Here is a 72,089-nt window from a genome sequence, read left to right on the forward strand (position 1 = left end):
CACATGGATGAATGGGTGAATGAATAAAAGGACGAGTGAATAAATTCCCTGATAATTGGCTCTTCCCCCACCTCTAGAAAGATTGTTTATTTAGAACGTTGAGTTGCATTTATTGCCTTTGGACCACAGAGCTTTCTTGACATTTTTCTTTATACCTTCTATTTCCAAATTTTCTGGAATGCCAGTTTTTTTATGGTGAAATGATGTATTTTCAGTTTCTTCGATACACTTAGGAGCCAAGTAGGAAAGCTGACAACCTTTTCAGCCGTATCAAAGTAGTAGGTTTGCCTTCAGGACAGGTGCAGATTATATTTTAAGTTTGCAGCATTGTCTAAGAAGAATTAATTCAGTTCAGAGTAGTTCAACATGTGGCTAAAACAATTCTTGTTCCTAGAAATGGTTTAAATATATTTCAAATGTTTAAAGGTTCTCTCAGGTCCTTCCTTCCTCCTCTCCTCTTTTCTTCTACTGTCCCTCCCTGCCACCCCATTCTCTTCTTTCTTCTTCCTCCAATTAACTACCTATATTTTGCCACTGGATCTAAGAGCTTTAATTTTAGAATGGGAATATTTTCTCCAAAGACACTTGTCTGAGTGAAAAGAAGTGTATCTCTTAAAAATGGGATTTTCTAAAATTTCATCAGCATGCCTTCTTGTTTCTGGAGCTCCTTCTACATGTTAACATGGTGTGATTTGCCATGCTATTAGGAAGTTGTGCATTTTATTTTCCCAAGCTGATTGACTGGCCAGCTCTGTGGGAGTAATTTCTTACCACATTATTATTCACAACCAGGAAGACCATTACTCAGTAGCCCCTTGGACATAGTCTTGCTAAACAACACAGGGGTGGTGAGGAATGATTTAGTACTTTTCCTAGCCCTTGTTTTTCCATTTTGTGCTGTCATTTTCCCAACATCTTCTCTTCTCTGAGGAGCTAGCAGATGACCTCATGACCTCCTGCACATCCTCCCCTCCCTGTTTTGCCCCAGGTCACCTAACACTGAGCAGCCTACCGGCTGGATAGAGAAGAAGCTTCACATCATAGATGTAAAAAGTGCCAGTGGAAGAAGAGAGTGGCCGGGGAGTGCCGCTGTCCATGCCACGCACTGCCTAAACCCACAGTGGGCTTTATGCAAGGCTAGAGTAGGAGGCGCCCTGTGGAGTTTCACCCGAGATGCTTAGAAAAACCTGCTTCCTTCATTTCGTTTTAGTCATAGGTTGATACAATTCAGCAGAGTCCATGCTGGATGCTTTGGGGATATCAAATCTGTTGTGGCTGTCCTCTTGTACCTAAAAGTGGAGATGAGCATGCTGGTAAATTTTGGAAAATGTCACCTGTAAATGATATCATGGACATAAGAGATGAAGAGAGTTCACCCAGGGGACCCAGGGAAGACCAGTCATTTACCAGAGCATTATTTGCCACTGATGACTTACTCCTCGTTAATGCATAAATTACTTAGCTGTTCTAGAAGCACCGAGAGGAGACTCCTAAGGGCGCAGTTCTGAAGACAGGAGCCTTTTAATGGTGCAGGTGGGGTGAGGGAAGAGTGTTGCTGGAGGAATTGGCAAAGGAGCAAGTGACTCAGGATGTAGGGTGGCACTGTGGAGGGGGGGCCATGGGGCGTGATGTGGAACACAGTCGGCGGGGAGCAGGACGGGGGAGATGGAAGAGAGCGGTGAGGAGCAGGTCAAGGAAAGAATTCTTGAGACTATCAGTTCTGGTTCTACCAAGGTCACTGTCTCCACACAAGCACATGACTGTGGGCAGTAAGGAGCTGTGGATAGAGCAGCTGCTTCTGGGAGAAAAGCAAATGAATACAGCTCTTGCCTCTTTGTGTGATCTTTTGTATCAGTTCCTTAGGCTGCTCCATCACCAGCCTGCAGGAAGTAGGCTGCCACAGCAGCGATCAGGACGTTTTCAGGGCATTCAGGGGCGTTTCTCAGGAGTTGTTTTTAAATGTCTTGGTACTCCTTTGATTTTTATATTAATTGATGGTATTTGAATGAATGTGAAAGATTTTCCTGTAGATGATATTTTACCCACTTTTTAATGTAAGGCCTGTAAAACTCAGGTGGGTCTGGCAAATTGACCATGTCAGTGAGGGAACCGTTATTCCTGTTGAGACAGAAAACCAAGTGGGTGGGGCTTTTGGTCTGCTCCAGTAATGTGCTTCATGAATCCTTATAATAAAATGTGCATTTCCCTAGTTTTATGATTTTTGGTCTCTCTCGAGGTAGTGTGCATCCATTTACACAGAAACAGCCCCAACATTTTAGTTCTTTTGTTATTTCTCATGGAGTATGTTTTTTCTTTAATACTTGAGCCACCAATTGCAAAGATATGTTAAAGCTTGTAATTATTTTCTATGTTTAATTACCTTAATTTGGGCCAGTTCTTACTAATGTGGATTTGAGGAGAATGTGAACATGCCCATAACATGTCAGAGTGTAATGTATTATGCCCCAAGAAGTCATCCAAACCTACATTTAGACCAACATTTTGAAGAGTGTGGAGGTGGGGGAATTACCGGTGGGAAGAGAGGAAACCTTTCTTCTTTTTCAAAATCATGTAGGTTGATGTATTTTATGTCTTTTTTAGTCTATAACAGTGTAGGCTTGATAAATATTCATGAAAGAAGCAACCTGGCACATATTTCTATGTCTTAGTAAAAATTATGGAAAGAAGACTCATTTTACGATAAATATAAAGCATAAATAAATATAGATCCCTCACAACAAGATCTAGACACTGTATGAGAACACACATTCCCTGTTCAGTGTAATTGCTGCCGATCATTGTTACAGCTGGCGTTTCATGTGTATCTATACATACGTGCAAGACAGGGCTATGTGCTGCATAGAAGGCGTTTGCTATTCTTCCTAGACGTTTGTGTTCTTCTCATAGTGGGTGAATTCCAACTCCAGTGAGATCTACCTTCCGCTAGAAAAATAGGAATCTCGTCCATCTTCTGTTTTTTCAGAGTTCAGGGATTTTACCATTTGACTGAGGTCGGTCTACCAGTCAGAAGCCAATGGTGAAAGAAAAAGGTGCCAAACAAAATCCATTTTATGGCCAGTGGAGATTGCTGTGCCTGCAGTTTCCCAAGGACATGGAGACAGAGGATCCAGTGGTAACACCCAGAGCCCAGTGTTGGTGTGGCCATTGCGCTCTCTGCCCGGTGAGGTGGGCGTAGTGACTTCACACTGAAGGGGCAGCATGATGTGGTGGTTAAAAGTGATAGACCTCAGAACTGCGTGACTACCTGGGACTGAATCCCGACTGACCACTTACTTGCTGTGTTGATCTTGGGCCAGGTGCTTAGCCTCCCTGTGCCTCAGTTTCATCATCTATAAATTGGGGGTGACAGTGGTAGCTACTCCCTTCGGTTGTGAAGATTAAGACAGTTAATATTTGTGGCTTGTTTAGAAAGGTGTCTGAATCATAGCAGACACTCCAGCAAGAGGAGAAAATTTCTCCAAATAAGTAGGTTTCCCAGTCAGGGAAAGCAAATAAGATTGATTTGTGTTTCCATTGCTGAGGTGACCCTATTCTACATGCTAGTTACATCCGTCGTTCCCAAACTGTGTGCTAACTAAGCATCCCGAGGCACAGAGGTGTGATAGGACATTTTCAGTTTTTGAGGGAAACACAGTGATACTTAACATCTGTTAGAGTCATGAGCCCTATTAGCTCAAGGTAATTAAACTTTCATATATTTTGATGATATGAAATCTTTGCAAAGCTGGATTTTTGGCAGATCTTGTGATAAAAAGCAACTACTATATGAAAAATTAATGTAGAACAGGAAATGAGTGAGTGGCCTTTCTCCTCTCATTCCAAGATTTAAGAGGGTGTGCAGTGCCCTGTAGATGCATATGCCCCATTAGTAAGGGATTTTGTCTATTCAAGAATAAGAAAAAAACATCATTTCTTTCAACGATGTATACTGTTTTTTTCAAACAGCCACTACTTTGGTAGGATATAAGTGTTTATTAAGTTGTTTAACCTTAACTACTTTACGGGACTGTTAGGTATTTCTTTGGGTCCAGAGACGCTGTGTCAAAATTACCAAGATGACAAGGAAACTGTACTCCAAGAGAGTTTGGGAACTTCTGAGTTACACTTTCAGCAACAAGGAGAATTCTCCAATGGGCACTGCCATCTCTGGAGTAAGGAGGTTGTTCAGGGCCAAGTGGAAATCACTCGGTATCCCCCTTCCCACAGAAACAGAAACCTGAAAGCAATAGCCCATCTCCAGGGAGCATTGCAGGAGTCGTTGCTGCCATAATGACTTGAAAGATGGGGCAATAGTGATGCTCATAGTACCTTCATCTGTCCCCCTTGTTTGGCCAGTACGCAAGGCATATGGATCATGAAGAATTATGGCTTGAGTTTGCAGGGGATTTGTGTCTACCTCTATCAATTTCGGTGACCATTACCACCTCAAGATTGCATTAAATCAGTTTCCAACCAGAAGATTTTTAGCCAGCATGAGCCGTGTAAATTCAAACGATTCCTGGGAGGCTTGGCTTGTGGTTATCAATCTCCCAGGGCCACTGCTGACACAGGCAGTTTCTTGCTGTACTGGGTGGGCTCCTGCCAGCTTGGCACTGCCGTCCTCCATCCCTCTACATTCTGGGTGAAAGTTTACCATTGAGAACCGCTTAGAAAAGTTGTGGATGAGGAGATGAGATGGGAGATATTGTCCCCAGACGGTGGTGAGGTGGTGAGACCCTGCTGTGCTGGTTCCCACGGACAGTGCAGCTGCTGCAGGGTTCTGCACAACTCACAGCGGTGGGGGTGTTGCAGACGTCTCCCCAGCTCTGACACCCACCTTGCAATTCCTTTAGGGTCTGGGTGCATACGGCTTCTAACACTTCCCTCCCTCTCCCTTCATCATCTTTGGCTTTTCTTCCCAGGCCAGTACTTCAGGCTGAAGTGATTAGTGACTGTTTCTCTCATCCTTTAAATTCCTCATTCCAGGACTTTATTTTCCTAATGCTTTCCGTATTCCTGTAACCTATCACTCCTACTTTAAAACTGTTATTCCAGTAATGCTCACTGTGGCTCCGCCTCACTGACAAACAGAACTCCACGGGGATCTGCAATTAGTTCCCTGATCTGAGTAGGTTTTTTCAGTAGGGTGTTTTAAAGGTTTGATTTCTTTATTTTTAGAGAGGGGGGAAGGGAGGGAGAAAGACAGGGAAAGAGACATCAATATGTGCTTGCCTCTCATGTAGGGACCTGGCCTGCAACCCAGCGTGCACCCTGACTGGGAGTTGCACTGGTGACCCTTTGGTTCACAGGCCGGCACTCACTCCACTGAGCCACGCCAGCCAGGGCTGGTCTGAGTAGGTTTAAAGGTTTAAAGGACCTCATGATCAGCAGTAAACGGAGGTCTGCTCACCCGTGGCATGAGGCAGTGTGCTGTTAAGGGGTATGTATGAATATGTGGCCACTAAATTTGGAGGTTTAGATTCTCAGACAATAAAATCCCCAAGTCAAAGGTGAATAGCTAAGCACTTTATTAAGCAAGAGCAAAGTGAAAGTAAGAATTAAGAGCATACATTGCCAAACGGAGTTCACCAACACCTGGACATAGATGCTTTTGGGAATCCTGCCAGGGAATCCTGGAGACAGCATTTGGGGTCCGAAAGGGAAAGCGTCCTTTCCCATCCGAGCAAAGCATCCTTCTCTCAGATGAGATTTCAAACTCTCACTTTGGGGGCTATGGTTAAATCTGTTTTAGACAAAAGTGGCTACTTGCCAAGGGCCTGTGAGATGTAACTAACCAACAGGTCCCTCTGGGAGAAGGGCCAGGTCTCCCCGAAGGAACAGTTAAATATTAAAAGTACTAATTTCCTGGGGAGAGAGGCCAGTTCTCCCTGGGAGATAGCACAGCTACATTTCATTCTTACAATAAAGGTCACAGCTTGAGCATAAACAGGGAGGATTCTCAATGTCCTTTTAACCCGTCAAGTGACCAGATACTTGCATTACCAACCTGTGGTCACCTGGAGTCAAATTCTGCTAGAAGACTAGGGTGACAGGTAGTTACTGCAATAGAAAATGATAGTGAGGATAAAGAATGTAAGATTCATGGGGGAGTTTTTGGTTTTTGGTTGTTTTGTTGTTGTTGTTTGTTTGTTTGTTTGTTTTCTGCTTCTGTGTATGCTAGACAACTTAGACAAAGAAAATGATGGAGTCAAAGCTTAAGTAAAGACCCAGGAAGCTTTCATGCCTTGAAAGAAATGTTTATTTCATGTACCGCCTGGTCTCGATCCTATAGATGCCTGCATGGCAGCAAAATCGAGTTCAAAGACTCATAAGATATTGAAAATCCCCTATCGAAAGTTGGACCATTAACTGGGAAGAAGTGGAGCATGACGCTTGAGACGGAGACATCTGGACTTCTTTCAAATTCTTCTGAGCCTCCCTTCCCGGTGGTAATGTCTTTCTTCCCTTGTTGGAGGAAGTTAGCTTTCCCCTACCTGAGAAATCCAGAGGTCTTACAGAAATGCTGATCCTGCTCAACCCACCTTCCCTGTTTCTAGACAGGACCCGGCTTAAAACGGGATCCAAGGAGGCTGCTTCAAACGATGGTCTGAGGGAAGCACCATAAACAGGAAAAATTTCAAGCTTTGGCCAGTTTGTATTGGCAGAAACATAAAAAATATGTATGGAAATGAACCCTGAATGTGTTAGACCAGGGTGGAAAGAGTAATTTGTTGGGTTAGACTAGATTCATTGATGTGAATGTGCCAACCAGAGATTCTGGTTCTAACCATTTGCTTGGTTGTTTGACTGGAATCTGGACTCAACAATTTCACACAGTAAGTGAAGATGAAATGTCGGAACATCCTTGGTGGACTGTGGAGAGAGGTAAAAGTTTAGGGAGATGGGATTTATTATGTGCAAATCGCTTAAGTATCCCTTAACTCTCACTCCCTCCACCAGGGCTTTGAAAATACCTCAGTGTTCAAATAGGGGAGAAACTAGGACCTTGGAAGGCTTTACGGTGGCTGTTCTCTACCACTGTGGTTCTCCAGTCGGAGTGGAGGCCTGTGCACGTCAGCTGACTATTGAAGTTTTGGCTCAGGGTCATCTCACAGTGGGTTCATCAAACCTGTAAAACCACTTCTCAGTTAATTTCTCAGTGACAGAATCCAGAGTTGGGATGGACATATCCAGTAATTAGCAGAGTTAGTTTATTGACCCGTGGAGTGAGGGCCATTATTGTCGGAAAGACCACAAGGAGGTCCCCAGCGTTTTCTCCATGTACCCCAAAGCAAAACAAAGCAATGCCATGTTTCTGGAAGGAACGAAGACACGAGTGCCCTTACTAATTGTAGTTATTTCACCACGTCTTCATTAAGTCCACCTATTTGGTTTACACAGATGACAGATGGACTGTAAGAATGTGAGTAGATTATAACTTAGTCATGTAATTATCTCCATCGCAGCTGCTGATCCAGATGTAGTTTCTTTACTTGGAGAAAAGCAACGGCTTCTAGCTTTTTTTGCTAGTGTACTACCAGGCAAACTATATGTTATATTTTACTAGATATATAAATTTTTACTTTATATATATTTACTAAACATATAAATATTCTGATACAGAGTATGTATAAATATACAAATGTGTAAATACACTGCATGTATTTATATATTTGAATATGTGAATATACTGAATAAATATACTGAAATATTTATATATTTGATTTGGATTCTGTAGGGGGGCAGGGTTGCTGATATCCCATGAAGGCAGAGACAAAAGGATAGGGTGTAGATGTCTCTCAAGGGGCCCCCGGAGTGCCTTGAAGTGTTGGGTTGGATGAAACATCCATATGGATTTTTCCCTAAAATAAAAGACACATTTTTCATTTTCATGAATCACTTTATTGAGCTGGCTATTTTGAGTATGACCACTCTCTCTCATGTGGTATAACATTGACGGTTCTCAATTAATGTCTCAATTTGATCACTATCAATGTCAACTTGTCTGTCTGACCGTGGGGCATCATCCAGCAAGAAATCTCCAGCACGAAACTTCACAGATCACTTCTGATGTTTTCCATCAATCACACTACCTTCTCCATACACCTCACAAATCTTCTGTTGCCTTTCAGCTGCATTTTTACCTTCCTTGAAATGATAGAGCATAATATGTCAAAAATGTTACATGTTTTCTTCCATCTTCAATATTAAGATGGCTACACAAAAATTCACTGATATTGATGTCTGTTTTTTAAATGCACACTGGTATGACAGCTGTCACCGTACAATCTAACAAAGTTCTTTCGAATGGAGTTGAAGACAACTAAGCTCTAGTGGAGCCATCTTATGGAAAACCAAACAAACTTTCTGGCCAACCCAGGACTTCCATGCACGGTGGTGAATGTGAATGGAAGTCTGGGGCAGCTTCATTCAGGCAGAACTGCAACAGAGTCAGGTCCCTCGGGAGTAAACTGTGGTCTTTGGTATAATGATAGCCCTTACTCCACAGGTCAGTGAACCAATAAGGGGATTCTGCTAATCACGGAATAAATGTTTCTGTCATCTCATCAGGTGAAGACAACAACCATCTGGGTTGCTGGTTTAAGGCTAAAAACATACAATGCACACTGTGAAAGAAAAATGATGAAACATTAGCTAGAGCTTTGTGACTTGAAGAAAAAAAGGACTGATGTGAAAGTATATATACTTACATAACATATTTTCCTCATTTTATCCTCTCCACGTCCCCTATAATTTTATACAGAGTATGCTGAAGGTGGTTTTTGTGATCCGTAGGCGGCATGTGGTTGGAGATGGGATTGTGAAGAGGAGGAGGAATCAGCCTGCCCCGGAGACCCTGGGCTTAGAGTTAGATACAGTAAACGATGTACTACTGGCTTGAAAGTTCATATCAGGAGAAGTGTGTGAAGAAGTTGAGATGCCAACCAGGGGATCGTAATTGATATTTTTCATTCTATTTGGCTTGTCATTTTTAAATCCCTTTTAACTTTAGAGGAATCTTCACCAGATAAGTAGGCCTCTCACTGTGGAAACCAGAAACCCAGTTCTCCAACTTCATTGTGGCCTTGTGCAAATGTGTGACCCAGGCTCCTCCTGCTGGGTGACATACACCAGTGTCCAAAGCTGCCTCTGCTAGAAAAAGATGCCGGACAAACTCTATTCTGGTCTGGCTGACTGGTGATACCTCCAGTTTCCAGGGGCAGCACTGGCAGAGCCTCCGAAGGCAGCATGCTGTGTCCAGAGGTGCGGCTGTTGCCAGTGCAGTCCTGTGTGTCCGGAGGGAGCAGCAGCCCGTCTCCAGCGCCGTCTGGGCCGGTCTGCAGGCTGAGTTAGACAGAGCCCTGGCTCTGGCGGTGCAGCCTCTGTGCTCACTGCTCTGAGCCTCCTGCCGCTTGTGTAGCTATTCAAACATTCCATAAACTATTTGCACACTTAAACTAGTGGAGTTGGTTTTTCTCTCTATTGTTAAACAACTAAGAATCTTATGATACAGGTGCTTTCCATGTAGCATTTCTAATCTTTGTAACTACGATGTGAGGTAGACTTTATTAAACTCATTTTACAGGTGCTCAAACAGAAATTAAGTCACTCACTGGAGCTCACAATGCTAATTAATAAGACTAAGAGTTTGCACTCATGTTTACTTTTTATACCTTATATTCATTAATTTTCACTTAAATTGATTATGTAAATATGATATCAATATATACAATTGTTCTTATATAGATGTATACAGTTATTAAATTATAAACAGTAGTGAGAATGTCAATATCTTAGTAGCATTTATATCTTGGCTTAGCTTTCTAGTTATTTTTACTTATTCAACTTCCTCTTAGTTGTGAGTCATGAAAGATAATTCTGTTGGTCTCATTATGTTTAACATACTTTGTTCTCTGGGGCTTGATATGTTCTCAAAAAGCTCAGTAGTATCCTCATGCAAATATTTAATCGAGCAACATCTTCATCCTTTCATTTATTTTTTTAAAACGAGATTTCTATTACTCATGTCTTATTTACATCTTTTTCTTTCTTAGAATTACAACATAACTTTGAAGTCAAACGCAGTTTGAAGCACAGCGGCCTTCATGCAGCAGGAGGCAATAGGAAATTGGAAGATAAGCTGAAATCAAATGGGATGGAAAAGCAAGCGCACAAATGTGCTGGTAACTTCATTCACAGTCAGTTATAATAGAGACATGTTTTTAAAATTTTTAATTCTATTTTGTGGTTTCAGTAGTGGTGGTAGTTATTGATCTAGGCATAATGAGACAGTATATCCTCTGAAGAGGAGGCAACTGTTAATCCATAAAATTGGTTCTGTGTTATTTCATTAATATTTATGTTTAAACACAATACTGTGATGAATATTTCACACACATAAGTACAGTTTGACATATTGTGTACAGAGATACATTTATGATGAGGGTGGAAGGGGATTAGAATGTTCTTTAAAAAGCCAATAGAGCAGAACTATCATTGTTTACTTTAACTGCTTTTCTTATGATCATGTCAGCTGTCAGATATTCCAGTGGTAAGGAAAACATACTATCGTATAAAAGGCCTCTTTCTAGCACATTCTATCACTGTGGTTTGTCTTACCTATGTGAAAACTATGTTTGAGAATAAAACTATGGAGATTACTTAAACTGCCACCTTATTTACCATTCAAATTGTACTTTTAAAATTCTTTAGTTGATTGCAAAGATCAGAAGTGCTTCAGATTCCTCATATTTAGCTCCTTGTGTACACAAGGCACCAGGTCAGCCATTTACTGAGTAAATCAGCAGGGTGACAGTGACTCACTGCAGCATAGATGGCAGGAATCTGGGTCCCCAGTTAGAGTGAGCGTGACCAGGGCTAACAGCTTCCGCTACATCAACCCTCAGGCCGGACCGCATGGCAGTGCCCCCTCCAGTCAGAAGTCCATGGCATTCACTCAGATGTAGCTTTTATTTCTGGCAGACCTCTGGTTGAGGAAATCTAGCAATGTGTTATGATCTATCCTAAGGCAGGCACCAGTCACATGTCATTTTTTTTCTTTGATTGAATTTGCACTCACCTGAACTGAGTATCATCCACGGGTGCATCCTTCAGTCCTGTGAACCAATACAGCCCGATGTTCATCTCTTATTGATGCATGAATGAAAGGCATGCTCTCATCCTCCCAGAGTTTCAGCGACCATCTCCAGGTAAATGACATTCAGATTTGTACTTTTATCTTTGGTCTCTCTCCTGAGTTTCTTACCCTAATTTCCAACAGATAGAGCAGGATCTCTCTGTTGAGCAGTATCTTACCTTCTTCAGGAAGCATAAGAGTACCGGAGGAAATGCAGATTCGTTGCCTAGCAAGAAGGGAAGGTGGCAACAGGGAGAAAGATATACCCTTTTACCTTTCAAAACCATTAACCACATCTCTTCTTTAGCATTATTCAGATGCTCAGGGAGCAGTTGCACCTTAGAAGGGGTCATATGTTTGGATGACAAATATGGAGCTAAGGCATCCCTGTACTAAGAGCCAACTGGTGTGTCAGAGAGTCACTTCTGTGGGTGTGGTTGGGCGGTCTGCAGTCCTCCATTGTGTTGGGAGATATGACAGGGGGGAGGGAAGTTTTATAAAGCTCTGAGGAGCTGGAGTCTTGTTGCACAAGGTACAAGACCCAGGAGGGCAGGCTTGCAAGTAGCGCTGAATTGCAGAGGGGCTGCTGAAAAGAAAGCAAACACTTAAAGAGTATGTTTGATCACCTTAGAACTTGCGCTAAATCAACACCTGCCCTTGCCTGTAACTAATGGTGTAAGGAACTTCTGTATGTTGAAGTCTGCTTTACTTTGGTTTATAGTGAAAGGTTGGGCATATGCCTCTCTATAATCTACTATTGCCTTGTCCCCTTGTCTTCTGCTACCATTATTTCTGCCTCCACCATCACATTTCTGTTTCTGTTTTTTTTCCTCTTCATATGACAGACATTTGTGAAGATAGGCATCGATATCGGTACCATGGGGGGAGGAACTGAGAAAAGAGGGGTAAGGTGTGTGCTTCTCCTTTAATTATATAATGTCGGTACCAGGTACCCATTCATCTGTTCATTCTCCTGTTGGAGAACCATCCTCCCTGGACTCCCTCTTGGACAACGTGTAGGAGAGGAGTATAGAATTGGCCAAGGCCAGAGAAACAGTTTAATCTCAGATGGGTACCATGGGTTATTTCTGTGCCATCCAACCCAACAAAAAGACTGAATTGTATGGAGATGTTTTTCTTTATGGCTAAACTTCAAATTATGTATTTTCATGGATCATGCATTAATGAATTAATGATGATTATGCCTTAATAATGTTCTTGGCATTTCAAGTTGATTTATTTCAATCCTGAATAACCTTATATACCACTTAAAAAAGAAACTGGTAACTGTTAAAAACTCTTGTCAGTTTAAAAAAGGGAATCGAGTCACAAAAGGACGAATATTGTAGAACTACACTTACAAGGTGTGTAAAGTAGACAAAGTCACAGAAACAGAAAGTAGAGCTGGGGTTACTAGGGGGTGGGAAGGCAGAGAGGGGACCTGTTGTTTAATCGGTGTAAAATTTCAGTCCTGCAAGATGAACAAGCTGGGGTATGCTGTCACACCAGAATATAAATATATTTAACACTACTGAACTTCACACTCAAATATGGTCACTATGGTGAATTTTATGGTATGTGTTTATTACCGTGATAAAAAAATTTCTTGAATTAAAAAAGTACTTGCCAGGATTTCATAGAGGAAACAAAGCAGAGTGTTTATATTCACCTTCAGAGAAAAATCTTGACTTCACTGTAGGCATTTCTCTTCCCTAAAACTCGCAGCTTGGAGGTGCTGGAGGGCCGGGGACACTCTCTCCTCTGGCCCCTCCCCACGGGGGACAGGCGAGAGTTGGGCCAGGGACAGGAGGCAGGGTCTTGGGGGCACCCATGGCATACCAATGGAGACAGTAGGTGAGATAAATTTTACTGTATAAATATGGAGGTAAAAAGAGTAGCCATGAATGTATTTTAAAGATGTCATCAGCTATAGAAGCAACTGATAACAGTCGTGCAGCGAGAACTTAAGGTTAGGAACTGTTGAGGAAACTGAGATTTCAAGTGTTTAGGTGAGTTACCCAGGGTCAACTACACAGCTAGTAAGTAGCAAAGGTAGGATTTAAGCCCAAGTGGCCAAGGGGACTACCCACGCTTAGCTTAGCTGTTGTGCCATAACTGCTTTCCTTTGAACATACAGAATGTTGGGCAGACAATTATAAATGACTGATCCCAGTTAGAGGATGCGGGACATGTCAGCTGGTCACTCTTTTTCCCCCTAACACTCTTGTGAGGTGCTGTGTGATTCTGTGTCTTCGTGCTGCTCCCTGAGTAAATGTTTAATGGAATGGGGTGGGCCTGGCGTGAGGGGCAGAGCGTAGTGGTCCTCATCACAGGGCATCCTCTTACAAGTAAAGTTCCAAGCTGAACATTGTAGATGAGATCTACTCTGAGAGCAGAAGTGTCTTAAACCTTATTCATCTATTTATTTAGAGAAAAGGAGGGAGAACGAGAGGGACAGAGGTTGCCTCTTGGGCACCCCACTAAGGACCTGGCCCACAACCCAGGCATGGGCCCTGAATGGGAACCAAACTGGAGACCCTATGGTTCACAGGGCAGTGCTCAATCCTCGGAGCCTCACCAGCCAAGGCTTCATTCTTAAATGCACAGGGAGAAGGCCACTCATCAAGTCTCTCAAGGTTTTCAGCCACTGTGATCAAGATGAGGCTTAATTATGTCCTTATTGAATATTGTTTTCAGTCTGTCACCTCTTAAAACATTCATTAACCATGGAAAAATTTTATTACATGGCTGCGCTGTTTTTATCAAGTGTCCATGTATAGGTATTTATAGATTGTTGTCTCTAGGAAACCACTAAAAGTTAATTCCAAAGAACCCAATTTCCTTGACCTTAGAGACTAATTTGCAAGAAATTAGGAGCAAAACCACATTTTAGAACCGGAGTTCTGTATGCCAGAAGGTCTGAAAAGCCAAGAGATGAGTGTAAAGAGCTTTGTTATTTATATGCTGTCTATGGGAACATTCAGACATAATACATTCTGTGGACAAGGAACTCTGTTTTCTTCCAATAACTTGGAATAAAAGCGTTAAGAACACAGAATGCACCTGCAGGGGGAGAAGGAATGGTACTTTATTGCTGCTGAATTCATGAATCTGTTAGTGAAACTCATTTAATCTTTAGATTTAATATGTCTTTTTTATCAACCATGAGATTTAATATGTCTTTTTTATCAACCATTTTTATCTTTGTGTCTACTGTAGAAAAATAACACCAATTTAGTTCTGTACTTTGCCAGCCCCTGCTTGTCACATTTTTCAAATTATTACAGTTGTCCATCAGTTGTGTTAAGACAGAATAGAAAATTGGGCTGTTGGCTGGGTCCTACTGATATACACAGATTTCTGTAAGCCATTCATAAGGATATTGTTCTCGTTCTTTTCTGTAGGATGATGACTCTATATTTTTTGTTCAATTTTTGTGGATGTTTAACTTGTAGAATAATATAAAGTTTTATAGTCACGAAGATTCGGTAGAAGGTTCTTACTTTCTGAAGTTCATGATGTTGGAATGAAGCGCTGTTCCACCCACGGTTTGTTTTGCATTCCTTGAGACGAGCTAATTGAGGTCATGGGGCTCTGTTAAAGGTTTTGCATGTGCAAGTAGATATTCTGAATTCTTCTCAGAGTAATGGACCAAAATAGGCAGTTCATTCAAGGTTTAAAAATTAATATAATCTGCAATTTTAATGGTGCAAGGAAATTTAAAGGTCTCTTAGTTCAACACATTTATTTTGCAGATGAGAAAACAAAGGCCCTGAGAGCCCTTAGTTTTAGCCAAGGGTCATGTAGGCGGTTAATGGAAGAGCTGGTGTCAGAAAAGGTCTTTTGCTTCATAATTCAAGTAACTTTATTTTTTTAATGTTAAAATGGTAAGTCATGGTGAACAGTCCAGAGACTAACATGGCTAACAGCTGTTGTACCCACCACCCGGCTTTGTCAGTCCTATCGTTTTCTTGTATATGGTCCCTTTATATTTTTTAAAGAAATAAAACATTCAGTGAAACTCCTTGTATAATTTTTACTGATGATATTTCACTTTTTTATTATATTGTATTGATTATGCCATCACAGCTGTTCTGATTTCTCCCCTTTGCCCCCCTCCACCCAGCACCCCTTACTTCCTCAGGCCATTCCCCAACCATTGTTCATGTCCATGGGTCATGTGTGTAAGTTCTTTGGCTACTCCATTTCCTATGCTGTACTTTACATCCCCATGGCTACTCTGTAACCACCTATTTGTACTTCTTAACTTCTTCACCTCTTCACCCATTCTCCCACAACCCCCTCCCATCTGGCAACAGTCAAAATGTTCTCTTATCTATGATTCTGTCTCTGTTATTACCTTCCACGTTTGCTTTTGTTATGTGAAGTCCATAAATAGTATCTATCTGTACAATATATGGTATTGTTTTACATGGTTTAGAACAGTATGTGAGTTGAATCATATTTTATGTATCCTTCAGAAACTTGCTTTTTATTATTCAACATTGTTTTTGAGATTTCCTTAATGCTGAAGTACAGAGCTATGGCTCATTTATTTTTACTGCTTTATATATTGTGAATATTTTATAATGTATTTATTAATTCTCCTGTTGATGAATATTTAGATTTTTTTAAAAATTGCTATTACAGCCCTGGCTGGTGTAGCTCAGTGGATTGAGCGTGGGCCTGTGAACCACAGGATCGCGGTTCGATTCCCAGTCAGGGCACATGCCTGGGTTGCAGGCCAGTTCCTAGGAGGGGATGCACAAGAGGCAACCACACACTGATATTTCTCTCCCTCTCTCCTTCCCTTCCTCTCTAAAGATAAATAAATTTTAAAAAATGTTTTTAAAAATTAAATTCTTTAAACAATTGCTATTATAAATAGTGCTAATAATAAATATTCTTTGCATATGTCTCCATGTACACAAGTGCAAGGATTTCTTGGCTGTGTACATAGAAATTATAATCACTCAGTGTTACACATTATTGTCATATTATTCTCTAAGGTGTTGTACAGCAGTATTATATAAGGCCAATCCAATTGGTAAAAAATGGTTTATCACTGTGGTTTCATCCATATTTTCTTTATTAATAATATAGTTGATTGTCTTTCCATACGTGTGTGCTAGCTATTGCCACAATAATACTGGGTAGCCAGCAACCTGAAAACTTAGAAGCAATCATTTGTTTTTATGTGTTTGCAGGCCAGCAGGTGTGGTCCTGCTTCAGGATGCAAGTGTCTGGATCTATGTCTGTTTCCTGTGCCTCTTACTTTCCTTGGGCCAGTGGGACACCTAGTGATTCTCTTCTTGGAGCAAAGGCAGGAGCAGACTGTTCAAGCTCCAGTACCCTAGGACATTTCAAGTGTCTGCTTGTGACACTTCTGCTTCCATCCCAAGGCACTTCGCTGAGTCCAACATCCACAAAGTAGGAGACTTCACCCTTATGAGACTGTGGCATAGGCATGAAGGCACAGAACTCATACAGGGGAGGGAAGAATCGCCACCAATTATTTAACTGACCACAACACCTTTACTAGCTGTTTGGTTTCATCTTCTGTGAATTGCTGGTTCATAGTCTTTGCTCCTTTGGTCTTGGGTTGCTTACATTTTGCTTATTTCTTTGCAGATATTATTTATATAATGTATATTCTGATTTTTATGAACTATAAGACTACAAAAATCTTTTAGTATGTGACATCTTTTCACTTTGTTTATGATGTTTTTCTTCTAAAGAAGTTTAAAATTTTATTGCAATCTAAATACTTTTCCTTTATGGTTTGTGCTCATTATGTTTTGTTCTGGAAAATTATCTCTGTCCTGAAGTCATTACTATATGATCCAATGTAATCTTTTAAAACTATGAAGTTTAATTTTTACATTTAGGTTCATAATCTGCTCAGAAATTTTAAATTTTTTTCTAACATTTTTCCTCCTAGATTCTCTTAGCTATGCTATATAAATAGTCATATCATTTCTCAGCAATAAAATTGGACTCTTTTTTTCCAATTCTGAAATCTTTTATTCCTTTTTCATATAATACTAAACTAGAAAACTGTTAAATAAAAGCTGTGCAGCAAGTAATTTTCAAGGAATATTTTTAATGTTTTACTACTGTAGATTTATCACAAAAATAGCAATTAGAAAAATAAATGTCTAGCTAAAATTCTATACAAAACAAAATATTTTTATAGAATATAGGCAAAACAAATGTATTTTCAGGCAAAAAAAAGGGAGAGGTTAGCAATTGCACACCTTTACTAAAGGCAAAACTGAAGAAGAAAATAAAATCCATAAAAGAAGTATTAAAATGCAAGAAGGAATGTTAAGAAAATAAATTGGTATGCCTGTGAGTAAAGAGTAAAACAAAGTTTGGTGGAATAAAATAGCAATAATAATAATAATAATAATAATAATAGATAATTATAGGAATAATCAAACAGGGTAGAACTAGACACCAAACCATGATAATTTAATGGTTGATGAGGTTAAGTTAAAGCTCTGAGGTCCATATATTTTTTAAAATATGTTTTTTAAGGAGAGTAAATATATTGATAAAATATAGATTCTGTGATTATAGATAAGAAGTTTAAGGGTGATCCATTAAAAATAAAAATAGAATCTATATTAACCAGTAGAAGGTGATGGGAGAGAGAAAGATTTGATCAATCTAGAAGAATATTAGAAAGGTAAAAAAAGGAAAAGAAAATCATGTAAACAGATATCCAACAAAAACAGTAGAAAAATTCCAAAATGTAAGAACAATAAGTTTTATTTTTTAATAAGAAAGGATTAACTAGGCATATAATAACCAGAAGAGCTTGATATAGTTATATTAATATCTGAAAAAATAATAGTGAAAATAAAGATTTAATAAAGGTAATGACAACAAAAAGGAAATTGAAAAACAACGTAAAGGTCAAGCGATAACATAGCCAGCCCTGGCTGGTGTAACTCAGTGGATTGAGTGCCAGCCTTTGAACCAATGGGTCGCCTGTTCAATTCCCAGTCAGGGCACATGCCTGGGTTGCAGGCCAGGTTCCCAGTAGGGGGTGTTTGAGAGGCAACCACACATTGATGTTTCTCTCCCTCCCTTTCTCCCACCCATCCTCTCTGTCTAAAAGTAAAAATAAAAATAGAGATGACAGCCAAAAGTTGGTTAATTGGAAGAATAAATAATCATCAAAACTGGTAAAATTAATCAAAACAGATTCAAGTGGACATTATTAGAAGTAAACAAGATAATCACAAATACAAAGATTGAGAAATAATAGAAGAATGCTATGAAAAGTTTTATGCACATAAATTTGAAAACTTAGACAAAGTAGACTTTTCTGAGCAAAATTCATAACAAACTAAACATAAAAAATAAAACACCATATTAGATCTATAACCATTGAAGAAATTAAATCAGGACTTAAAAAATATACTACCAAGGCAACAACCACTGTAAATCATTTTATAGGAGATTTATATAAATATTCAAGGAACAGATAATTCCTATCTTCTGCAGCTACTATGAAGAATTTAAAAAAAACAGGATAATTCTGCAACTAATCTTATGAGACTAGAAACTTAAATGTTGAAACAAAGAGTACAAGAAAATAATGTTGGTAAGTCTCACTTATGATCACACTTGCAAAAGTGTTAATTCAAACATTAGCACACAGAAACTAGCTGTGTACTTAAAATGCATCGTGACCAAGGAATACAAAGGTGATTAACATCAGAATACCTGAGCATGCATTTTCCCACATTAACAGTTAAAGTAGAAAGGGATATGGCCATCTCAATTGAAAATAAAGTAGTATTCAATGTATTTCAGCATCATTTAGGACAAAAACACTTACCATTTTTGTTAATGGTAACATTTAACACTTAACATTTTGGGAACTGGAAGAGACTTTCCTTGGCTTGATAAACACATCTACCAACATGCTGGTCCAAAATCTCAGGTGAGTGATATTACAAACATTCTAAGAGAATATAATAAAGGAAACCAGGAAGGAATGAATGACTGGCTAAATAGGAGAAAAACCTGAAGTGTGAAACAGGGAAGCCAAAAAGACAGCAGTTACTAAAAATAGTGTGGTGAAAACCTGAATGCCACAGGGCACCTGACAAGAGAAAGACTAAAGAATATTGGTTGTGTTCCCAGAAATCACTGGGAGGTATTATAAGGGCGGGGTGGGGGATCACAAAACACCTTTAATTTCATTTAATACCTTTAAAAGACCTAATTTGAGAAAATATTAAGCTGTATTGCTACCTCATATAATACTCTAAACTAAATTTCAGTTGGATGAAAGGTGTAAATATAAGAAAAAATCATAAAACATTAAGAAAAAGATAGGTGAAAACTGAAGAGCACTTAGAATGAAATGTCCCTTTTAAGTATTTAAGCTTAAGGATTTTATAAAGGTAAAGATTTATAAGTTTATGCACTTAAAATTAGGGTATCCTTTCTGTGTATTAATATGACTGCATATTCATGACAAACTCTGTCAGTCTGACCATTATGCATGCTAATAAACCACATCAACTAAATTAAAAGGCAAATAAATTGTGAAAACTATTTTTAACATATAAGATAGACCAAGACTGAATACATTTATTATGATTCATTTACCCTTCCCCCCCAAAAAGAAATAGAGATGACCCACACCATTAGGAATGCAACAGGAAAAGCACCAATGAATGAATGAAGCAAATGAGACTTAATTGCATTTCCAATGGGCTAAACTTAAAAAAAATAAGAATCCATTCATGAAGAAGGATGTGGGTAATTGTGTGCTCACATGCTGAAAATTGGTACAGTTATTCTGAAGGACAGTTTGATAACACAGTACATATAAAAATGCTAAGTCTCCATATTCTTTTCACTAAGCAATCTAACTCCTAGAAATTGAGCATAAGAAAATCACTGGACAATTCTACAAATATTTATGCCAAAAATTTAACATTAGGTCTCCCAATTAGTTTTTATTTGAGTGCAACCAATGAAACACAAAGAAAATTGGATTAGGCAAGGGAATGCCAACTTCCAGGAGCTTTTATTTCATTTAGAAAAACTTAGTAGACAAATTCTTTCCCAACGTTTTGTGTCCAATGAAGAAGAGCCAACTCCATTTCCTAGAAGTTGATCTGTGGTTTGTAGTTTTTATAGGTGTCAGGTATCTTCAGTCTCTCCCCTTATTATTCTTTTTATTGGATTTATTGGAGTGATGCAGGTTCCAAGTATACAGCTCTATGACACATCATCTGTACACTATACCGTGTGCTCACCATGCCAAGTCCAGTCTCCATCCATCACCATTTAACCCCCCTTTACGCCCCTGCACCTCCTCTTACCACTTTTTCTCCCATGGCAATCACCACACTTTTTTTCTTGTCTATGAATTCTCTCTCTTTTTCAATCTTTTCACATTCCCCCACCCAGCAACAACCCCTAATCAGAGGGGATTGTCAGCTGATATCTACTTTTGAGTCTGTCTCTATTTTGCTTGTTAGTGTATTTTGTTCGTTAGAGTCTACATATGAGTAAACTCATGGTATTTGTCTCTCTTTGACTAGCTTATTTCACATAGTATAATGCTCTCCAAGTCCATTCATGCTCTCACAAAGGGTAAGATGTTCTTTTTGTTATGGTCAAGTAGTATTCCATTGTGTAAATGTACCATAGGGTTTTTTTATCTACTCATCTACTAATGGACACATGGGCTGCTTCAAAATCTTGACTATTGTAAATAATTCTGCAGTGGTCATAATGGTGCACATATTCTTCCAAATTAGTGTTTTGGTTTTCTTCGGATACATTCCTAGAAGTAGAATCACTGTGTCATAAGGCAGTTCCATTTTGAATGTTTTGAGGAAACTCCATACTGTTTTCCTACAGAGGCTGTACCAGTCTGCATTCCCGCTGATGGTGCACAGGGTTCCCTTTTCTCCACATCTGTGTTAGCATTTGTCATTTGTTGATTTATTGATAGTAGCCATTCTGGTAGGTGAGGTGATATCTCATGTGGTTTTAATTTGCATTTCTCTGATGATTAGTGACATTGAGCATCTTTTCATGTCTATTTGGAGAAGTGTTTATGCAAATCCTTTGCCCATTTTTACTTGGATTGTTTGGGGTTTTTGATGTTGAATTTTATAAGTTCTTTCCAAATTTTGGATAGTAATCCCNACACATGGGCTGCTTCAAAATCTTGACTATTGTAAATAATTCTGCAGTGGTCATAATGGTGCACATATTCTTTCAAATTAGTGTTTTGGTTTTCTTCGGATACATTCCTAGAAGTAAAATCACTGTGTCATAAGGCAGTTCCATTTTTAATGTTTTGAGGAAACTCCATACTGTTTTCCTACAGTGGCTGTACCAGTCTGCATTCCCGCTGATGGTGCACAGGGTTCCCTTTTCTCCACATCTGTGTTAGCACTTGTCATTTGTTGATTTATTGATAGTAGCCATTCTGGTAGGTGAGGTGATATCTCATGTGGTTTTAATTTGCATTTCTCTGATGATTAGTGACATTGAGCATCTTTTCATGTCTATTTGGAGAAGTGTTTATGCAAATCCTTTGCCCATTTTTACTTGGATTGTTTGGGGTTTTTGATGTTGAATTTTATAAGTTCTTTCCAAATTTTGGATAGTAATCCCTTATCAGATGTATTTACAAATATGTTCTTTCATTCAGTGGATTGTCTTTTCATTTGTTGATGGTTTCCTTTGCTATGCAATAACTTTTTAGTTTGATGTAGTCCCATTTGTTTATTTTTCTTTTGTTTTTCTTGCCCAAGGAGATATATCAGAAAAAATATTGCTACTGACTATGTTTTCTTCTGGACTTTTTATGACTTTGAGTCTAACATTTAAGTCTTTAATTAATTTTCAGTTTATTCTTGTGTATGGTGTAAGAAGGTAGTCTAGTTTTATTTTATTGCATGTATCTGTCTAACACTCCCAACACCATTTATTGAATAGACTGTGTTAACCCCATTGTATGTTTTTACCTCCTTTGTCAAATATGAATTGACTATAAAGTTGTGAGCTTATTTCTGGGCTGTCTATTCTCTTTAATTGATCAGTATGTCTGTTTTAATCCAGTACCATGCTGTTTGATTACTATGGCCATGCAGTATAGTTTGATATCAGATAGTGTGATTCCTCCAACCTTGCTCTCCTTTCTCAAGATTGCTGTTGCTATTCAGGGTCTTTTGTGGTTCCATTTAAATTTTTGGAATGCTTGTTGTGTGAAATATGCCACTGGTATCTTGATAGGAATTGTGTTGAATCTATAAACTTCATATTTGGCATTGTTAGTTAGTGCCTTCTCTAGAGTGTTGGTTAGCAAATAAAAAGTATTGAAATTGAAATCTGTGTATAATGTTAATGATCGATTCTCTAATGGGAGAGATGCATTAAGTGGAAGAGCTTAAAGGTATTGTATATATCAATTTTAAAACTTATTTTAGATTTTAAACATTTTAGTCTCTTACTATGTGGAGAATTGTGATAGGTATTAACATCTTTTTATGAATATTGTATGCTTTCAGTATGAATTACAAACAACGTCTCCTAAGAGTTCTCTGAAGTGTGGTCTAGCAGATGCTGTTAGAACCCTGATGTGTCCTCACCTTTCCTGTGCATCCTGACCCTTTGGCTTCCCTTGGTGGAGATGAGCAGCTCTGGTCTGAAGGCATCTCTGACTTTTGGAGCATGCTCAGCCCATGTTCAGGGAAGACCAGAAGTTCTGGGGAAACTTAATATCCCCAGAATCAGTCTCCAACCAGTGACTACTGGGAATTAATCTCAATAAAGCTGCTAGATGGCCAAGTGTTTGGGGAAATATTTATAGCAATTTGACATTGCTGTGACATCCAAGAGCATGACCTTTTTTTTCTGGTAATTAATTTTTATTGTTGATTGTATGTTATGAAAGTTATCGGCTTAATTTGTCTTTCTACTCTAGCACTAACATCACATCTGACATACAGCATGTACTGGTGTAAGACAGTAAGACATTTAAGACATTTACTGGTCTGGGAGGCGGGGAGCATGGCATGGGGTGGGGGGCGGGCAGGGTTGGGATTATAAGACAGAAACCTGTACTTGAACAAGAATTAAATAAAAATTATATTAAAAAAAAATAAGACATTTACTGGTCTGAAACGTAAAGTAAAAAACAAACAATGACCCATTTCATTAAATGGAATATGATACTTTTACACATAGAAAAAAGGTAAAAACAATTACAAATGAATTGCAATATTCAAATAATCTCTTATAAATTATTTTGAATGGTTTATGTTTGTTATGGTGATAAAATGGAGATGAGAGGCTTATTTTAAGACAGTCCACAACCCTTTTATCTCAGGCTGACTTTCAAACACTAGAAGAAGTTCTGCTGGCTGTTGTCTAGAGACCAGATGGCTGAATAGAGCCAGGGCTGTGCAGGGGTTTATGTTTTTTTAAAAAATTCATTTATTAGGTGTTAGGAAATAGAACTGAAAGAAAAGATTTGGGTTTTTGTTGTTGTAATTTGTTTTGGTTATTTCTGGTATCTCATTATTTGAAGAGGACCAATTCTTTTTTGGCAATATTCTTGCGACCTTATTTTTGTGTATATTGCTGATAGTACCCTGAATTCCAAATAATAAAGGGAAAATGTTGAAGAAAGACCATGATTATCTTTCTTTGTTTTGATGTTGGACTCTGGTGTGGTTTATTTCATGATAATTATAATTTACTTACTGATACTTATACTGACTTCAGTGGAAAAATGTGGCTCTTCCTTCTATTGGTAACACAGGTTCCCTGATGACCTAAGGCGTCCCTGTCCCATGCTGCTTCCGACACTGGCTTGTGCATGGAGGCTAATGACTGCTGACTGATAATGGAGTGCGTGGGGGTTATTGGGTTATAGGATTACTTGTGCATCATCTTCAAAAGAGTGATTGTACTGTTTACGTTTTGGTTTCCTAGTTGATAACCAATTATATTAACTGAAACAGTAGTTTACTGACAGAGAGAGAGAGACAAACAGACAGACAGACAGACATAATAATGGATGAGGGTGCAGTCAATGTGCATACTACCTTCTACATTCTGGTCATAGAATTGTGCACCACAACTAGATGACACCATGGTTAGGTTACTTTGTAAACTTTTCTGAGAACTTTTCTTCCTGTTTTCTCTGAGTATTTTTGCCAAAAGTCAAGAGTGCCATTCACTCAAAATGGCCAATTTTTATACCATTTTGGCAGTACAAGTGTATGTAAGTGTATGCCTTAGAAAGAACATATAGTAATGAAGTGACTTTCCTTAGCCAAATGCTCTTACTTAATAGTCCAAATCTTGTGGTCTGTTTCTTTTTTAGAAGAACCTTTCCCCTCTCCCTTTGTGACAGTCACATGGGTCAAAGGAGGGTGGACACCCCCCTCGTGGGTGGGGATGGCAGTGTGTGGGACTGCGACATTCTGGAAGTTACATGGGGACCCCCATTTGAATGTGGCCCAGAGGGAGTGGACTTATGTGTGTATTAGTTCCTTCTTACAGGCTGTGTTTGGGAACTGGGCCATTGAGACATCACATGGAGTATGCCTGCAGATTTGGGCAGTACTACTCAGCGATGAGAAGCCAAGGAAATAAAATCAGCAGGGAGTGAATGAGATACCCGCATTCTTTAGGTTTGGAAGGCAGACAATCCTAGGCAAACAAGGTTGTGTGGAAAACCAAGGGAGCGGGGAACCCCACAGGAGAGATATTGTTCCTCCTTCTCATCTGACAGTGGGAGTTTTTGAGCTAGTCTGTCATATGGAGAAAAAATGAGACTCTAATGGAATTCTGCATATTGATAGAGAAATTAATTCTTAGTTACCATGCAAAGATTCGGTTTTCTCCTTCTCCGTCCTTCTGTTCCAATAGTCAACTGTTGCATAACAAAGTATCTTAAAATTTAGTATGACATAACCATTTATTAGGCTCATGGATTCTGTGGGTCAGGGATTTGGGCAGGGCAGAGCAAGTTTGCCTCTGCCCAGCAGTGCCTGTGGCCTCAGCTACAGGACTCAAAGGCTGAGGGTGGAATTCATTGGCTAGGGGCTGGAATCCTCTGATGCTGTGTTAACACTCCCCTGTCTGGTGGTTGATGCTGGCTGTTGGCTGGGACTTCAGCCAGGAAAACACCTACATGTGGCTTCTCTTTGTAACTTGGGCTTCCTCACAACGTGGTGGCTAGTTTCCAAGAATGAGACTCAAGAGAAAAAGCCAGGAAGAAGCTCTATCACCTTTTCTACCCTATCCTTAGAAGTCATACATATCATTTCCACAGCATTCTATATTTTTCTTTTTATTGAATTTATTGGGGTGACACAGGTTAACAAAACTATATGGGCTTCAAGCACACAATGCTACAATCATCCATTTATTGTGTGTTCACTGCCCCAAGTCAAGTCTCCTTCCATCACCACAACATTCTGTTTCCTGAGGAAATCACAAGGGCTCAGTCAGGTTCAAAGTGATGACAAATAGGCTCTACTTCCTGGTGAGGGGGTAGCAAGGTTGGGCAAGAGCCTGTGAGGCTAAAGATATTATTGCAACCATTTTTGGAAAACATAATTGTCACACCCTTTTCTACCCTGCCCTAAATTTAACTGAAAAAAAAACTTTAAAAAAATATATATTATTGATTATGCTATTACAGTTGTCCCATTTCCCCCCTTCACTCTCCTCCACCCTGCACACCCTCTCCTACCCACATTCCCTACCTTAGTTCATGTCCATGTGTCATACTTATAAGTTCTTTAGCTTCTACATTTCTCACGCTATTCTTACCCTCCACCTTTCTATTTTCTACCTACCATCTATGCTACTTATTCTCTGTACCTTCTCCGCCCTTCTCCTCCTCCCACTCCCCTGTTGCTAATCCTCCATGTGATCTCCATTTCTATGGTTCCGCTCCTGATCTAGCTGTCCTCTTAGTTTGCTTTTGTTCTAGGTGTGGTTGTTAATAACTGTGAGTTTGCTGTCATTTTACTGTACATGTTTTTTATCTTCTTTTTCTTAGATAAGTCCCTTTAACATTTCATATAATAAGGGCTTGGTGATGATCAACTCCTTTAACTTGACCTTATCTGAGAAGCACTTTATCTGCCCTTCCATTCTAAATGAAAGCTTTGCTGGATAGAGCAACCTTGGCTGTAGGTCCTTGTCTTTCATGACTTGGAATACTTCTTTCCAGCCCCTTTTTGCCTATAAGTTCTCTTTTGAGAAATCAGCTGACAGTCTGATGGGAACTCCTTTGTAGGTGACTGTCCCCTATCTCTTGCTGCTTCTAGGATTCCCTCCTTCATTTTAATCTTGGGTAGTGTAATGATGATGTGCCTTGGTGTGTTCCTCCTTGGGTCCAACTTCTTTGGGACTCTGAGCTTCCTGAACTTGCTGGAAGTCTATTGCCTTTGCCAGATTGGGGAAGTTCTCCTTTTTTATTTGTTCAAATAAGTTTCCCACTTGTTGCTCTTCCTTTTCTCCTCCTGGTACCCCTATAATTTGGCTATTAGAACATTTAAAGATGTCCTTCTAGAAGTTCCTAAGCCTCTCCTCATTATTTTTGAATTCTTATTTCTTCATTCTTTTCTGTTTGGTTGTTTCTTTCTTCCTTCTGGTCCACTCCCTTGATTTGAGTCCCAGTTTCCTTCCCATCACTATTGATTCCCTGTACATTTTTCTTTATTTCATTTAGCATAGCCTTCATTTTTTCATCTAATTTGTGAGAAAAATTCAACCAATTCTGTGAGCATCCTGATCACCAGTGTTTTGAACTGTGCATCTGATAGGTTGGCTATCTTTTTGTTGCTTAGTTGTAGTTTTTCTGGAGCTTTGATCTGTTTTTCTGTTTGGGCCATTTTTTTGTCTTGACACACCTGGTGATCAGGTGAGGGGTGGAGCCTTAGGTGTTCACTAGGGTGGGGCAATCCACATCACTGTGTTGTGATGCTGTATGTGGGGGAGAGGTCCGAGTCTGAACAATGGCAGTTGCTCCTCTCTCTGCCAGTTTTAAGTCACATCCTGTGCTACCCAAAATCAAATTGCGCCTTTCTGGTGCTGATTCCCAGGTGGGTGGGCTTGTGTACATTCTAGGACCTGGTGGGTCTCCCCAACGAGCTCTCCTGTGAGGCTGGGTGTTTCTCCTGCTGCTGCCTCAATGCCCACCGGTGTTTTCAATCAGAGGGTTGAGGCTTTATTTCTCTGCAGTGGGGCCCTGGGTTGTGTGGTCTGTCTCACTCCCCAGCTGTTCTTCCCGGTTTATCAGTGCGTGAATGTGGTACAGCCCCCTCCACCAGTCATCGCCTCACCCAGTCTGCCAGCTGCAGCCTTGTCTGCCCCAGTCTTCCAGCCACAGCCTTTCTGTGAGTCCTCTCCACCCAGCTGCCTCTCTCTGCCCTCCTACTGGTCTGGGTGAGTGTTTCTTTTTAACTCCTTGGTTGTTGTACTTCCATACAGACAAAAAATTCAACCAATTCTGTGAGCATCCTGATCACCAGTGTTTTGAACTGTGCATCTGATAGGTTGGCTATCTTTCTAGAGTCTGAACAATGGCAGTTGATCCTCTCTCTGCCAGTTTTAAGTCACATCCTGTGCTACCCAAAATCTGTCAGTTTTGGTTGGGTTTTGTCTTTAAATTGTTGTTGTCCTTCTTTTGGTTGTGCAAAGAGGCATAGTATGTCTACCTATGCCTCCATCTTGGCCGGAAGTTCCTGAAAACAAACTTCTTTTAAAGACCTGTAGTTAAGTAAAATCAAATGCTGTGATATTAAGAACATAAAGAAACAATTTGACATGTTTTGCCGTTCTGTTCATCAATTAGAGCATCTAACTTTGGAAAACAATATTTTGGGATAAAATAGTTGGTGCTATAAAATAACAGATAACAAATAAATTAATACAACTGTTATTGCTGTTAAATGCGCATATATTTAAAGATAAAATATTGTTAAGCCAGTTGTTTTTGTGGTAGGTAAAAAGCTAGTGTATAACAATAAAAATATTCAGTTATTATAAAGTATTTTTTCCTTTCATTTGCAATGGGAAAAGTTGATTTTGTTCTTTCACTCTCATACCAATAAAAATCTAGAAGTCAAGTCCCTTCTGTGTAAAGTTGCAGTATGTCATATGAACTTTAACATTCAGGCATGTTTTCCCCCCAGTTATGAATTCCCTTTTATTTATGGTTGAAGAAGTCAGACCAGAATCGTCAGGACTTCCAGAAAGGAGGACAGCATTAAGTATTACCCTAACTGACCAGAAAAGAATGAAAGCAAGTATGTCCAGGGAAGGAAGCTGTATCAGTGCTGAAAGTAAGGGAAGTCCAAGTAGAGACACCAAATCTGAGGAAATTGTGTTACAGTCTATTTCAGTCTGGCAGGAAGACTGAAGACATGAGGAGTCTGCACAGAAGTGGTAGGAGGGAAGCAAAACATCACTGGAGCACTGAGTCCTACCTGTGGGCGCTAGAGCGTGAGGGAGTGTAGACGTGTTGGGGAGAATAAAATGCCCAGTAGGTAGATACAAATGCTACACTCAGAAACAGGAAGTAAAAAAATTTTTTAAAAAACCCATAAATGTAGATAAACTTTTACCCAGCTATTGTCCCTTTTTTCATCTTCCCTGAAGGAATAAATCAAGATGTGATCCATAGGTATAGATTATTTGCCATGGATTTATTTATAAGACAATATATCGGAAATGCCTAAAGTGTCAATAGATAAGAAATTAGAGATCTGTCTGGATTTCTCTCCAGTCACAATGAATCCCCTGAGATGCATCTTCATTTATTGAAATGGAATTGTTGTCTATGTTGTAGAATTAAGTGACATTTATAAGAAGGTATACAATTTTAAGGTACATCTATTTGTTAAATGTCAACAGTTGCTAATATTAATGTCAGCAGTTATTCATGAAAGGGCTTTTACTTTTCCTTTCTACCATTTTATGATCTGTGAACCTTTTATAACAATCACATTTTACCCTTGTAAAATTAGAAAGGAAACTATTTTTACTAAAAATCTTTCTTAATGTTGATTCTTTAGCTGAACAAATCTGGGAACACTGATATATTTAGATTGTCAACCCCACTGTATAGATAACAGACAAGTTATTGGTAGTGTGACTAACTTCCCCTCCTCCCTCAAATCCTATTCTCTGAAATTAATGCATAAAAGTAGGCTTTGTCTAACTTCAGTTCGTATCTGGCAAGAGGGTTCACTCTGCCTTTCCTGGTGCCTGGAGAAGGCACAGGCTTGTTTTCTGTTAGAGTGAAGCCTTGATTTGCCTGAGCAAATAACAGGAAGCCAAAGCCACAATGGGCAGTTCCTCCTATGGAAAAGATATAATGAATACATCAGCTGTTGGAAAGGACTTATTTTCACATTCTTTACAGCCTCCCAGAGATCAGATGCGAATGCACACCCAGCCCCACCTCCTGGTCCTCTTTCATCTATGGCAACTGAGCTGCGTCATGAAAACAGCTGTTTCCAATAAAACATCTTTGGCCATCAAACGTTGTTCTCCCCTGTCTGCTCTATTAAGTATTATGGCTAGAAAATGCCTAGTGTATTACGTGAATGAAAGTAATATAACGAGAGCAAATCACTTCTCGAGAAGTGTGTATAACAACTTCCTTTTTGTTTATTAGGATATATCATTCAGAAAGGAATGACTAACTCTCATTAATATATATATCCCATCCATCCTCAAAGTATTTCTGGCAGTTTACAGTGGTGGCAGACGTAGCCTGTAAAATAGGGTAAAAAATGATGAAGATCATTTTGCTGAATAATAGCAACTTCTTGTTTTAGTGAAGATCTGCTATGTAGCAATTTTCACTAGCTAGAAAAAATTAACAAGAGAGCAAAAATCCTTCCAGGACAAAACAGGAGCCAGAATATTCTGATAGCATGAAGAGTTTATGCTCCCTAAGGTCATGCTGCGTATTCGCAGGTGAGTCCCTCAATTTCTATGACTGTTACCATAGAGAATTTTAACCAATGTGGAGGTGAAGCTGTTCCACCTGGCCCAAATTAGAGGCTATACGATGTATGGAAGGTGGGGGAAGGATGCATTTTTTAAAGACCTCTGAGAAGCAGAAGATATCTTGACCCATAGCTCAATGGGAGGGCAGGACGCAGGGACAGAAAAATCAGACTCACGGCCGCAGAAGCATCCAACCCGCCCGCTCTTCGGGCTTTTGGAGCATCACTGGACTACACCTTGTTATGGATTTTGACATAGAATTTAGGTTTAAATAGCAAGGTTTTAGTGCTTAGGGTGTCTGCTGGGAAAGTAACTAATTCCACAGTAATGCTGGATAAACCAGCTATTACTTTGTTTTATTGGATCATGACTCAGTACCAGTAAAATTTCAAAAGATCTTACTGTATTCTGCTATGTTAGTATGTGGCTTTGAAAGTTAATGATTTGGTTGTAATAGCTATTTCCTAGAGGGAAGAAAACAAATAAATTTCAATGTGGATTATTCTGATCAGACCTCTTTAAATTATAGAAAACAGACCTATGCTGAATTATCTCAAGTTCAAAAACATTTTTATTTTTCTGGAAGTGTGACAGAGTGAGCTGAAATCCCTATGTTTTTCAGACCAGTGTGAGGGGAGAACTCTACCAACTAAAGTCACTAGAAACATGGATTAAAAGAAAAGTGGACAAGTGTGTTATGTGATTCAGGGCAGGAAAGAGGGGAGTGTTCTTAATACAATAAGAGCAAAGTTTTACATTGCAAGAGCTAGAGTCAAATATATTGATAGTGACATGAGAAAAACCCTGAGATGTCCTAAATTAAATTATAGCAAGCCAGAGGGAGAAAGAGAACAAGAGCAATTAGCCAGTCAGTAGCTGTGGGACAGCTCACAAAAAAGACAGCTCGTATTCCTGAATGTATGCTTGAACTTGGAGCCAACTTCCCCATGGCTATCTGAAGAGGAGCAACTGACCACCAGATGCCACTGTATCCTGCTTATGCATGAACTTTCTGGACTGTTGACCACAACCAATCACAAGTGGTCAATATTTCTTTCCTACCCAGACTGTGCCCCGATCCTAGAACTGCCCCCGCCTTACATTTCCTGCCTCCCTTATCTGTAACTGATGTAAAAAGCCTTTCAAATAATTTGCGTCTTTCTTCTCCCAAACATAATGTATACTAGAACTCTTTATCTCCTGAATGTGGGTCTTCTCCATCTAGTGCTGCTGCTGGTGTTTCAGACTTTATTTCTAGGGTCTTTTAGAAGGGATTTTGCTGTGAAAGTGTTTGTTTATAAATAGGAAGAACACACATTTCTCATGTGTGCCATCTGTAGATAAGGGGGGCTAATTCATCCTTAGAATGGCAAAATCCTATTTTCTCTAATGCCCCTTAAGCATAAAACTCACCCCAGTCAAGAGTAGAACACCCTCATCGTCACATACATAAAGCCAGAGCACTCTCCTCCTTTCTACCTCCTGCAGGGCACGATAGACTTCCCCTACTTCCCCCACCCTCCCCGCCCGACTTCTACCCTACTTTAATTCTTACCACTGGCTTAGTAATAAAATAATAAAATCAACAGGAGGCCATAGTAACAGATGTGATGGTGATTCAGGTAGAAAAACAAGGTGAATCACTGTTTACCCCAACTCTTCCCTCCTCCTTAGAGGGTAGAACTACCTGTGAGTGTAGTTTTCTCTGCAGCTGACAAGGAATGGAGCNAGAACACCCTTCCCTCATCGACACATACATAAAGCCAGAGCACTCTCCTCCTTTCTACCTCCTGCGGGGCACAACAGACTTCCCCTACTTCCCCCCCCCCCACCCCCGCCCCGACTTCTACCCTACTTTAATTCTTACCACTGGCTTAGTAATAAAATAATAAAATCAACAGGAGGCCATAGTAACAGATGTGATGGTGATTCAGGTAGAAAAACAAGGTGAATCACTGTTTACCCCAACTCTTCCCTCCTCCTTAGAGGGTAGAACTACCTGTGAGTGTAGTTTTCTCTGCAGCTGACAAGGAATGGAGCTACTATATGGGGGCTATGAAGATACAGGTGTATCGGATTGTCTAAAATAACTGCAACGTGTGTGGGATTGGTGAACTAAGCTTTCCTCTCTCTCACCTCTAAGTAGTGTTGGGAGTCAGGAGAATTATGGAAGAATGGATCTTTTTGCAGTGGAGATTTTTTAAATAACAGTAATTCATTCAAAAATAAATGATTATTTTTTTATTATTACTGCATGAGGGTAATTTAACATGCAAAGGTCACCTTTAAACCTGAATGTCCCAAGTAGAGTTATGGAAACCCAGGCCAAGAAGAAATTAAAAAAAAAATTCTTCCAATAGGCCCAGGCCAAGTGGCTCAGTTGGTTGGCATGTGGTGCTGTGCACCGCAAGGTCATGGGTTCGATACCCAGCTGGACCATGGACAGGAGGCAAACTATAGATGTTTCTCTCTCACCCACACATACACTCTCCGTCCCTCTCTCTCTAACAGCAATAAAAGCATATCTTCCAGTGAGAATTAGAAAAACAAAAAACTCTTCCAAAGGAAAAAGGCATTTGTAAAGATGTGGCTTTTCCAATTAGCTAGCTGCAAGTGAACCTCTTAGCTGCTCCAAGCGAATCTAATGTTCTCTCTCTCCCTACAAGAGAAAATAGATCATATTGAATGTGTATTCCCTCAGTTATTCTCTGTGGCCATGAACAATCTTCGGTCTCTCTGGAAGGCCACTCTGTCTGACAGTGCAGAGCACCTCGCGGCTGGCGGCAGTCAGGCTGCGCTGCCCAGTACGGCAGCCACTTGCCACACGCGGCTGCTGAGCACACAACGCATGCTGTGTCAAAACTTGGTATGAAAAAAGGCAAAATATCTCATTAACAAATTTTTATATTGATTACATAGAGAATATTTTTTAGATACATGAGATTAAATAAAATTTACCATTAAAATTAAGCTTACCAGTTAATTTTTGCATTTTTAACATGGCCACTAGAAAATTTTCAATTACAAAGGTGGATTGCATTTATATACAAAGCCACTGGACAGCTTTGGTCTAGAAATTAAGGTTTAGTGACCAAACCCAAAACAATGAGAAAAATCCAACTGACACATTCATTTTCTGACTGATAGGTAACATAATTTGTTTTTTTTTTAGTATGCTTTAACTCTTCTTTGAGATGACACCCCTAACTGTACCCTTTGAGTGTGCTCTTTTAAAAGGATGCCCCCTTGAATGAAGTGCATCTGGATGTCACAGTTATTATAAAATATTTTTCCTGCAACATGGGTTTCATAGGAGTTTGAGGAACTGGTTGCATTCTACGGTGAAATAGGTCATTCCTCTTCCTGAAAGTCTTCAGTGGCTTGCCATTCCTTAAAATAGTGCACAAGGTGTTGGAGAAACTGTGTGATCTGCCCCAGACTTCCAGAGCGGGTCTCATCTCCTTCTGCAGGGCCCTGAACCCAGACATTCTCATGTGCCATTGAAAGAGCAGTCTGAGAATTACCTTCTACATTAATTTCAGGAAAGGGGACAGCTAGGCAAGGAGGCAGAATAGTTCGCCACTGGAAGACTTGCTTCTAACATGGTTCAAGTTTTTTAACAAACCGAAGAAAGGTCACAATGTAAGAGCATGTGGTCAGCCCTGGAAGCACCCACAAAGGAGGAACAGGGAGGCAAGCTCTGGCCAGGCTCATTCCAGCCCGACGTAGAGCAGCAGGCGTCCTGGGAGGACTACAGGAATGGGTGGTCGTCCCTGCAGCATGCCCCTTTTGTGCAACTGGGCTCATCAATTTAGCAAAGGGCACTTGCTAAAAACATTGTAACTGTGTCCCTGGCCTCCCTTTTTCTGACTTCTTGTATCCCATTTAGCTTGTCTGTGGGGTGAGATGTGCGCTGGTTGGGCAACATGGACATCTGCTCTTCCCAGCAGTTGTAATTCTTGTTGTAAATTTATAAATTAGCATTTGATTCATACTCTTTAGCCTTTTGGGAGTTGGTGAGTGTGAGTCATTGTCTCTGAATCCAATCGACTCTGGGGCAGCGGTAAAGTCCAGTTCTGGAGCTGTGAGGGTGAGGGGCTGACCCTAGACCACTGTGAAGTACTGAAAAGGCTGTTTGCCAAGGGAGGCCTCAGTCCACTTCTTTAATTCAACCCCATAGCATGCTGTTTGCACTCCTCCTTGTCACTTACTTAATGTTATCTTGCATGGGGTCAACTGCTCATACCTCTGTCTTCCTTCCCTGTTAGACGGTAAGCTCCCTGAGGGCAGAGACTGTGTTTGTCTCTGGGTTTGCACTAGTACAGATACAAGGTGCACTACCAAGAAGGTGTGCAATACACAGATGTTTGCTGTGTGAAGTGGAGGGTGCCTGATGTTTTTTAAAGATATATGTTTTTGATATGAAGCATAACAGTTTCCTTCTAATGTTGATAATATTATTTCATGGTATTGTTCAAATAGTGTTTTATAGGAACTTTGGACAAAAGTCTTTTGAGAAGCAATGTTATTCCTGTACGGTTTTCCTGAAAGTATCAATGATCTTGACAAATGTCACAGATATCCTTCAATTAGGTTGTAATAATTTAAGGGTGGAAATTGGAAAGAGACTCTCTCTGTGTAGTTTGCTTTGTTTTCAAAACTAGGCAAGGGGAGAATGGGAGAAAAGGTACAGGGAATAAGAAGCATAATTGGTAGGTACAAAATGAACAGGGGGAGGTTGAGAATCGTATAGGAAATGGAGAAGCCCAAGAACTTATATGTGCTACCCATGGACATGAACCAAGTGGGAGATTGCTGGAGGGAACAGAGGTATGAGGTAGAGGGGTACAGAGGGGAGGAGATGAATGTGACAACTCTAATAGCATAATCAATAAAATATATTTAAAATACATAAAATAAATGAAATGTGAAAAAAACTAATTTTATGAAATATTGAGTAGCTACAAAATAATCTTCATAAAAGTTGATGGTACTATGAACATCCATGTACCTGGTGCCCAGTTTAAGAAATAACACATTATTATCATGTTTAAAGCCCTTGTGGGTCTCTCCACAATTTTTTCCTGTCTTCTACATGGGACTCATCCTGACTCACGTTGTCATTTAAATAAAAAGCTAAAATAAAAACAAATCCAAATGCTTCTTACAATTATGACCCTTGGAAAGGCCAACCTTGGAAAGTAGTTAAGTTAATTTATGATTACAATTTATGTTTAAGTTGATGATTATTGGGTATTTTGAAAAAAAACAATTAGAAATCCTAGTTTTATGGGATTTTTTTAGCATTCATTCCAAAATACAGGGAAGGGACCCTGCTGTCTCTAGAGGTGATCTCTTATCTTATGCAGGGGGCAGGATGGGAGTGGGGTAAAAGGAACATTAGGGACTTGTGCAGGAAACACAGACCCCAGCATGTTTCCCAGGGCTGTGGCTGGTTGTAGCTGTGGGTCCCCAACCGCATGCGAGAGCAACTGCGAGAGCCTCTGACAGCTGAGGTCAGCCTAACACCTGCAGCTGCCACTCGCCTTTCTCTTAGTAGCTCGGAGGAAAGAAAGAAAGAAATAGACACAGATTCTGGATGTACAGGCATGCCTCTCTCTATTGTGCTTCACAGATGTTACATATTTTGCAGATTGAAGGCCACACCCTTCCTCCACCAGCAAAATGACTACAATTCACTTTATGGTGATAGTCGCTTTATTTACATGGTCTAGAACCAGAGACACAGTGTCTCCAAGGTGTATGCTTGTTCTCTGTAGGTTAACCCCAAATAAAGTAATACTGAGGTCTGTGTCTCTAAAATGCAGAAATAACTACCGGGACACAAAATAGAGATATGTTTTTTCTTAACTGATGCGACTCTTGTTAGCAGAATGATCTCCTTGGCATCCTGTTAGGCTAAACCAGCGGAAAAACATAGCAGCAATCGGCTCTAGTCCTGGATGGGTTTCTGGATACCCTTGTTTTAGGAAATAGGAAAGCGCTTACTTCTAAAAGCTAACATATATAAACTGGCTATATTATTTTAAAACATAAAACTCATTAAAATTAATTTATTCATTAAGTCAGAATTTCTAATGTAATAATTTTAAACTCTGGCCCAAGGGGACAGCAACCTATACCAGAGGGTTGTAGGGAAAAACACGTTATAGTGATGGGTTTCCGCAACCTTCTTCAAAAGGAGGCATTTAAATGGTACTGGGGATCATCACAGTGTTATTTTGGAAGTACAGTAATGGAAATACATGAAGCTAAAGGGCTGTGGTTCGGTACATTTGACACCCTGGATAGGACTGTTAGCTAAAAACGGGGTGGGGGGTGCTTCAATTAGAGTTTGCTACCTTCTCTGTTACAGCCCCGAAATTAAATAAAATTGGCTTAAGACGTCAAAACAGCAAAGTCTGTTGCACTTCAAATGAGGCTTGGTTTTGGGGGGGGGGGGAATTGCTGGCTTGTTACTAATGCGTTTACCCAGAACCTAGAACTTGAAGGAACAGTGAAACCTCGGTTTGGAGGGAAAGGGTCTCAGCAGCCATCACATGCTAGGGAAACCGGGGCCTGGGGTCTGAATTATGCTCTGGAGTTGCTGTTACTTAGCTCAAATTGGAGATGATGAATTGGTGACATTGTAAGGTAATTCAATTTTCTATCTTACGGATTTGTGGACTTGCTTCAGGGATTTTATCTGTGTAATTCCTTTGATGTGTATGACCTCTGGACTCTAATTGTTCTTTACCCTTTATATTGCTCATTATTAAAAGTGATTTGTGCCGGTAGCAACAAAATGGACTAGACAATGAGAAGTGCCATTTAGAAAACAATGCCTGGATTAAATTTAGCTTCCTCAAGTCCAGAACTATCCTACCCATGGAAAGTGACATATTCCTGACATTTTCTTCAAAATTTGTGTGGTAGGTTCCGATGGGTACACTCGATCTTATCCTCGACTCACTTGTACGTACACGTGACGAGTGCCAGGAGTGGAAAGACTGGTGCCTGTACTAGTCGTAAAGCTGCAATGGAACTTTGGGTCTTTTGTGGCTGTGATCCCTGCGGAGCTCCAAGGCAGAACTATTTTTTCCCTGTAAAATAAAGTACACTCTTCACTTTTCCACTTTTTAAAGCTGCAAGACACATTTCCCAGTTTCTGGACCTGTATTCACTTTGGTTTGTGGAACCTATTTATCAGCTCTCAGATGAGTGTCAAGGAAACTAATGCCCTGATTGGTGTTTGATTAGCAGAAAAACTCTATCAGTGATTTTTAAAAGGCAAGCTTATCTCATTTCGTGTTTAACACCCTCCATTGAATGGGTTCCTATTGGCACACAATTCCTATTGGTGCAGAATTCTTAATGTGGTCTCTACTGTGGGACAGTGTCTGGCACCTGCCAGTCTCTGTAGTCTCATTGCCCCTGGACACACCGACCCCTCCAGATCCCAGAAAGCCAAGGGCTTTTTTTAACCTTGGGGTTTTCACATATGTTATCTGTTGAGAGGGAGAGACCAGAGGTTGTCTGTTTATTGGAGGGAGGGAATACAGACTATGTTCACTGAATTCGAGGGACACTCTGGGGAAAAAATTGCTAAAGTGAGGAACAGGAGGCTACAGAATATTCATGTTTTGGCAACTGCTACGGAAATGGCCTAGAACAATGGCTGGTGTTCAACCCAATGGAGCCAAGAGTTGCTTTAGACTGAGTGGTTCAGATACCACTTCTACTCTCCTGGGTTGTTGCCTTCTATGTTAGTGGTGTTATCAGTAGGAAAGCCACATGCAAATGAGGAAACCAGCCATTGACCCTCAAGCTTGTGGACCTCAGACATAGCTTCAAAACTGTAGGACCCCTTACTGGTGTGGCAGTAATCCATGTGAATAAACCAGTTACTGGGGTAGCTCTAATGCAAGCATGCTGGTGGTGGGTAATGTTGGGGACGGGAGACAGTAGAACTTGCTAGTCTGATATGAGAACTTTTGCTAATTAGAGTGGATGCTACTAGCTCTGTGAGAAGTGTGTTGCTCTAACTAACAGAGTGAGGAAGATTGGAGGAGGGGAAACATGCCTTCTGCCCAGTGGGCTCTTCCTCGCACTTCACCTGGTCAACCCACTGCCTTCTCCAGGCTAAAGTATCACTTCTCTTACCAATTAAATTGTTTCTCATCTTATTCTGACTAATATACCTCAGTCTTTTACTTTCCTAGGACTTAACCACCAGTTAGACTTACACGTTTACTGGGTGCTTCTTTGGGTTCTGTCTCCTTCACTACAGGAGATAAATCCATGAAGGTTCAGGCCGCTCCTGTTCCATCTGTCACAAAACCCAAATCACTTAGCTGAGTGCCTGACACAGAGAAAATCTTCAGCAATAAGTAAGCAGAGTCTGGTTACACATGCTTCATTTACAAAAGACAGAAAAACCCAACTCAGACTGACTTCAGCCAAAAGCTGCATTGGCTGATGTGACTACAAAGGTCAGAGGTGATGTTGGCTTTGGGCACTTTTGAATCAGAGAGTTGGATGATATCACCAAGAGTCAGATTCGTGTCTGCCTGCTGTTTTCTGTGGTCCTGTTTGCCTCCTTCAGTTCCCAGTGATTGCATCCTTGCTCTTCCAGGCTCTCACTTTATTGGTGGGGAAGGGAGGCTTCAGCAGCTTTAGGCCTCACACCTCCACACTTCATGGTCCAGGGGGGCCTGGGATTCAAAAGAAGGTTTCTTCTACACTGGGTCTATTTCTCAGAAGCCCCCACATACAGATGCTTGGCTCTCATGACTTTCATTTTGTTAAACATTCATAAATCAATCTATGCAACTAGGAAGATGAGATAAAGCAATTGATGAAAACAGTTTGGGTTCATCGGTGGAAACTGGGGTAAAGCTAACCCCACCATGTCAGAAGATTAAGAATGGAAGAGGGATGGGTTCCTGAAATCAAATTCTGTGGGGAACAAATGTATGCTGTATGACTGATGCATAAAATGTACCAGCTTCATATTTTCTACATTGTTTTCTCATACCTATTTTTCCAGCTGACAGGATGATGCCTGGACCACCATTTTACCAAGACATCTGGGCCTTGTTCCACTGCCAGCCCTGTTCCAGACCCACGGCCCCTCCTAGACTCTGGATCAGCAATTTTCAACCATTGTGCTGCAAACATTTTTAAATATGCAATACCTGCCTATTTAGTCAGGGGCACTGACCTCTTTTTCCTTAGGGTATCAAATAAAATAAATGACAACAGCCAACACAAAAGTAGCTGTCTGGTGTTAATGAATCAAAATTATACCTTTCTTTTTATCAGACCAGCAAAAAATAATTTTGAGCGTGCTGCAAAACTTCAGTAATTAATTTATGTGTGCCACCAGGTGAAAGAGACTGATGATTGCTGCTCCAGGGCGTATGAAGTTATTGTCTCTGGCTCTGTGCTCCTACTTGGTCTTGGATTCCACTTGTGTCCATTATTTTCTGTCTGTTCTTTTTGGGATATGTCTTCCTCTTTTTTCCGAAGGCTAGAACTGGCCTGACCAGTTGTATTCCAACGGGCATAATGTTTTACCTGAAGAAAGTGTGGGATAGGGTAGAATGACAGGTCAAGTCAGGGAATCAGGTCAAGCAAGTCCAGGGGCCAGGTTCAGTGTTGAAAACTAGATAGATATAAGACTGAACAGGTATCAGAAATATGGCAGAAATTTGAGTGGAAAGTGCGGGACATAGGCAGTTGCATTATGTCCAGGGCTTGCCTTTTAGGGCTTTATGTATGTGGTTGATGGATGTTCTGTACTGGCTTAAAGGGACAGGGCATGGCGGACCCCCATCTCAACTGGTCTTTATGACCTGAGTTGTATGCCTGGGTGTGTGTGTGTGTGTGTGTGTGGCAGGCACACTCAATGTATTACATAAGGTTTTATATTTCCTTTGATTAAAATATTAGATGGCATGGGAAAAGTGCTTGGGTCCACCTGATTCTGTTAAGATCAATCCCTGTCTGAATTTCTAGGAGTAGTTTGACATTAGGCTGGTGGGACTCTTTTAAGTTTTAGCTTAACAATCTGGGCTCAGACTTGAACTTTTTTTATAGCCCTGCTGTGACCATAGATTCTAGCTCCGATGAGTGGACCTTTGCCTTTTCCTTGGGTTGTTGTTTTACCTTTTATATCCTTGTTATGGTAACCGCATTTCATGTCTTGGCCCTGTGCTCAGCCTCTTGTCTCGTTAGACTGAACATATAATTATTTGGTCCTTCTAGATCTGGGGCCTTGTCTTGCTCTTGTGAGTCTCCTTAAAAGCAGAGTGCATGATACTAATTGACATAGAAACAGGAATCTGAGCCTCAAAGTGAGGTTTGAGCTTGATTAAAAACAACTGTAGTCACAATAGTATTTGATTAGCGGTCTTTGGAGGGGAATCTGGCTATTACCACTTCCAGTAAAATAAGGAACAGACAGGTGCCTCTGAAGGACATCAACAAAGAGCATCTGCGGAGAGGGGTGGGCAAGGTCTTGTTCAGGGTTGAGTCTCTTCATGGCCCATTTCTTGTTATTGTGAATTATTTCTTCTTTTTGAACTTGCTTCATTGATGTTTAACTTCACAGAAATAACCTTTATCTATAAGGTTTGTTGTAAATATGAGTCTTATAAACATTTTTGTTATGATTAATGATATATACTTGCACAGTCCATAACATGTATTATAGGTAAATACATTTTTTGTATTCCAAATGCTTTGTAAATAAACCACCTTGTAGTAATTAATCCAAGACTTTGCTGATGAACCCACCTGTTTTATGTAAGTTGATTAGCTCGCAGCTCTATAAAGATCATGTAGGTTACCTTGTTTAAATACGTTCGAGGACTGCTGGAGATCAAAGGCCTGTATCAGATTACCAGTTAAATGTCTGACACCTGCCCTTCCAGTTGATTTCCTGTCAGTTTGTGGGTCTCCATCTCCACATAGTTCCTGCTTGCCACTTCCTGTCACTGGGCTTTACTATCCATTGAGACCCTAAGCCCTGGCATATCACTTCCCATTGCTCAATGTATTGTTGTCCCTCCCTGGTAGGTTCCATATTCAGCCTGCAGAACTGCACGTATTTCCTGCCTTGAGACCGGATCTCCACCTCTGGGTGCATGTCCAGCCCTGTGTTCCAGCCTCTCCCAATCTTTCATCTCAGCACTGGAAAGAATGACATTAGGTCTACTCATGACAAGAGAAAAATGGCACATTCCTCGTTCTAAAAAACCCAAAATAAAACCTAAATTTAGTTATATTTTATAGCTCTATGGTTGTACAAAACAAATCAAATTGAGAAACTGCCCAGTGGATACAACTTTTGTATCCCCTTCTGCACAGACCGATGACCTTCCATCACTTGCTCTCCGGTCCGAGGGCAGAAGGATCACCTGAGAGTGTGCTAGCATCTGGTGTTGTCCCCAGGGACCACTGCAGGTTGTGGGTGGGATGTGCAGACTTTCTTTTACACAGGCATTCCTCGGTGTACTGTGCTTTGCTTTGCTGTGCCTTACAGATGCTGTTTATAAATTGAAGGCCAGGCCCTCCACCAGCAAACAGGGAACACAGCTGCTTTATCGTGGCACTTGCTGTGTTGTGCTGGTGTGGAGCCAAGCCTGCGGTACCATTGAGGTGGGCCTGGATAAGCTTTCCTTGTTATTTTGATGCAGGTGTTCTGGGAGCCACACACTGAGATAAATTACCGTGATGGATCAGAGAAATCACCAATGCTCTCAAGCCAGAAAGCCATGGCTTTGAGACTGTCTCCATTGTTGATTGATCAAAAAGCTGATCATAGGAGCAAAAAAGTGACTTCCCAGAGTGATACCGGGCATTGTTTGGCATTACTTCTGTGTAAAGTCACACCAGATTACTACTCAGATGGTAGGGTGCCCTGCTCTCATTGTCCTTAGCAGGAAACAAAGATTTTACTGTGGTGGTCACACCACTGATTCCTGGTGGAACTTGGCGTGGTGCTTAATGCTTAATGAGAGGAAAGATTCTTAAGAAGAATGGTAATTTTTTAAACTTTAGCCCTCATAGCAAATTGCTATTTGAGGGTTTTTAAAAAATGTATTCCAACTTGCTGACCACAAAAGTGGTACTTAGGAACATAATGCTTCTCATCCATCCATCCATTCATTCATCATTCAAATTTTTATTGAGCATGTACTTTTTGCCAAACTATGTGCTAGATAAACACCACAGACAAGAATTAAAATGTCATTTTGGTGACATGAGGAATGAAAAATAGAAAGTATTCCAAGTAGGATCTTAGAAGGTGAAGAATAAATAAATGAAAACTAGGGTGCATTTTTTTAAAGGATTCTGTTTAAAGATGAATGGGACTTACGCTAACAGTGAGGATGACATCTTCCCTTGAGTGCTTGATGTGAGGAGAAGTCAGGCATGTTCAGGGGCTGGAGAGAAGGCCACTGAAAGAATTGGTAGGGAGTCAAGAGAAGAGTCAGGAGTAGTTCACGGAGCAGTTCCAGAACTGTGTGCATTATGCCAACAGTTGGGTACAGCGAAACACCACTGAGCAGGTTCAAGGTAAGGAATAATGGAGTGGCATTTTCTTTGGAGAAGAATCAATAAATGGATAAGCTGTTATGTGGGGAATGCATTGGCAGGGGAAGCGTAGCAAAAATGAAAGCAGGTGTCAGGAAGCCATTGCAGCAGTCCAGGTAAGCAATGATTGTGCATGGTTCTATGAGATGATAATGGAATTGAAGAAAGTGGATCTGAGACATACTTTGGAACTTGTTAATTTATTGGACATGGAGGGAAGAGTGGCATTCTCTGGATTGCTGGCTTGAGCAACTGAGTGGAGGGCTCTGTACTTAACTAAGGGGAAGTGGTGTTCAGGTAGGGAGCTCATACGTTTTGCTCCTGGTGAGAGGGGGTCATCCAAGTGGAGCTAAGTTACCTAGGACTTAGCTCATCCAAGTGGAGCTAACTTACCTGAATGCAGACGAGTCATGCATTCAGACACATTTGCTGAACTCACAGGATTGGATGGACTTGCCTGGAAGTGAGTAGAGATGGGGAAGCCATTAGCTATGTTGTTCAGAAGGGGGGATCTGGAGAACACAGGAAGGGACTAGCCTTTGAGAGAAGGACATTTTTTTTTTTGCCAATATGCAAGAAGAAAGATGAGAAAGTTCAATGTAGATGCAGGTAAATTTAAAGGGATTCTTTTTTGGTAGGAAGTTAAGGGCTATTTAATGTCTTCTGTTTTCTCTGGGAAGTCAGAGGCAAGGCTGTCTGCTGAGGTTAAGGAAGACGGAAGTGAGATCAGAGGTCTGAGGACAGAGAACTGAGAGGTAGCGCCTTCCATGGACAGATGCCAACACTCTCATTTTGCCGTTTCCCAGATGGCTGCCAGCTCGCCTGGGGCCCAGCCCAGCACCAGCTTACATCTATAGCAAGACATTCACAGATGGATTTGAAAGGTCCGTACATGTTGATTTGGTCTAGTACTGTCCAATATTTTATAAGTCTTATATTTTATAAAGAAACTCCAAGTATACTGTTCTTTCCCTGACTAGATGCCTTCAGTGATGCATCAGATCAATGCATCAGATCACTGAACTTGATGCTGCTGGGAAGTCCATTCTGTGTGTGCTATATGGCTCTTTTCTCATTGAACATCCTACCCTGAGAAAGAGGCCTCTGAGCTCAGACCAAGCGGGAGGACATGCCTGCAGGAGATCCACTGAAACTTTGAAGTGGGCAGTGGGTCACCCTGTCTTTGCTCACTGTCATGGTTGAATTGCATTTAAATAGAGACCTATGGAGAAACCTATAAAGGACTTCCGTCTAGTGTAAAATTGATCAAGAACTGCTGCTGGTGCTATGTACGTGCCCTGGTGGATTGGACTCTCAGCATCTTACCCAGCTGCAGAGTTTTATAGTGAAACCTTTCATGGTTACGTGCAGCAGCTGCTCAGAACTAGTCATGCCATGACTTGATTTGAAGCCAACTCTGCTGTAAGTAGAATTAATGTCCCTGTCAGTTTTTCCATCCCTAGTGCGTATTTAACCAAGTTATCTTTTTCCCTCTTGATTTTATTTGCTCATTAGCTGTGTTGTAATGAAGAGTCCATGGTGACTAATTCTTCGGACTTAGCAGGAGGCTGAGATACGTCAGAGCCAGTGTGAGGCTGTAGTGTGGAATGGCTTTCTCTTCTCTCTCGGGCTGCCCTTGGAGGAGGGCGGAATCACAGCCTGCCATTTAAATGTGAGGAGGAGCCCTCTTAGGGTTTGTAGAATGAAATGCCATGGAAGGGATCGTGGGAGAGTAATACTGGTCCTTAGGTGCTATGAGGTCTGTAGCAATTCTTAAGAGGAATAACAGGACTTCATTTACTGAAGGCACATGCATAGAAAACTACTCAGGGATGGTGAACAGATCAGTCCTTTCCTAGTTATTTTTGTTTTTCTTCCACTACTCATTTCTCTCCAAGCTGTTGTAAGAGGAGTGTCTTAGTTTCTGTGCTATTTTGCATCTTCCAATATAATTCTCTTTGATTTTCTTCACTGTGGAGTTCCAAAAGTTATCACACATCTGTCTGTTTTCCAGAAAACATCAGCATTTGCTTTAGGGCCTGTATTTTGTTATTCTCTCTGGGCCCACATCACTCGTTCTTTTTTCATTCCTTTTGTTGCTCACACATGTCTTGAAACACTCAGACTTTTACCCAGTGTTTTCACCAAGAGCATGACTCTTCCATGTGAAGAAAAGCATCTTTGAACACCTGAATAGGAACTAGGTTAATATGTTCAGATATTAAGAGCATTTGCCTTGTTAGAGAGGACCATATTAAAAGGAACAGCTATCAATATTGGTAGAATTTTATGTATTTTGGTCCCTGAATTTGTTTCATGGGTATTTCAAGACTGAATGTTCTGCCCACATTCAAAGTTAAACTTGGCTACATCCAGAGACTCGGTCCCTGTTTTCTCAAACGTGCGATGGACAAACTACATGTGTCCATGTTGTGTCTTCTCTCCGAGTGGCAAACCCTCTGATCCTTATCTAAGTCAGATTCTTATTTGACTCCCACACCAAGTTCAGGGCTACAGAATGACATCCATCAACTTCAACTTCCTTCCCTTTTTTTGAAATCTTCACCCAAGGATGTTTTATTGATTTTAGAGATAGAGGAAGGGAAAGAAAGAAAGGGAGAGAGAAACGTCAATGTGAGAGAGAAATATCAATTGATCGCCTCTTGTACTCACCCTGACCAGGGATGGAACCTGCATCCTTTTAGTAGTGCACAAGACAATGCTCCAACCAATGGAGCCATCCAGCCAGGGGTTGTCTTCCTTATCATTTTTAATGGAGACAATACCTCGTGCCCTCTCACAGGCAGTTGTGGTGTCCCCTTGGTGCTTTGTACTCACCTCTTTTACAGTCTTTAGTAAATCTGTTGTAATTCTTTTAAAATGGTTTTCTTTACCCATTGGCTTGAAGTTCAAGGACTTCTGTTTTCATATTTTTATGTACATTTTCCCAGTGTCTAGTACAGTGCAGGCACATTGTAGGGACCCAAAATAGTCTTCTAAATAAGGAAATTCAACTCCACACCACGTACTGAGATCTATATGTAAAGCCTTTGTCTTAGGTGCAATGGAAATGATACAAACCTAAAATGTACTTCGAGAGATAGGAAAACAGCTGACCATGCAGATCAGAGTACAAAAGGGAGATGTGGAAATGCTGAAGAATCATCAGAGGGGAGGATTAATTTCAATAGGAAAACCCTCAGAAGTGTTCTTCAAGGAAATGCATTTCAGCTGGCCTTGAAGGGTGGGAAGTATTCGGGCAGCTGGAAGCTCACAGGTAGTCTTGCGAGCTGCATAAGCCAAACTCAGAGGAGAGCTTCTGTGCCCTCTCCCATGCAGAGGAAAGAATCAAGGGGAGTTGGGCCGACTTGTAATACTCTCAGCAGAAAGAGTGAAGGCTTGCCATTCATAATTAATAGAACAAATATCAGAAGTTTCTTTTTCATTAGATTTCAGAGTTCAAACAAAGATCTAATCAATAATTCATTATTCCTAAGTGTTATCTTCATCAGTAAGTTTTTCCTGGATTTTGAAAACACATCATGGAACAAGAGCCATTACTCTCCCTTAATAAGCATTTTCATATGGGAAATAAAGTTGGCTGGCATGATTGTTCTGCTTAGTATCAGTAAAAAAATGTATAATTTGGTTTTTATAATTTGACTTGTTATTTTAAAAAAAAACAAAGAATGCCATGTGGACATAAAAGGTCAAACTGTATTCCCGAAGCCACCATCCCTTGTACTTTTCCATTCACGATAGAACTATGGTTCTTGGTGGTGAGGAAAGAAGACTCACTCCACCTTCTGCCTGGTCTTCTCTCCTGAGCCCGCACCGGCACAGGCCGTGTACTAAGGCTCTGGGAGTTGTGAAGAGAAGTCTCTGTGAGAGCTTCATGAGGCTGCCTGGCTGTTCTCCAAACTCAGCAGGACACGGGTTTGGTGCATCCGGCCCAAGGCTGGTTTGCAGACATGGACATGTCTCCACGAACTCAATCTTCTTCTCTCTCAGTCCTTCTTCCAGTAAAACACCCAAAGAACTTTCATCCTCAGGTTGTACAACTAGTCCTTCACCCTTGCATTGGGAAATGCCTTGTTCACATCCCCTAACACAGGCTGATGATAAAAAATGATTTATGCTGTACATGCTACAGGATCAGAGATGGTTCAGTGTGGGATATCAACCTGGAGTTTAGGGACTGTCAAGCAGATCTCCACAGCAGACTACAAATAGGGTATGGACCATAGTGATGTAGGAGGAAGGGCATCTTTCTGATCCAGGTGGAAACAGCACAACATGAACACCCTTTCCAGAGGATACCATGGCACCCTGTCTAGATGCTTTTGACTCCATCCTCCAGCTTCTCAGTTTGTCGTCACTAATAACGCACTCCTGTGACCTTTGGGGGATTGCCCGTGGATCCAGAATTAAGAGCCGGAGGAGCCTAAAAGAGCCTCTTCTCCTTCCTTTTGAGCACCCTGCAGCCGGCAACTGGGGGATGCAGGAGAGAGCAAAAGCTCAGGTTTTTGTGGCCTTCAGGTGGAGAAACTGTAAGGTGTAATCTCTGCTCTCAGCTCCCCTCAACTCAGGCCGGACCTAGGATTTCCACCCTGAAACTCGCCCTTGCCTGCCTGCCTTGGCTGCCTTCCCAGTCCTGCTCCTTCGAAGCCTCACTGGTCTCTTGGGATCACAAATCCTTCGTAAACCACTGGTATCCAAATCCCTGGCTCAGGGTCTGTGTAAGGGAGACCCTGATTTAAGCTACCGTTACCACATAAACTGGGAGGAATCGTCCCCCATCCCCTTTGTTTGCAAGAAAGTAAAAGAAGAGATGTTTCATTTGTTAGCAAGATGAGCTGTTATGAAAGTTCAAATTATAATTCTGCATATGTCTGCTACTCTGTGAAAATAAATCAAAAGAGCAATAATGGTACCACCGAGTGCACCTAAAAGAAGAGCAGATTTCAGATGATAAATACAGCCTACTTCCCATCTTGATTAAGTACCATGTTAGGTTTTCCAGGTTATGTTAGCATTGAGAGCACAAGCCAAGGAGATATAAAAAGATGACCTCTCTCCATGGGTGAATAAGTGTAACTTCCGCTGATTTCTGACAGGATAATCCTTGTATATCCTGCCAGTAATCCATTTAAAATTCATCTGTGTGGTCACTGCAATGGACCACACGGCAGAGGCAGTGTCGGACGCTTCCTGCGGCTCGTGGGGCTATCCTGTAGCAGACTGAGTGCTAGGTGGGCTCAGCTCACTGTTGGCAACAGGGAAAAAAGAAAACTGGTTCAGGAAGCTGAAATGTCATGGTTGAAACTGAATTACTCCTAAGGAATAGTATCTAGATCGATCACCTAGTAGGGATCGGGATACAAAAGAGGAACACTATCCATTTCAGGTCTTAAAAATGAAGGGGGAGGAGCTAAAATACACACATTTTATTATTCCAAAAGCCGTGCCTTTCCTTAATATCTCTTCTTCCACGTAGGATTAATACGTGGTGTTTATTAGCATTTACTTGTTTAAACTCTGTGTTTCTTTCCGTTGTGGGTTGTCGGTGCTGCGCTTCATTCGGCTCCGTCTGCCGTGCTGCCTAGAGGACCGGGCTCTTTTTCTTCCCCAACTCCCTGCGGAATGCACTGCAGGAGAATCGCTTCACTCTCGTGAAAGAGATGATTACTGTGGAATCATGTTTGCATCAAGGTTTATGACTTGAATTCTTATTTACTCTAGAGTATTTTGATATTTAAAGAAACCCTGCAGTGAGTCTTATTTATAAAATGTCTTACTGAATTATGTAAGCAGTTTCCAGAGTTTTTTCCTTTTGTGTGTGTAGCAATTAGTCTCTTTTGCACAGTCTGAATTTCATCAACCAGGGAACTTGATTTTAGATGTGCTGCAAACAAATATCGATTTCATTGCAAACTATATATTATCCAAATCCTTGACCCTTTACCTCTAGGGACTTAGGGCTGATCATCCTGGAGTCCTAGCCATTTCTTCCACTATGAAAGCTGAAGGCCACACATCAGTTCCGACAACACAGTGACAGAGGGCGAAAATGACCTCAGGGAATGCCTCGGCTTCTCTGCGTCTGATTTGTACATCTTGCACCACCTGGTAACCTCAGCTACGTTCTCCTCCATGTTCTTGCATGATTAAAGCCATCCCTCTCATCCAATTGTGATTGTCCAGAATTAGGGTTGTCTCTAAACCTCTCTTCTAAAGCTCATAAAGTTTGAAGGTATTTGTTTTTGTCTGAAACAGAGTAAGCGTGGGGCCTTGGGTGTCACCCAACAGATATGATTTCATAATGGATTTCAAGAAAAGCATTGGATTCTTTTTTCTTCTCCATAAGATGACTCTACCTGGTTTCTAATCTTTAGGGCAGGGATCCATAATTTAACGAAATAGGGATAAATTAAGGAGATTTCTCTTAAGCCACCTCTTGCTGTTTAGGTGCAAGAATCCATGAACACCTGATCTTGAAATTCTCTTTCTTGGCCTGTCTCCCAGGACTCTCAGACAGGCTTGTTAGTGCTCAAATTGAGAGCTTGCCAGAGTTTGCAGTGGGGACAGTGGCTTCTCAGGATTTAACACTTGCTGGTGCAATCGTTTGTTCTTAGTCATTTCAGAATACTGTGGACTTGAGCTTCTAGTATTTGAAAACTTATCCATTCATAGTGAGCAACTGCACAAAACTGGAGCCAGAAGTTGGCTCCTTGGACTAATATTTAGGCATGGGCTGCTGGATGGACATGGCTGATTGACAAAGGCATTTGCTTATCCCCACCACCTCCTTAAACCCAGCTATGATTGAGGGGGAAATGGCAGAGGAGAGATGTCCAGAAAATTTTGGAAGGTGGAAAGTATATAGAGATCCTTTTCCACCCTGTGCAGCCAGATAACTCTTCTACTCTGGAGAAGTTGAATCGGGCAGGATATGGTCTCAAGGTCACCTGGCACAGCTGAGAATAGTTGGGGGCGAGGGGTGCATCCAGAAAACCCGTGGTTAAGTGAAGGTCTGCATGTAGAGTGAGGAATACCTTAGTCTTTCTCTCCTGCTTAGTATCAGTATCTCTAGAAGTCACATTAATACTTCTTAAACAGATTATGTGAGAAATGAATCCAAGAGGAAGATATTCAGAGTCTTACTTGCGGGTGACCCAGAGAAGTGGTCAGTTTTTCACTTGGTCGGCCTATAGTAAAGCCCACAATTCAATAAGCTCTGCTCCGACTCAGGGGGCTTCCCATTATGATTTTTAAATATGAGTGGTTTTACCAAGATTCACCAGATATATGATCAAAGTCTCTAGCATGAAAAACACAAGTCAAAACAAAGTAGGAGGAATTAGGGAGGGAGAAATTAATAGGAAATAGAAAAATGGAAGCAGTGTAAGAAAACATGTGGGGGAGAAAACCTAGTATTGCCGAGGAGATAAGAGATTGTATTTATGAAATAGGAACAGGATTCAGATGAAAAGGGAAACATTCAGAGATGAAGAAAATGCTCCTAGAAATTAAAACTGATAGAAAATAAAACCAAGGAAACCTTCAAGAAAATAGAAACAGTCACATCACCAACAAAGTGATGAAAAATAGGAAATCAGTAGTCTCAAATTGTATAGAAAGAAACTAATGTCATTTGAAAGTGGTATTTTTTCTTTCCAGGAATTATTTCTCTTACTGTTTTCTTTTTTTGTCTTATGCAATTGCTTTGGGCTTCAATACAACCCTGAAGAGTGATACCAATAGCAGACATCCTTGTTTAGCATCTAATCTAACTAGTAAATATTTCTTATCTGGCTAAAGATAACTTCTTATATTCCTGACTTACTATTTTTAATCATGAGTGTTGAATTTGGCAAAATAAAGATTTGCAAATCTCTATTCTTATGTAAATATGTTCCTTTTACCTTTAAACTGTTAAAACAAGTACTATATTGGCTCAGGAATGGATTAGACCCAAGGTCTAATGGAATAGACCAATAGACCCAAGGTCTAATGGAATAAATTGTGATATATATATTTTACACTAAAGGATATTTAATATAAAAATTTAAAATAAACACAATATTATTGATGCTGCTATCAGTACAGTTTTAACTATTACTTGTTCTTAGCATCATTTAGGACTGAGTTAATTTGGTAGGAGACAAAGAACTGTCTTAAACCTAGTTTGTTAATTTAGTAAACCTTTTCAAATCAATGTGGTGATATTTTGGCATTATCAAGGCCCATTAAGACAAAATTACAAAAACCAGCATAGTCTATTAATAACTTTAAGTTAGGTGATGAAAAATCAGATTTGTCTTATATTCTACTGTGCAGATAAAGTAACTTACTGATTGTATGTATATTTTTACCTGTGCGAACAGTCCCCACTGTGAGCAGGGAAACACAGATCTTCCAATATTGTGGAACAGAAAAGACTTATACTTGGAACTACTTAGAGCAGAGCATGAAGACGTGAATTGGAATGTAAGTACTAGATTTGTAACAGAAAATCTACTTTTAAGATCTCTGCAAAGAAACACATTGGAATAGTGAGAACCCTCGAGTCTGGAGGCAGACTGTGTGAGCTTGAGTCCCACCTCTGCCCTTGCTGGCCCTCTGACCTGAGGAAAGTACTTGACCTTCTGAACTCAGTTTCCTCCTCTTTAAAATGCAGTTGTGACAGTACCTACCTCAGGCAGATGCTATAACAATAGAAAGAATGAATATTTCCGGTCGCTTAGGTGTGTATAAATGTCCGATATTACTACCGACTTGTTCTAATTTTAAGTTCAAACACAGGCATCTCTTTCTCTTTATAGATTGCCAGCCAGGACTGTTTACAGTTTTCTCTTTTCCACCTTAGGAATTAGTATGTGTGAGCACACGTGTGTCTACACTGCACTCTGTATTCGGCAACACGGCCCAGCAAGTCATATTAGCAGAGCCTGATGCTGACAGCCCCCCCCCGTGTAATAAAACCTACAGAAATCGGGTTCCCATGTCATTGAGTCGTTGCCCCTGTTCTCTTATAATAGCAAGTTCTGCACATGCTGGCACACCTCCCAGCACATTTGGAACAGAGCTCTACGCCAGGACCCCCTTATCTCAGGCTATTAGGCTTCAGGCTGGGGCTTCACTTTTATATGGAGAATATTCAGGACTTTAGAATAAAACTCAGACTGTGTTGCACAGAGTTATTTAGCCTTTCTGGTAAACACAATCTCAATAAACCACACATCTGGGGAAACAATATATATCCTCTTGAACCTAATAAAACAGCCACAACACCCTTTCTTGAGCACTGGATAATCTTAGATTTCCCATTTTCCTTTTTGCCCCAAGTTTATTTATAGACACATTTAGTGTGTTGAGTTCAATAGTTTTTCCATTTTTCAAAGAGACTGCACCTCTTAAAATGATCCTCTTAGCCTCTGTTTCATCAGTTAACTACTATAAAGAAAAGTATGGGAAATCCAGATCTATAAGTACAAAGTCACCATCGCCAGTAACCACCACTGGTTTCCCACTGAAAATGGCAAATTCTCCCGTGGTCCTCTCCATAGAGGCTTCTACGGACCATGGAGGTCACGCACCTCCAAATGGTCCGTCCCAGCATAGCGCTGTTCGAAGTCCTGCCAAAGGTGCAGAGGGGGAAAGTGGAGGAAATGCCAGTATCACACTGAGTCCTTCTTTTTCACGACCTTCCTCCCCTTCAATTGAAAGAGTAAGTTTACCTTTCATATGTATTATACTTGTGCCCCTCCTTAATAAACTGTAATTTCAGAATTTAGAACCAGTGGAATAGAACACTGTATAGTTTGGGTAGAGAGAAATTGAACACTGGTAATGTTTGAAATGTATGTCCTGTCTTCTCCTAAAAAGAGGAAGTAATCTGCTATCAGAATGATCGGCAGTTAACTTCCATCACCACTTTCTACATGACCCTGAGGCCGGGCTAGCTCTGGAGAGAGTGAGGATGGAGTCTTTGTGCTGTTTTCGTGCAGCTTCCTCTTCCTCTCCCCAACTGGAGTCCAGCAGCTCATTGTGGCTTTGAACTCCACACTGCTCTCTAATGTAGCCTGCACTCTGGAGCTAACGGAGAGCAAAGAGAGTCTCCTTGACTTGGACACGATGCTAATGCATTGGTTGTTTGAGAGCATGTGCATGTTCAGGAGAGTCTTTAATTAGTTTGTGGTAGTGGGATTTTGCAAACTGGAAATAACGGGAGGGCTTTGAGTGGAGGTCTTTCCAGGTTCGCTGAAAGCATACTGTAAAGGGCAAATGCTTGCTGGTATTTGCTGCTTCAAATTTATGTAATTTTTAATATTTCACTTAATCTCTGTAACAATCCTGTGAGATACAGCATTCCCTCCTCCCTTTATTGAAAGGAGGAAATTGAGGCCCAGAACATTTCAGTGGTTTGACCCATCAACAAAGCAAAGCGCTTCCTTGTGACCTCACAGAGGCTGTCCATCTCCCAGTCAGGTGTCTGCCTGTTCCTTTGGGCTGGTGGAAAAGAGGGCAAAAGTTGACTTTCTGGGTTTTTTATGCCACCTATAAGGAGAAACACAACTTAAAAGTAAGAGGCCTAATTCTCCTTGTTGAACAGGAAAGAAGAGACTTCCCTATTCTTTTTCTCAGAGCACTTACTTTAAAAATGCTTTAGAAAACTGACTGTGCATACTTTCTCCTCTCTTTGAAATGTATATAAATCCCTTTGAAGGCTAAATGGGCCTTTTATCAGTTTTATTACCTAGCAGTGTCTTTCTCAAGGACCTGGGAGTCATTCACTTGGAAGTGTGAACATTCAGGGAGATAACATCTCTGTCCCCCAGTATCTGGGAGAACTCAGCAACTTGACTTCGGTTTGCTCCATACTCCAAGTTCCAGAACTGCCTCCTGTCCTAACTATAAGTTTGTTTCTCTGGATAAAGCCAATAGGCTAATACAGTTACCAGGGAAATTTAAGTACCAGGGAAAGTTAGAATGGACCGTGTATGACAAAATGGTGCTTTCAGGTCCTCTTACTTGAGGACTAGCTGCCATTTACCTTAAGAACAAGTACATGATGGGTTCTGTCTGCTTGGCTGCATAAGTAGGTGAGATTCCTTTCTGTTCTTGAATGTCTTAGGGATGCACATCACATTCTAAGTTTAATGCTTATTGGGTGATGAAGGTGTTTCTCTGTTACCTCGGTGGAGAGGTTTTTCTGGATTGGGAGATCTTGTTTTTAGCTATATTTCCCCAGCATACCTATGTTAATTACTTGTTAATTTCACCCTTGTTTTAAAATCAGAAATCAGGTTTTTCTCAGATAATCTGAAATTTAAGTTGACTGTTTATTTACACAGGAATGTTAGCATTGGATGACATTCTGACAGCTTATACACTTAGGATGAATAATGATTTTACTAGTCAATGGGAATTGGCAGGCATTCTGCCTTCTTTTTAAACCTCCCTTGTCAGATAAATCTAATTATTATTACACTTTTTTTCTTATTCTTAATTTTAAGTTAATTTGCCCTCTCGGCCACACAGAGAACTAGAAAGATGTGGCGACTAGATGAACCCAAATGTGAAATCTTGTCAACTTTTTAACAGGCACAGTGAGCCATAGAAGTACGGTCTCGGATAGGNTTTTTTTTAATTTATTTAACTTTTGTTCAAGTAGTTTTCTTTCTTGTATTCCCAGCCCTGCATCCCCCCAGTGCTCCCCACCCCCCTCCCCTCTCCGCCCCCCGTCTTAGTTATTGTCCATGTGTCTTTCATACTTATTCATGTGAGTCCACCAGCATACCTATGTTAATTACTTGTTAATTTCACCCTTGTTTTAAAATCAGAAATCAGGTTTTTCTCAGATAATCTGAAATTTAAGTTTACTGTTTATTTACACAGGAATGTTAGCATTGGATGACATTCTGACAGCTTATACACTCAGGATGAATAATGATTTTACTAGTCAATGGGAATTGGCAGGCATTCTGCCTTCTTTTTAAACCTCCCTTGTCAGATAAATCTAATTATTATTACACTTTTTTTCTTATTCTTAATTTTAAGTTAATTTGCCCTCTCGGCCACACAGAGAACTAGAAAGATGTGGCGACTAGATGAACCCAAATGTGAAATCTTGTCAACTTTTTAACAGGCACAGTGAGCCATAGAAGTACGGTCTCGGATAGGCTCCAGAGACCTAATATCACATTAAACTCTTCATGTTCACAATGGTAAATGTCCCTATTTTATATTTTCAGCATGACTGGACACATGTGTATCCAGATAGGTCCAATCACACTGAAAATACAAAACTCCAGTGTCAGTGGACAGTCTTCTACTGCTTCTTTTTAGGAGAAACAAGAAAAAATGGATTTTACCTGGCTGATAGAACAATTGTCCCCAACAGAAATTGTTTTGAGTTCAAGCCCAAAGTCCAAGGTAGGAACTCACAGAGGTCACATACAGGGGAGATGAGAAAGATGTGCCTTGGAGATGTGTTGTGCTAATATGTATTTATGAACTAAATGTCATCCGAAGTTTAATCAATCTTTAAACTAAGGAATGGATTAAAAGTCATTTTATGATAGAATATGAAAAGAGTTTTCTATCTCAGACTGAGTTTCTACTTTGGCATTTTTTTCAGGAAAGATAAGACACACTAAGAAGGTAGTCTAAGCACATTTGCTCACTTCTCTGTTGAAAAGTGCCACCCTGGTTTTACATAAACCTATTTTTATTAATGTTCAATTGTAATTTGAACAAAATGTTCCTCTTAGCTTCATTTCAGGGCCTAAAAGTTTTCAATGCATGTTTTTTTTAGTATACTGGTAGATCAGATTTACTTTGCAAACTAAAATTGTATATGGGCATGTGTGTGTGTTTTGAAAATAAAATATAATATGTCACTGACTCATGGACTATGATACAACTTTTCTCCCCTTTTATTTTTATTAGTACATGGTTCTGCAAGGGCTATACCTTCACATTAATTACAGACTATTTCAATCTTCCTTTTAATGCGTTTTTCACATGTAATAAATACTCCACTGTGGCAACACAACTGTGACAAGCACCAACGAGCCAGTGGAATGGAGTGGAACAACTGAGTTTTTCGTCAGCTCTAGATTTAAAGTTTGGCTGTGTCACTTATCAACTGTGGGGCTTGAATCTCTCTGAATTTCCACTGACTCCTCAATAAATGGGAAAAACAAGGGTACACACATTGTTAACATTTTTGTGAAAATAATATTCATCAATTACTTATTGTGCCCAGCATATTGTAACTGTTTAAAAAAGAAAAGTAGAAGCCACTAACATTGTTACAGAAGTGGTTGGGATGTAAGCCATCTATGATTCTCTGTAAAGCGAGTCATTGAGTTTCTGGAGAACCCAATCTGTTTCTGGAGAACCAATTAATGTCAGTGAAATAGAGGTTGACCAACGAGGTCTAAAAGATTCGAAGTCCTCCTAGAACTGACACAGTGCTTCTCAAACTGTCACCTGCCTATGGATCACCCGGAATCTCGTTTGCTGCTGATTGTGTTCTAGTAGGTTTGCCGGAGGCTGGAGAGTCTTTCAAAGCAGCTACTAGGATCATGATAAGGTCCCTCACCTATGGACCACATTTGTGGTAAAATGGGTCAGGTACTGGGCAAGCTCTTGGGGTACTTGTTATCATGGAAAAGGTAGTTTTAGTTTTCTTCTGATAACAGAATATGTTATTATATATACCACTCTTTACTTTAAAATTAGTTTTTCATGTAATCCACAAATTGCACAGTTTCAGAAAGATTAAAATATACCAAATCCAAATATCCTTGTCACTTGACCAAAATTTTTTTAGACTTATCTATTTATCCAGCTTTATGGAAATATAATTGGCATATGACATTGAATAAGTTTAAGGTATACAACATGTTGATTTGATGCACTTTTATATTGCAGAATGATTACCACCACAGCATTAGCTAACACCTTCATCATGTTGCATAGTTACCATTTCTTTTTTGTGGTGAGAACATTTAAGATTTAGTCTTTTGGCTATGTAGTATAGCATTGTTAACTACAACTATCCGACTGTGCATTAGATGCCCAGAATTTATTTTATCACTGGGAGTTTGTACTCATTCACCAACATTTTCCATTTTCTCCACTCCCAGGCCCTGGAAAACATCATTCTACTCTCTGCTTCTATCCGTTCAGATTCTTAGATTCCACACATAAGTGAGATCATACAGTATTCGTCTTTCTTTGACTTATTTAGTGTAATGCCTTCAAGGTCCAATCCTGTTGTCAAAAATGGCAGGATTTCTGCCTTTCTTGTGGCTGAGTAATATTCTATTATATACTTATAGTGTATGTTCTTCAGCCATCCGTTGCCTGGCACTTAGGTTGTTTCCGTAACTTGAGTATTGTGAATAATGCTGCAAACGAACATGAGGGTATAGGCATCTCTTTGACATAGTGAACTTCATTTCTTTGGGATGTATACTCTGAAATGGAATTGCTGGGTCACAGGGTAGTTTTATTTTTAATTCTTTGAGGAACTTCCACTCTGTTTTCCATAGAGGCTGTATCAATTTACATAACCAGAAACAATGCACAAAATTTCTCTTTTCTCTGCGTCCTTGCCAACACTTATTATCTCTTGCCTTTTTGATGGCAGCTATTCTAAGAGCAGTGAGGTGACAATGTTATTGTGATTTTTATTTGTATTTACCTGATGATTCATGATGGTAAACATCTTTTCATATATCTGTTGGTCATTTGTATGTATTTCTTGGAAAAATGTTTACTCAGTTCCTTTGACCATTCCTAAATGTTTTTCTAAAAAAATCACTTCGTATTTATATGGCTCACACCTAGCATGATACTTGGCTCATGGTCAGGAATTGTATGTTGATTTTCCTGAGGGTTATAAACTGTGGTAGGTTCTGTGGTTTTCTACCCTGGCTACATAAGAATTAACTGGAAGTCTTTTAAAATGTACTTCTGCTTGGCCCCTCCCCATACCAATTAAATGAGTATCTCTCAGTGGGTCTTAGTATATTTTTAAAGCTCCCCAGGGGACTCCAGGGCAGCCAGTACTGAACCATTAAAATGAGTATCAACAAACATCAAGACATTTTCTCTAATACTTTACCTGTGGGCTCCTGCAGGTCAGCTACATGATTTCTATTATCCCATTGCCTGCCTGCATTCAGCACAAATGTTAATGTGTCCTAAGAGCCCTCAGCATTTTATGCTGAAAATGCTGAGCATAAAATGCCCCCAGGGGATTTTAATTTTTTAACTGTCTCTTGCCATTCTGGGCTGGTTCCCCCTTCCCTCCCTGCTACATAGCTTTTAAAAACCATTTTAATTTATTTTATTTTTACTACAAAAGTAATATGGGTTTATATATTTTTTAAGAATTCAAGCAGTACAAAGGATGAAGAAATTAAAAGTTAAAAAAAAACTTTGCTTTCTGCACATCCTTCATTCCTACTCCACTCCCCAAAACCACCTCTGTTGCTGATTTTTGTGTATGTTTCTAGTAATTTCCACATGTGTACTACAAACACACTTTCAGTTATGCCCTCATGCTGACAACTTGCTTTCTCACTTAATAACATACCTTGGAGACATTTCCATTAATAGGTACAGTCCTGCCTTATTTTTTTTAAAGGATAGAGAGCATTATATTCATGGATATATTATAATAGTTTAATGAGATTCTGGTTGTACATGGAATTTTTCCAGTTCATAAGTCCTGTATAAAAATCAGTGCCACTGTCATCATCCTTGTGCGTGTCTTTATGTAATTGTGGCACTCTGTTAAAAAATGTCTCATGGGTAGGACCTGTCCTCCTGGCACTTTCTCCAGCTGCTGTTGGCACTTTTGCCTGTGCTGTCCCTTCTGTCTCTACCTTCCTCTACCAGGAAGATGACAAAATCTCTAATCAGTGGACAAAGGGAGTGACAAATCTACACTTTTGTTCATTGTGCTTTGCCCGCTAACCACCCATAAATGGCCTCCCCAGCCTCCAATATCTATATCCGTATCTGTATCTGTATCTGTATCTACTCACCCAAGGACATTGTTTCATTGCTTTTTTTTAGAGAGACGAAGGGAGAGAGGAAGGTAGAGAGAGAAACATTGATGTGATAGAGAAGCATAGATTTGTTGCCTCCCATAGGTGCCTGGACCTGGGATCATACATGTCTGGACATGGGATTGAACCTGCAACCTAGGTATGTGCTCTGACGGGGAATCAAACCCACGACCCTTCAGATATGGGGCATAATCCAACCAACTGAGTCACAATGGCCAGGGCAACATCTTTTGTCTCTAGCTGGAAATAGTATTTCAGGAAATATCTTGGGCCATTTTAGAGATTTTCTCAATTTTCCTGGGTATCTCCCATGGATACAGGAGGTATATGTGGAGCTATTAAACTTTTTTTTTTTTTTCCTGTTAGTGTGTCTTTTACTACGGGGAGCGTGTTCAGCCAAGAACCTAGAAGGACAGAGGGAAAATTATTTTTCCTTCCCAACACAATGTGATTCAGTTGTGCAGACATATGGTATGGTGGGACCTGGGACACCCAGAGCCTTCCACTAGTCAGCCGTGGCTGCAGGAAGCCTCATTCCTTTAGCTGTGTCCTCTGTGCAGATGGGACCATTCCCACTGTGCTGCGACACCACATGAAAAAGTCTGGGAAGCACTGCCCCAGACAACCACTGCCTCACTTCAGGCCACTTTTCTCTTGAGCCAGTGTCCACCTGTATATTGACTGAAGTTTATCTTTTTCTAGATTTTTCGTGTAGAAATAATCTAAAAGTACAACAGACAAATAACCAGCAAATATTAATCATATATCATGTGTTATGGAGCCTGGGAACATTAAATGCAATAAAATTTCAGCCCTGAAAGAATCTATAATCTAGTTATAGAGATAAGACTAACACTTCAAACAATCACAAAAGCAATAGAAGATAGTAAATGTGCGTAATAAAAGAGGAAATGACCTGGCACAGACCACACTGTCATTGAACTTCAGGGAAGGAGTTGAGAAAACAGAAGGAAAGCCATCTGATTTTATCTTGTGTTACAAATACAGGACTCCAGTGGTGATTAACGCAAGTGATTACTAATCAGTTATGTGGAAGAGAGGCAGACCGAGCTGTCCTAAATTCCAGGCCACCACTCACAACCCACTCCATAGCCAAGGCTTGTCTTGTCCAGGCACCGTTCTCAGGGTACTTCCCCATGAGGAGGTGCAGTGTTGAGGGCCCACAAACAAGTAGTAATTTATTTGAAATCAGAAGAGAAAATACAAATTTTTAGATCGAAGAAAAGTTTTGATATATGATATTAATCTATTTGTTTTTTTAGCAATGTAGTCATAAAATATAATTTTTAATAGTTTTTTGGAGGGAAGGGCCAAGGAAAGCAAATGTGCCTTCCTGTGAAAGTCTTAATGAGACTCTGACTCTTTTAGGCACTGAGGAAAGATAAAATGATGAATAAGGCAAATAAGGCCCTGCTTTCATGGAACTTTCCATTTATTTAGCAGGAAAACCCATTAATAAGCCAATAAACAAATCAATAAGAGAGACAGTTTCAGTCAACAATAAGGGAAAAGCTGTGTAAAAAAAAAACTAGAACGCCCTGGCTGGTGTAGCTCAGTGGATTGAGTGCGGGCCTGTGAAGCGAAGGGTCACTGGTTTGATTCCCAGTCAGGGCACATGCCTGGGTTGCAGGCCAGGTCCCCAGTAGGGGATACGCGAGAGGCACCCACACATTGATGTTTCTCTCCCATTTTCTCCTTCCCCTCCCCTCTCTCTAAAATAAATAAATAAATAATTTAAAAAATAGAACATAGGTTGATAGAGAGTAATAGGGTGGGGATGTCGCAAATAAAAGGCCTTTCTATGGAAGTTGAGCTCTGAATGATGAGAAAAAGCCAGTCCAGTATAAAGATCTGAAGGGATTTTTCAGATGGAAGGAACAGCATGGGCAAAGGTGCTAGTCAGAAATGAGCCTGGTGGAGTGCAGGAGCCAAAAGTTTAATGGGCCGGCTTGTAGCGGGAAAGGAGAGGAGAGAAGAGCAGAAGAGGTTAGAGTAGCAGGAGGTGCTAGTGCATGGAGACTTGAGGCCGTCTAAGGGTATTGGACTTGGTGTTGAGGACAGTGGGCAACTACTGGAGCTGTTTAAGAGGGAAAGGACAGGCTCTAACACGCGTAACAATGAGATCACTCTAGGTTTGGTGTGAAAAATAGCCTGAAAACCGGGTACCGCTTAGGAAACCTGTGTGTTAATGCAGGTGAGCCATGAGGATCCTTAGGTCAGGGTGGTAGCAGTGGAGATGGAAAGAAAAGGGTGTGTTCAGGGTGTATCCCGGATGGACAGTAGCAGGAATGGATGTTGCAGGTGTGGGGAAGAGAGTATCAGGGATGGTCAGAAGCCCTAGCAATTTTCGTGGATGAGATGATTATGCAATTTGAAAATGGGTCATTTCATAAGGAAAATAAAAACAATGTTTTTTTTCACCAACTTGAGAGCTTACTTTAGATTATTAGACTATAAAAATACACCAGAGTTAGTAGGATAAAACATGTGCATGCCTCAATTGTAGTTATTTGTAATATTTTGGTATTTAAAAGCTATTACAGAAGTTTTTAGGTTCATATCATTTATGGAGCAGAAGATGCATTATTATAACCCTATTGTTCTGCAATATATTTTATCATAAATATTTTGTACATAAATGAGCCACAAGGGAAAGCCCAGTTTTGAATGTGAAGAGTGCTCAAAAACAATTGAAAATAATATGTAAACAGAAACAAAATCCCTGGCAGATGTGGCTCAAAGGATTGAGTGCCAGTCCGCGTTCCAAAGGGCCTCCAGTTTGATTCCCAGTCAGGGCACATGCCTTGGTTGCGAGCTGGGTCCCCTGAGGGGGGTGGGGCACACAAAAGGCAAGCACACATTGATGTTTCTCTTCCTTTCTTGCTCTTTCCCTTCCCCACTTTAAAAATAAAACAAATAAAATCTTTCAAAAAAAGACACTTTCAATGAGTATTTATTCCACTTTGAAATAAGTCCTCTGTGTAAGTATTATAATTTGAATCCATTATGCAGAATTAAACAAAATGGAATGGATTAAAAATGTTTAAAGTAATAGAATATTACAGGTGGCAGAACTATGAGAATCATCTGGAGGAAGGCTGGAAGGAACTTCAAAAATTATTTCAGCTCTCCAAGCCCCTGATTCCTAAAAGGTAATAATGGCCAACTTAGAGAATAAGATTAAATAAAATAATGTAAAATATAAAGTACATATTACAGTCTGCTATATAAATAGAAGTATTACTTTTCAGAGATGTAGCCTAAAAAAGTTCAACTAGTTATAGAATCAATTTTAATCAGTTAGTTTTTTAAACTAGTAGTATGAACCAGATTGCAGTGTAGATGCTTTGACTACCTATGAAGGCAAACAACTTTCTTTTTCCAGCTTTATTGAGGACTAATTGACCAAACTGTATATGAGGTCTATCTTGGAAAAGTCCAATCATTGTTAATATAATGAGTGGTTTGGGTGACATCAATTTAATGGGGCAGCCAAGGAGAGTGGACTGGAATGCACATGCATGAACAATGACAACTTCACTGTACTAGTCAGTGAAGGGTAATAAAGTCTTTTGAGTGAGCATGTGTACTATGTGGCCATCGCATTCAAAATGACTGAGTGAATAGAGCAATGAATCTGCATCAAATTTTGCTTTAAGCTTGAACTTTTCTCTACAAAAACTATTCAGATGATTCAGAAGGCTGCAACTATGGGCAACTGGTGATTGGCAGCTTCATCACAACAATGCACCTGCTCATGCATCACGTCTCTTGCAGAGTTTTTAGGTGGACTATCAAATAGTTCACTACAGCCCAGATGTGGCACCCTGTAACTTCTGGCTTCTCCCAAAACTAAAATCACCTTTGAAAGGGAAGAAATTTCGGACTGTCAGTGAGATGCAGGAAAATATAACAGGGCAGCTGACAGCAATTGGGAGAACTGTGTGAGGTCCTAAAGTGCCTACTTTGAAGGGGACTGAGGTATCATTGTCCTATGTACAATGTTTCTTGTATCTTGTATCTTCTTTAATAAATGACTTTTCTTCATAGGCCATGGCCGGATACTTTTTGGACAGACCCCTGTATATGTAAAGTGTACAATGTAGTGGTGTGATATCCATACACTTTGTGAAGTAATTAACCACAATCAGGTTAGTCAACATATCTCTGACCTCTCATAGTTACCTTTGTGTGTGTGTGTGTGGAGGGTGAGAAGGCTGAAGATATATTGTCTTAGCAAAGTTCAGATACACAATACAGTATTAATAACTATAGATATCATGCTCTCCATTAGATCTCCAGAACTTAGTCATCTTATAACTGAAGGCTTGTTTCCTTTGACCAGCATCTCTCCACTTCCCCCACCTCCCACCCACAGGTAACTACCATCCTATTCTCTGTTTCTGTAAGTTTGAATTTTTTTAAAGATCCCACATATAAGTGAGATCATACTGTATTCATCTTTCTGTGTCCTATCTCACGTAGCATAATGCCCTCCATGTTCATCCATGTCGTTGCAAATGGCTGATTTCCTTATTCCTCTTGGCTGAAGAATATTCTTGTGTCTGTGTGTATGTTACACATTCTCTATCCATTCTCCTAGTAGTGGACACCTAGGTTGCTTCCGTACCTTGGCTATTGGGGAAAATGCTGCAATGAATGTGGGAATGAAACCGCCCTCTAGATAGTGGTTTCGCTTCTTTTGGATACATACCCAGATGTGGGATCACTGAGTCATAGGGCAGTTCTGTTTTTTAATTCCTGAGAAACCTGCACACTGTTTTCCATGATGGCTGTGCCCGGGTACATTCCTACCAGAAGTATACAAGGGCTCCCTTTCCTCAACATCCTTGTTAACGCTCACCTCTTACCATTTTGGTAAAAGCTATTCCCACAAGTATGAGCGATATCTTATTGTAGTTTTAATTTGCATTTCCCTGATTATTAGTGATATCAAACACCCATCATGTACTGGTGGCTATTCAGCAAACCATTTTTAAGGAATATTAAGACTGCTTTCATAGTGTTGAGTTTTACAGAAAAATTAAAGTTATATCACTATTACATTTAATATCTAAATTGTATGCTCTAAGAGTTCCGAGAAATCATAGAAGTCAGCAAGTCCAGTGGTTCTCAGACTTTGGGATTTCATAGATCAGTAAATTTTCATTGTAAAAGAAATAAATGAGAGACTGACATAGGGTAGGCAACCTTCATTTATTGATATGAGAAGGCAAGGATACCAAATAACTACTGCCATTTACTATTAAATTAATAAAAGGCATTTTTATATCAAACCTTCATTAAAGTAAAGTGCATTGTTCACATTTGTCTACATTTTCACAGACTTAAATATTTGTTGTGATCCAATTGGCAGTTGCTGATGCCTGTGCTTATTGGCAGGTGAAATTTATCAAGTTCTCAAATTTCTTAAATAATAAGAAACTCACCAAGGACAAATCACTTGGTTACTCTCAAAAAATAAAGGCAAGGAGAATAAGTTTGCTTAGTATAATAAAAGTTACCATGATATTTCTTATACAGCTTGTTTTTTACATTCTTCTTGAAAATATGGATTTCATAAAACACCGATTCCATTGATACAACTTTTATTTACTTACAAGTATAATGGTAACAAACCCACATTGTTCTGTTCATCCAAGTGGTTTTAGCGGGATCTCATAGAGTGTGTTATGCTGTGTGTATAAGTATGTCAGAGTTACACTTTTAAAAAAACTACGTTTTACCCAGTTGAGATTAGTCTAGATCTTGAACATGTTTTGTATTCCATGTTCCTTTTAACAAGCATCAGTCCACACTGTTCCATGCCTCTTGGGCTGCCCAGGGCTGACCGTGGCAGGGAGACGATGCCCAGAGGCCTCAGAGTCAGGGAAAGTGATGAGAGGTTAGCCTGGGTACCACAAAAATAAAACAGATGGTGGCATTTTACCCAAATGCTAAGTAAAAGAACAGCCAAGCTAACTTTGACAATGGTATTAATAGTTGAACTCTCATGATTAAATAGAAGCACAAGGCAATAACGAGGTCATGAGATCAGAACCTTCTGAGAATGACTTTGAAGGGGGCCCTTTAATTCCTTGCTGTAGTAAGTTTATAACTGAAAAGGAGATTCTGAGGCCTATTTTTCTCTCTCCTCTCATTCTTGTTACCTTAACTCCTTAGTCCACTTAAGCCAAGGAAAATGTATGGGTCTCCTGGTATAAACCTGAGTACCGCTGAGGGAGGTTTTGGGAACCGTAATTGCTCTGAAGAATATATGTGAAACCTCATAAAATGATAAGCTATTAAAGTAAGAAATACACCAAAATGTCAAAATTTATGATCTCTTTGCAGAACTATAAACACTTTAAAATTTTTTTCTCTTGTCTTTTCTGTGTTTTCCAAATGTCCTACACTAAGCATGTATCATTTTTATGATCACACAACAAAAGTCATACATATGGGGGAAAGAAAACCCCTCCCAGTATGGACTGTGTATAATGCAATTGAATATAGAGAATGTTAGCAATGAAAGTAGAATAATTTCCCCAAAAAATCTTTGTATTTTAAGCCCTAATGGAATAAGACATTAAAACTGAAATAGAAGGGTGCTTGGTGCATTCTATAAGTGAGATGTTTAACTCCGCAAAGAGATCTGCAGTGTAGTTATATTTGAGATGCTTGATCCATGAACTGTGCCTTCTAGTGGCATTGCAGGTCTTAAAAATGAGACAACATGAACCATGGTTAGGTTCGCTTTGCAAAACTGAGGGAAGTATTCCAAGGAGAATGAGGTGCGAGACGTTAGGATATAACTACCTTTCCAGTGTCTTCCTGGGAAAGTAGAATGCTAGGGTGAGTGGCATCATATTAGAGGCATGAGGAGCCATTGAGCCATTGAGGAGCCACTCAGCCATTTGGGGTGATTGGTGTGGATGGAGACCCCCAGCAGTGGGGAGCTCCCTTCAAGATCTCCTTCAGCCTGAGTGCACAGGTCCAGCTGGGGGCACTCCCCTGCACCTGGGCCAGTGTGGGTTATGTTTTGGCCATTTCCCATTGTAATGAGATTGCTGCCTACCCTCCATAGAGGGCAGACTAGGTAGTCATTTGGAAATCAACATTGATGCCCTGGCCAGTGTGACTCAGTTGGTGCGAGCATCCTCATGTAACCAGAAGGCTGTGGTTTTGATTCTCTCTCAGGGCACATGCCTAGCTTGATCCCCCCCCGTCAGGGAGCCTATGAGAGGCAACCAATTGATGCTTCTCTCTCACGTTGATGTTTCCCTCTCTCCCTTCCTCTCTCCCTTCCTTTCTCTCTAAAAAGTATTAAAAACAAATGTTCTCAGGTGAGGATAAAAAACAAACAAACAAAAAAACTCAACATAGAAACATTGTAATGCAACCTTAAAGAGAGATTGAGCTATATGGAATATCACACAGCTGATTTCCTCAGGATCTCTCTGGATTAGGTTTATTTAAAGCTCTATTTTGTATTTTAAAGGAAACATGTTTTTCCCTTCAAGTATTTAGGAAGACCCAATACTATATTTGTATGTAATCTTTTTTAAAAATATATTTTATTGATCATGCCATTACAGTTGTTCTATTCCCCCCCTTCATTCCCCTCCATCCTGCACACCCCTCCCCCACCATTCCCCCCCCTTAGTTTATGTCCATGTGTCACAAGTTTTTTAGATTCTGTATTTCTCATACTATTATTGCCCGTCCCCCCGCTCCCATCTATTTTCTACTTACTGTCTATGCTACTTATTCTCTGTACTTTTTCTCCCCTTCTCCTCCTCCATTTCTATGGCTCCACTCCTGATCTAGCTGTCCTCTTAGTTTGCTTTTGTTTTAGGTGTGGTTCTTAATAACTGAGTTTGCTGTCCTTTCACTATTCACATTTTTTATCTTCCTTTTCTTAGATAAGTCCCTTTAACATTTCATATAATAAGGGTTTGGTGATGATGAACTCCTTGAATTTGACCTTATCTGAGAAACACTTTTTCTGCTCTTCCATTCTAAATGAAAGTTTTGCTGGATAGAGCAATCTTGGATGTAGGTCTTTGGATTTCAGGACTTGGAATACTTCCTTCCAGCCCTTTCTTGCCTGTAAGGTCTCTTTTGAGAAATCCACTGACAGTCTGATGGGTACTCCTTTGTAGGTGACTGTCCCCTTATCCCTTGCTGCTTCTAGGATTCTCTCCTTCATTTTAGTCTTGGCTAATGTCACTCCACCAGCTGCTGACTCCGCCCCTCTTACTGGTCTGGATGAATGGTTTGTTGTTGTTGGACTTCCGTACAGTTTAATTTTCTGTGTTTTGGTTGCGTTTTTGTTACTAAAATTTTGTTGTTTTTAAACTTGGTTATGTGAGGAGGCACAGTGTTTCCACCTACGCCTCCATCTTGGCCGGAAGCTATTTGTATGTAATCTTAACCAGTATTAAATGGAGGTGAAATTTGAGTGACTAATATAATTATAAAAATTTTAAGTGAAACTAGCATCAAAAATTCCTTAATGTCTTACCCTTTTATCTTAAAACAAAGTTATAGTCAATGACATGGAATGCCATCACTGAGAAATTAATTTGTCTGTTCTTCTTAAATATATTTCTCTTTTGGCAAGAACATTAAGTGCTTATGTTAAGCAGTCTGCTTGTCTGTATGTGATTCTGTGAAAAGATGATTGGTTTGAATCTTCTGTTCAGGGAAAAACACGACAGAAACCAAATGATCTCAAATTTAAAGGCCAAAAGAAAGTAATCACACAGCAGGAACATAAGTGCCATTTCTGCACAGAGAAGATTTATATATAACAACCGAACTCATAAAACTTCACCCCAGATGGCAAATCACACAGCCTCACTTCCACATGACAAGCAAATTACTCCATCTGAAAGTGATGTGTGTTCCTCTCTCATTGCAAGGATTGTGCTAGATGGGAATTTACAAGTCTGGGGTTATGACATCATCAACTCATAATATGTCAGAACTGAGAGGTCCTTAGAGAACCTCTAGTCCAACTTCCATCATTTAATTTTTTCCTTCCTTCCTCCCTTTCTTCCTTCCTTCTTTTTTCCTCCCTTCCCTTCTACCTTCCTTTCCTCCCTTCATTTCCTCCATCCTTCCTTTCTTCCTTTCTTATTTCCTTGTTTCCTTCCTTCTTTCCTTCCCCTCCTTCCATCCTTCTTCCCTTCCTTCCTTTCTCCCATGGAGAACATCAAAGAAGGAGAGAGAAAACTTGAGAAATTCCCCCAAATCACAAAGAAAGCCAATTGGCCAACTGCATAACAGTTATTTATGCATTTAATTGTTTTTATGACAACCTTTAAAGGCTAGGTCTCTCCCTCCTTCTTCATTGAATCTCCTTTTTCTATGAAGCCTACCATGATTAAAATGCTGAGGTGATCACAGTGCAGCACAATTTTAATTTGCATTTTTCATATAAACAAATTTGAGATTCTCATATGGTTAAAAGATTCTCATATGGTTAAAAACTATTTTTGTCTCTTTTTGTGCAATATTTGTTCATTTCTCTAACTTATATTTCTATTATTCATCTTTTTGCTCTCAATTTTTGAGTTCTTTATATTTGAAGGAAATCAATTTTTGACAGATATTGCAAACATTTTTCTCAGCTTGTCATTTATCATTTTATTTACTTTTTAATTTTCATTAAACTATAGTTGACATGCAATATTATATTAATTTCAGTGTACAGTATAGTATAAATACAGGTGATTCTATATTTATATACCTACGTGTGACCATCTCTCATTGTACAAAGTTATTACAATATTATTGACTATATGCCCTGTGCTGTGCACTATATCCCCATGGTTTATTTCTTTTATAACTATGAATTTGTACCTCTTATTTCCCTTCACCCATCCCCCACCCCTCTGGCAACCATCACTTTGTTTTCTGTATCTATGAGTCTGTTGAGTCTGTTTTAACCTCTTTTTTTGTTGTTTTTCTTTTTTTCAGATTTCCCATATAAGTGAAATCATACAGTATTTGTCTTTTTCCATCTGACTTATTTTACTTAGCATAATACCCTATAGGTCTATCCATGTTTTTTCAAATGGAAAGATTTTATTCTTTTTTTTTTACTGAATAGCATTTTATTGCCTGTGTATATATATCATTATATTTATTGTGTATGTGTATATATATACACACACACACACATATATAATTTTATTTATCCATTCATCCATCCATTGGTGGATACTTAGGTTGCTTCCATATCCTGGCTATTATAAATAATGCTGCAGTGAGCATAGGGGTGCTTATATCTTTTCAAATTAGTGTTTTGGGTTTGGGTTTTTTTTTTTTTTTGATAAATGAGCAGGCATACAATTGCTGTGTCACATGGTAGTTCTGTTTTTAATGTTTCAAGGAAGATGCATTCTGTTTTCTATAGTGGCTGCACTAATTTGCAATCTCACCAACAGTGCACGAAAGTTCCCATTTCTCCACATCCTTGCTAACACCTGTTACTTGTTCACTTTTTGATAACAGCCATTCTCAACAATGTGAAGCGATATCTCATTCTGGTTGTGATTTGCATTTCTCTGATAATCAGAGATATTGATCATCTTTTTGTAAGTGTGCTGGCAATCTGTATATCTTCTTTGAATAAATCTCTCTTTAGGTCATCAGCTCATTTTTTAACTGAATTAGGTCATCAGCTCATTTTTTAACTGAATTATTTTTTGTTGTTGAGTTGTATGAGTTCTTTCTATATTTTGGATCTAACACCTTATCAGGTATGTCATTTGCAAATATGTCCTCCCACTCTGTAAGTTGTCTTTTTATTTTGTTAATAATTTTCTTTGCTGTGCCAGAGCATTTTTGTTTGGTGTTGTCCCATTTGTCTGCTTTTCTTTCGATGCCCTTGCCCAGGGAGAGAAATCCAAAAAAATACTGCTGATACCAATGTGAAAGAGTTTACTGACTATGTTTTTCTAGGAGTTTTATGGATTCAGGTCTTATATTTAGGTCTTTACTCTATTATGATTTTACTTTGTATGTAGAATAAGACAGTGGTCCAGATTCATCTATCCAGTTTTCCCAATATTGTTTATTGAAGAGACTGCCTTTAACCCATCACATATTCTTGCCTCCCTTGTCATAGATTAATTGGCTATAAAAGCATGGGTTTATTTCTGGGCCCTCTTTGGGCCCATAGAGGGCTTAGAAATAAACCCATGCTTATACTATTCCATTGATCTGTGTGTCTATTTTTTTTGTGTGTGCCAGAACCATACTGTTTTGATTGCTATAGTTTTGTAGTATAGCTTAAAATCTGGGAGCATAATACCTTCATCATTGGTCTTTCTCAAGATTGTTTGGCAGTTCAGGGTCTTTTGTGGGTCCATATATATTTTAGGATTATTTGCTCTAGTTCTTTTAAAAATGCCATTGGTATTTTCATTAAATCTGTAAATTGTGTTGTTTAATATAAACATTTTGACAATATTAATCTCTCTAATCCACAAGCACAGTATATCTTTCCATTTATTTGTATATCTTCAGTTTCTTTTATCAGTATCTTACAGTTTTCTGAGTACAAGTCTTTTTTACCTCCTTGGTTAAGTTTATTTCCCAGTATTTTATTCTTTTTTGCAAGGATAAATAGGCTTATAAATGGATGCAGTTGTAACTGGGCTTGATTTTTAAATTTCTACTTTCAATAATTTGTTATTAGTGCCTAGAAACATATTTCTGAATATTCTGTAGTCTGAAACTTACTGAATTCATTTATTAGTTCTGATGGAATCTTTTGGTGTAGTCTTTAGGGTTTTCTACATTGGCATCATGTCATCTGCAAAAAGTGACAGTTTTACCTTTTACTTTCCCATGTGAATGCCTTTTATATATTTACTTATTTTTTCTTTTCTGATTGCTGTCAGTATTATGTTGAATGAAAGTGATGAGAGTGGGTATCCTTGTCCTGTTCCTGATTTCAGAGGAAACAGTTTCAGATTTTTTTTGTCATAAGTGAATGTTGAGTTTGTCAAATATTTTTCTGCACCCATTAAGGTGATCATATGATTTTTATCTATGGTTTTGTTAGTGTGGTATATCATGTTGATTGATTTGTGGATGTTCAAATGTCCTTGCAACCCTGGGATAAATCCCACTCGATCATAATGTATGATCCCTTTAATGTATTGTTGAATTTGGTTTACTATATTTTGTTGAGAATTTTTACATCTATGTTCATCTGAGATATTGACCTGTAATTTTCTTTTTTTTTTTGTAGTGTCTTTTTCTAGTTTTGGTGTTAGGGTAATACTGCCTTCATAGAATGAGTTTGAAAGCATTCCTTCTTCTTTGATTTTTCAGAATAGTTTGAAAAGAATAGTTATCAGCTCTTTAAATATTTGGTAGAATTCACCTGTGCAATCATCTGGTCTTGTGCTTTTGTTGGGAGGTTTTTTGTTTCTTTTTTTAAAAATACTGATTCAATTTTGTTACTAGTAATCAGTCTGTTCTGATTTTCTGGGGTTTTTTTTCCTGGTTCAGTCTTAGAAGGTTGTATTTTCTAGAAATTTATCCATTTTTTCTAGGTTGTTCAATTTATTGGTGTATAATTGTTCATAGCATTCTTTTACAATCCTTTGTCTTTCTGTGGTGTCAGTTGTAACTTCTCATTTTTTCATTTCAGATTTTATATATTTGAACCCCTTTCTCTTTTTTTCTTAGTGAGTCTGGCTAAAAGTTGATTAATTTTATTTGTCTTTTCAAACAACCAGCTCTTAGTGTCATTGATTTTTTTCTATTGACTTTTTTTTAGTCTCTATTTTGTTCTTATATTTATGATTTATTTTCTTTTACTAACTCTTGGTTTTGTTCTTGTTTTTCTAGTTTCTTTAGGCAGAAATGTAGATTATTTGGGATTTTTTTCTTTTTTCTTGAGGTAGTCCTGTATCACTATGAACTTCCCTCTTAAAATTGCTTTACTGAAGCCCATAGATTTTGGGGAATTGTATTTCCATTTTCATTTGTCTCAAGAAATTTTTAAATTTTCTCGTTGATTTCTTGTTGTGTCATAGTACATTGTTTAGTCTCCATGTGTCTGTGTTTTTTCCAGTTTTTTCCTTGTTACTGATTTCTAGTTTTATACTGCTGTTGTTGGAAAAGTGGCTGTATATGACTTTGAGTTTATTGAGATTTGTTTTGTGGCCTAG

General features: G+C 39.7%; 1 non-coding gene across 1 annotated transcript; it reads left to right on the forward strand.

Moving 5' to 3' along the window:
- The first annotated feature begins 35,601 nt into the window (after window positions 1–35,601).
- Window positions 35,602–35,731, forward strand: LOC118987378 (small nucleolar RNA SNORA44). Its single transcript, XR_005066553.1, has one exon. It is a non-coding gene; the product is annotated as a small nucleolar RNA SNORA44 (small nucleolar RNA).
- The last annotated feature ends 36,358 nt before the right edge of the window (window positions 35,732–72,089 follow it).

This window comes from Sturnira hondurensis, unplaced genomic scaffold, assembly GCF_014824575.4.
Source record: "Sturnira hondurensis isolate 20B ecotype Veracruz unplaced genomic scaffold, ASM1482457v3 Scaffold0005252, whole genome shotgun sequence".
Lineage (NCBI taxonomy): Eukaryota > Metazoa > Chordata > Mammalia > Chiroptera > Phyllostomidae > Sturnira > Sturnira hondurensis.